General features: G+C 36.1%; 1 protein-coding gene across 1 annotated transcript; it reads left to right on the forward strand.

Annotated features, from left to right (window-relative positions):
* The first annotated feature begins 32819 nt into the window (after window positions 1–32819).
* On the forward strand, window positions 32820–34798 carry LOC145074414 (uncharacterized). Its single transcript, XM_079020794.1, has 6 exons — window positions 32820–33123; window positions 33547–33629; window positions 33730–33912; window positions 33989–34141; window positions 34276–34389; window positions 34474–34798. Exons 1-6 carry the CDS (start codon window positions 32955–32957, stop codon window positions 34624–34626), a joined length of 855 nt encoding a protein of 284 aa, XP_078876920.1. The 5' UTR covers window positions 32820–32954; the 3' UTR covers window positions 34627–34798.
* The last annotated feature ends 37291 nt before the right edge of the window (window positions 34799–72089 follow it).

Raw genomic sequence — 72089 nt, forward strand, 5'->3', positions numbered from 1 at the left:
ATGTCCTTGAAGCTCATCAAAAAGTTGATAGAGTTTCAATTTTTGTAAGGAACCATTATTTACATTTCCCCATCCTTTACCAAGACTGTTAATGAACTTGAGATTGTACTTAGAGATGCACAAACCCAGGATCCAATCCGATCCGATCCAGTCAACAATCTGATCCGGTCAACAATCCGACCCAGGCAAATCCGATTCGAATCCGGTTAAAATCCGATCTAAATCAGGTCAACAATCCAAATCCAGTTTGAAACCGGTTTGATCCGGAGTTTTTTAGTTTTTACCAGATTTTTCAACGGTTTAATAACCGATTTTAGTAGAATCCGGTTTATGATCCGGGGGTAAATCCGATTTCGAGTCCGAAAATTCAAACCGGTTTGAATCCGGTCACCGGTTTAATCCAATCAGGTTTGGTCAAAACCGGTTTTGACTGAAACCGGTTTTCGGATCGGATCGGTTTCATTTCGAGGATCCGGTTTTTGTGTGCACCTCTAATTGTACTCGAGAGAAGTTCGAAGAATCCCATGAGCAGTCATGTTGTTGACAACGATTCGATATCGGTTGGAGGCTGAGGCTATGAATTCACCTGGAGTGGTAGTGAATGTGTCAAAGTCTTTGACAACCGAGGTGAGGCATTTTTCCTTCATATTTTCGGAACCTTCAATTAGATCCTGAAGAGTATCCCAAGTTTCTTTGGCTGATTTGCATAGCTTGATGTGCTCAAAGAGTGATGGAGGAACACCAAACACCATTTCCAAGAAGGCAACTTGATCAGCATGCAGCTTTTCAACATCATCTGCAGTTAGAGGGGCTGGACGAGCTTCATCTTGACCCATAAGCTGAGAAGCAGCATCTCTTACAACGGTTCTAACATGAACATGTGGACCTTCTTTCACGGATCTCCAGATCTCTTCACCTTTATCTTTAGCCAAAAGGAATCTTTCCATTCTAACTTTCCAGTGATCATATTCTTCCACAACTAGCAATGGGGCACGTGTAGGGCCACCCACGCTATTTGCGATTTGCATTGAAATCATTTGTTAAGGATTTGAAGCAGCCATTGAAGTCAAGATATCTTCAAGCTTAAGTGGCATATAGAAGAACCTTTATCTTTAACACAAAAATGGATGAAGTACCAAGGTAAATTCAAACCAACTATAATATGATCTTATGGATTCAAAGGACAACCACTCAAGCTCTGATACCAATTGAGGGAACAAGATATTTGCGCAGGGACAAGGTTTGAAAACTCAAACCTTGAGTGAATTCTTGAGATCAATGTCTACTTGGAAATAGATATGCAAGTTGAGGCTGGAAAGACCAGTCAAGTCTTAGATAATCAGTTAAACAAATGATCAAGACATTAAGAGAGAATAAGTAGATAATGATCAAGGAAAAATCAATAATGAACAAGAAGAATGTTTTTGATGTGATAAAGATAAATGCCAAAAGTGAAAGAAAAGATCCATCGTTTACTTGTATTGAATGCTCCTATATATAGGAGAGAGAGTATTACAGCGGATTAACCAAGCAACTTACATAGGACTGGACAATAGAACTATTTTGGACATTCTGATTATCTAAGAGTACAAAAAGCTAAGTCCTATGAAACGTTACATCAATAAAAATATAATAAATGACAAAAGACAAAATAGCATTCTTCGGATCAGCAAGCATTCCGGACGTGAGAGACACTCTGGAATGTGTTCCTTTTCTCCTTTCTTCATCACTTCTATTCTTCAGCTCCGGACAGCTTCCGGAGCACCTATCTCTTCGGAACCAAACACACTTCAGAATTAGTATCAAGGATTGCTAGAGGTTTACTTTCAGTTCCAACAATTACTTTTTGATTTGCAATTTACTTTTCCAATTTCCCTAACCCTCAATTCGTTAGCATCTTGATCAGTTAACTAATGTGGTGAATGGTCTTCTTTGTTTTACGCCAGTTCTGGCTTCTAAAAATCAAAATGAAGGTGTATTTATCAACTGCAAAAAGGTGAAAATAGGTGCCAATGTATATTAGAAACAAGAAAATGAAAAGTAATGGTTGTTGTTGGTGGCTATCAATTTCAGAATGAAGGCAGGATCAAACCAGATCAATATCAAACATTCCTTAGAACAATGTGTTTTTTTTTCTGAATCCAACAAATCAAACCCACCTACATTTTCTTAGCTAAACAAATCAGGGCATTTAAAAGAGAAAATCAAACCATCTAAAACCAGAGCATAAAAAGAGCAACTTAAAGGGTATGTCATGTAGCTTTCCTCCCATTTTCCTTTAAGGACCTACACCTACCTTCGACTTTCATTCAAGTTCCTGTTCATCTTCATCCCAAATTAGAAAACTCTTTATGGAAAAAATCAATGGGTTAAAATATGAAAGTTTATAGAGAGAGAGACATAGAAATCAAAGGGACAAAATATTAAATGTGGGCTTTTGAAAGCGAGCACCGGATGAAGGAGATATAGGAACGATGTTGGGGTTTAGAGACATTATGGCGGCAATGTTGGAAGCAATGGTCTAATCTAGGTTTAGGTTATTAAATATTAGTAATTGTATAAGTAGAAGAGGTGGTTGTAGAGAGTATCAAACCTACTCACATTGATCTGGTAAGCATGTGTAAGAGAAAGATATAGCAGGATGACTTTCCCGTGCATCTCGAGGTGGTGGTAGAGGCTTCGAGATGGAAGCAACAACGTTCGATCTAGTGTTATTGGAGAGAAAGTGCATGACTGTGTAAAGCTTCAAAGTTAAGGAGATAGTGGTAAGTGAGAAATTTGAAGAAATTGACGAACCTAGATGGTGGTGGGAGACTGTGAGTGTTGAAGGTGGTGGGGATGGCGAACCCTATCAAACAGGTAACAGTGAGGAAGAGGCAAGCCAGTGGTGACGGCGGAACACTGTCACAATCGATGCGTATGCCTTCATTGAAAAGCGAGTGAAATCAAAATAATATGAGAAGTGAGTGTGGGTGCTAGGGTTTTTAAAGTGATTCTCGAAGAGATTCAACAAATAAGGGGTGAACAAACATTAGGGCGGAGATTATGGTATGACGAAGGAAACAGGTGAGATAAGGAGAAGGTAACAGATTTCAACTTATGACTTTTGACTTATTCATTTGTTTTGACTTATTCATCAGTTTCATAGATAAGATCTAATTTTTCTGCATGCATAAACAGATTGTAAATATAGTATCTTAAAATTCAGCATTTGGTGGTAAATGCTTATTAAGGTATAAAGATATATATATATATATATATATATATATATATATATATATATATATATATATATATATATATATATATATACTAGTGAAGTTAAAAGGGTCGTGCTAAGCACGGCCCACGAAAGGTGATTTCGATAAGATAATGAAAAGAACTTTACTGCTATCTTGGGTAAAATAAAAATTAAACTATGTTACTATTGTTGGTAAAAAGAAGAATACGTTAGTAAAGCTAATCTTATAAATGGAGTATGAGATTAAACTATGTCTTTTATTTTAAACCAATCCACTTACAAGAGTTGTTACTTTTTCATTGTAAATATAAAGTTTTATTAGTTGAATGTCTGTTAAGGAATGTTACTTTACTCCAACAAAAGAAAATAATTTGTACATTCATATACCAAATGCAACTTATTCATGCAAGATATTTGAAAGGTGGGTATAACATACAAGCTTAGAAGAATCAGTCATTTGGTTTATCATTTGTTTTGCTATCAATCCATGTCTGATGCACATGAATCAAATCCAATCCTTCTTCAAGTTTCACCCCTTAAAACCAACAAAAACATTACATCAAGAAACACTAAAGGGTAATAAAGTCATTAATGATAACTTTAAATTTAAAAGCCCTTACCTTTGAGTTAACTACAACAGTTGTCAAACAACCCTCCTATTCTTCACGAGTTTGTTCCCATTGCTTCAAACTCACAATCCACGTGTCTGAATCAATCCGTGATGGGAGAACTTGATCAACCCAATCTTGATATTGTTTTCCCTTGTGTCCCCACAACATGTAATCATGAAGAGATTGCTCAACATCAGATGGATGAACAAACACAGCAGAAGCAGACTGCACGAAAAGTTAGATTAAATATGTAACTATATGTAAAAAGAAAGAATTAAGGGCTTCTTTCTTTTTGATTTAATGGGATTAAAAGGTTAAGCACTTAATCTGGACAACATTACTCAAGGGTTTAACAAAAAAACGGATGTAATGTATTAAGACACATAAACATGCATAAACATATTTGAGGTTGCGCTCAAATAGACATTAGTATTTTTCAACTTCTTCTTGTCACCACCTCTCTAAAAACAAGTAAATTTTGAGTACTTCATATGCAGGGTCAAAACTTTTAGGTTTATTTTTGGCATTTCCAACATGCCACTGCAAGAATTTTTCCTGTGTATTATTATTATTCACCAGGATACCATGTACATCTTGATTCTTGAACGGTGAAAAGCTCCGCATCATTCCCTAAATCTCCACAAGCAAGGGTATTTTGTGGTAATTTACCCTTGACCTTTAACTTTTTTATGTATATAAGCTAAAGTATGTCCTATTCCAGCACCTTGTGGTAAAATATCAAAATCCAGCCCCCACTGAAAATTATTTTGACATCTAACTGACAACCAAGAAAACGAAGTTGAAGAATAATCAAATTTTGTCAGTGAACCTTTTAAAATGAAGTTCACTTCTCATCCCTTAGTTAACTGGTCTTTCAGAAAGTGTCTTTATTACACACAAGGACATGGATAAAGAGAGGCAAATTTGAATGATGTGAGAAAAGTGTAGTTTAGGGCTTATTGATGATCTTATGACATTTTATAGCATTATATTTTCAAATTTGTACTAATCAGGACATTATACTTTGAAAATTACATCTAATTAATGCAGAAAATCGCTTTGAGTTTATGGCATTGCTATATAACTGGATAAATTTCTCAAAGTACAAAATGCATTTGATTGGCAGAAAATGGAATGTAATTCAATAAAAAAAAGGTTGAATAAGCTTGAAATTTTAAATTATAATAAGTTTTTGAGTTTTTTTTTTATTTTAATATATGTAATAATGGTCTTTTAATGACTAAATCTATTTGGCAAGGCAAACCACCCATTGATAGCCTTAATAACAACCCAAGAAAACCAACCTGTCAAAAATCTGAAGCAATTGGATATCATCAAAATTTGAACAATCAAAACTCAAATTGATATCATCAAACCACCCATTTAAGTATGATCTGATATACAAGGGATAATAACAAATTAGAATGAAAATCCAGAAAAATGGTTCAAACATTTCATCGAGTAGTTGGAGTGTATCAGAACACTTTCTTTCAAATCTCAATCCAATATACGTAGAAGAACAAATAATCTGAATAAACAAGCATTTTAATAGAGAATTGTACTTAGGTTTAAAAACAATCAATAAATCACCAAACTATTGATGTAAACCAGGAACCTAACAAAAAAATAGGCGTTTACAGCTTCTTGAGTAAGAAAGGGATAGAGAACAGGCAGGCAACAAGTTGACCAACTTATCAATGAGGCAACAATCTGGGCAGAAAAACGAAGCATGTGGTGGTGGCAAAGGAAACGAGCGTACAAGAACAAAGCAAATATCACATAAACCTTTTAAAAAGTATATAAGTACCTAAAATATAGAATAAAGATGGAGTTTGCATGAAGGGAAGTCAAGAGGTTGGCTCAGCCGAATTTAAAGAGAGGTGGCGGTAAAAGAGGATCCAAGAGTGGCAAGCAACTTTGGGAGAAACGTCACCGCCAAGAAGGAAAACCCATGGCCAAGTCTTATGCCTCATTGTGAGGTCAGGCTGACCGGAAGCAAGCAGACAGGCAACATCCATTAGCAACTGAACGGCGTCATTTCTCAAAACGTTAGGTTTATGTAGGGATGAGGGGAGTTTAAGCAGGCAAGTAGGTATCTAATTAAGGAGGCAAACATCCAGCTTACCACAAATGACGTAGGCGTGAGGAATGGTCGGTGGAGATTGGAGAGAAGCTGTTATGTCGACGTAGATAGCTTAATCTTTCAGAACAAGGTCTCATATATATATATATATATATATATATATATATATATATATATATATATATATATAGGGCTAGGTTATTTTGTTTCTTACATTTATTGTGTGCCAGAATGCACCAATAGGAATATAGTAAATTAAATAATTATTTAATTAAATAAATATAGATATTAAATGATTTCTATAATTATATATATATTAAATGATATCCATAATTATAATTATCTTTTTATGGAAACAAATTAAATTCATCATTAATGTCAGCAATAACATTCTTTCAGAATGAATTCGAATCTAGGTTTTTATATATGAGTTCGTATTTTGTTTCACGACTCACTCACTTAAAATACACTAAAGTTGCATTGAATATGAACAACGAGAGTGTATTCTACTAGAATACACTTTGGTTTTGCTGGAATATACTCTCATTCTTCTACATATGATTCATTCTGAAAGAATATTATTGTTGACGTTAATGACGAATTTAATTAGTTTCTATAAAAACGAGTTATAAGTATGGAGAACATTTAATATACATATAATTAATACTAAATTCCTATTGGTGCATTGTAGCACACAATAGATGTAAGAAACATTTGAACCTATATATATATATATATATATATATATATATATATATATATATATATATATATATATATATATACACACACACACACACACACTAGCCGTTTACCCGCACCAAGCGACGGGTGCGATTTGCGAATATTTTTTTTTTCAAAATTTAATTTCTAGAGGCAATTAGTTATTTTGTGCAAATAGTTTACTACATTATACTAATAAATGGATAATTCAAATCTAAATATTAAAGATTGTATAATTCTAACTTTTATTTAAATTTAGGGGTTAAAATTATGATTTTTAGTAAAGAGCTCCATGATCATTTTTAATGGATTGAAATGAGGTCATAAGTTTTTGTCAAAATCACACTAACACGTGGGAAAAATCTCTCATCACAATCAACGATTAAACAATGAATTAGATTTACATCGCAAGCCGAAAACAATACTCAACTCATATCAGGATCTTGAACAATGAGATTAAGTTACTATATAATACACACTTTTTAACCGAAATAATAATATCTTGATAAGGTTAAGATAGAGCAATGCATGCTATTAAATTTGTTTTACTAAAATCGATACAAACTTACCACATATAGTTTTCTATATTTTCAACATAGCAATTTAAGTGGATAGCATATGAAGTAGGGCATCATCTTTTTGCCACGTTCATTATTCAATGTTGGCTCGTATCTGCTTTAGTGACTCTAACCATATTTGACGGTCATTTGAACTTTGATGCTCAAATACTTCATCTCATTCACTTCTTCCTCATGAACCAACAACAACCAAACACTTCATTTGTCAACCAAACCTCTCTTTCATCTGTTTTCTAGAGATTTAATATTTCCTGACCATACAACAAAAAATAATAAGTTGGTGCACATTCAAATACAAAATGTACAAAAGATCAAAATACCTCTATTTATGATGCTCTAATGATTTGCATCTTCAAATTGGATAGGACTTCTATCAATGGAAGAAAATTTAACCATCAAAGCTTTAACCGATGGCAACATGAATGCACTTGCTTCGGTCTAAAAAAAGTAATTTAGATCTCAAAGTTCGTTGCCTTTTTTTCCCCCTAGAATCCAAATATTACTTGGGAGAACATCTTACATGTGGTTTTCTAACAAACAGATTATGTATTTAAAATAATAAATAAAATAGAAAACTGCTTCAAATACAGTATCGGGAAGTACCGTTTGCGGAACCTCAATATCCACTGGTTTTTTAGCTAAATGACAATTGGCGCATACAATACGTCCAGTCGCTTCTTGAGGATTTTCATACCCTTCTGCGCAAAAATGGGATATGCATTTGAAATGGATGCACGAGTTATGATATATATCATGAGCGATACGGAAATAGATCGAGTAATCTGTTCCTTTATCCAAGAAAAATTATTTCTAGTTTGCATGGTCCAACCACTGATCCCGAAAATTTATACAATAAATTGGGGTAGGTCACTAATGGAGTTTCCTATCCACGATTCTATTATTTACTGGAATAATTTGATTGGATTAATATATAGGATGAATCTCCGGGATGGGTTGAAAGATAAAGAGTGAGTACGATTTTCAATGCTTTGCTTATGTACAACTACAATGGTTTTTAATTTCATTTTGGATCAGGTCATCGGTTCATTTTTAAGTATTGTATCGGTACGGTTCTTTTCGACCGATAAGGTATTTAAAAACCGAACTAAACAAAAAAATTATTCGGCTTTTGTTTTTTAATTTATTTTTTAATAAAAATAATTTTTATTAATTTTTTGTTAAAAAAGTCATTTTTTTTAATTTATCATTCATCAGATATTATATGTTTAAAGATTGAAAAAACATTTTTTCGTTTGTATTCATAAATGAACGAAAACATATATTAAATTATTTTTTTAAGAATTTTATTTGATTTGATTATGTTAACTGTGAAGGACTATATATAACAATAAAAGATGAAATGAGTAAAGCACCATCCAAAAAAAAACTAAAAATAAAAATTCAATTCAGTCATAATCATAAACGTATAAAGTACATTTACAAATATAGAAAACCAATATATCTGAAATCATTATTGAAAACAGGAAAATGTATAGATAAAAAAAATCTACTTTAGTTGTAATCACAAATGTCTGAAAAAGATAAAAAAAATCTAGTTTGTTGCAGTTCTTCTTGTTGCTATCAGCACACACAAAAACAAAGAAGGGCACCTGTGATCATTGTTATTCTTGGGTTCACACCTGCAAAATCAAATTCAAGGATAATTAAAAAAAAAATCAGATAATAACGTTGTGTATACATCTTCACATTCACAAATGAATGAATGTTTGTCTTTTGATGGCAGAGAAAGGAAAAAACTTTTTTAGTTTTTACCATAAACCTTATAATGAATAAAGATTTATTCATGTATGATGATAACTATAATCATGTATGATGATAACTATAATCATGTATTAATAACTAAAATCATGTATGATGATAACTATAATCATGTACGATGATAACTATAATCATGTATTAACACTAATGAATAAGTTGAATATAGCTTAAAATCATAAATAATTAACACTGATGAAATAAAATCTATTAGTTTTTATCTCCATTTCATAATCATTAGTGAATTTTAACATATTCATAATTAAGTAAGATTGAAAAAAAATACATAAACTCTACCTTTTTAATATCTTGATTTAGATCCTTTTCATTTGAATCTTTAACACTAACAGGATTCAGAAGCTTGTAACGATCAAGGAGCATGGAGTTGAATCTAATAAGCTATTATAACCTCTTGGTTCAATCAAATTGAGACGATGAACTTTCCCTAAAATAAAAGAGCGACATAATCAAAAATTACAAAACAAAAATCATGATCAATTTATAAACTAATCACACTTATTCAAGCATAGTCATTGAAGCATTTGGTCGAACAGGTGTTGTGCCAAAAATAATGCACATATATTCCTTTGATTCACCGACCTCTTCTTCTTCTTTTTCAATGATTCAATGATTCAATTCTCTCCCTGAAATCTACAACATGCATCAAATAAAAAGTTTCAAGATATCCTTCAAGAAGCTTTCATTAATCTGCTCAACATTCAAGGAAATCTTTACATCAGAATCCCTCCAGGCATGAATTCAACCCATTTCCCCAATTCTCTCTAAACCCAAGTTCATATCGTTTCTTATAATGATGGGAATTAATCAGGTGTGCAATCGCGACTTGCAACACTAACCCTAGATACAAACGATCTGAATAGAATTGCAGAAATCAATAACCCTACCTCGATCTCAATTGGGCCTTTCAAACCTTGATTGGTCGCTTGCAGCAGCAGCCGCACAAAGAGGCTGAAGGAATCAAGGTATGAGAAAATTTAAGATGAAGTCAGGGTACTACAAGTGAATAATACCTCATTCGATCCTCCATATCGAATTCGATCCTCCTTTCATGAACCGCTAATTTATTAAATCCCTCCTGCTCCCACTGTTCTCTTCGTCCCCTTTGTATTTCTTGTTGCTTCTCTGTTCTTCTTCAATGCGATCATCTTCAACATCTTCGCCATCATCTTCTCTTCCCTTCTGCTTCTGTTTCATCGAATTCAAGGATGCAGGTCAAGAATCTCCAATGAATATCGATGAACTAAAATCGAGTTGTAGGAGAACGATTGGAGATCGAGGTGCAGGGGGCCGATTTGGCATTGATGCCTTGGAGGGTTTTGGTGATGGCTAGGTCTGATGGTGGCGTAGGGATGAGGCGATGGTATGTAGAAGATATCTATTTAATGCTCTATGAGATTAGGTCAAGAAATAGAGAGGCAGCGAGTAATTATAGGAGTTTACAAAATTAGAGTAATGCTTATTTACCTTAATACCCTTTATAATTTTCTGTAATTTAAAAATTAAAATTTAAATGTATTAACAGTTAGAAAAATAACAATTAATTATAGCCACACATCTTAAAAATTAGGTGGTCCAGATCTGTTCTCACGTTTTCAACCTTTTAGGTGTTCTCATTTGATCGTACTCATATATATATATATATATATATATATATATATATATATATATATATATATATATATATATATATATATATTATGTAACCCCAAATGATATGAAGCCTATTAATAGCAACCAAAAATGATATAAAAACAATTCTCGCCATGACAGTTACCCTACCTATCATTTATAAGATAGAAAAAGAAATCAAACCACATAAAAGTTTGAATACTGCTTTAAAGGTGAAAGTATCGACTTATTAAAAAAGTACCTTCTGTATATTAAAAATCTTCGGGTTGATTGGAATGCTTCATCAAGCTCTATTCCATGGCTAATAGTGTAACCTAGTAAATTTCCAATAACAATCAACAAAAAAGAGCTTAGTTATGTGGGTGATTTTCCATGGCTTTAGAGTATATAGTTGACCGATGAGTAAGTCTCCACTTCTAAATAGGTCCTTCCATCACCCCTTCTTTATCCACTCTTGGAATTTCCCTAATCTTCTTCATTGGATGCGCAAAAGTCATCAAACCCCTTTGAATGTGTAACATATAGCCTACACTTGTTTCTTAAAAAGATCAATGTATTTATTTAGATTCACTAAATTTTATAAAAAACAAAGCTTGAAAATGTATCATGAACTTGTTGATCCAATACACAAAATTTTAATTAGATAACTACACCTTTACCTACCACATTTATATACCAAAAAATCAATTTCAGATGTACCTTTTACCTACAAAGATTACAATTTTCTTCTACTTCTTGTTCAAACAAATACCACAATGAAAAAAGACAAAGTGGGCAAATTAATGCCCCAATTAAACAGTTGCCAACATGATATGATCCTGGACAATTATCACAAATGACCATCCCCGTTCTTCCCCTGTTCTGAATTGAAAATAATGTACTTTAATAATTACTAAAAATCTACCAAAAAAGAGTGTTTAAGCAGAAAACTTCAATCTTGAGTAGTTGGTTATGAGTCAATCTAAAGCTTCTTTTATACAAAAAAAAAAAAAAAGAAAGAAAATCTTTTGGATTTCTCAGAACCAAAGAACAAAAGTGTGAAAAAATGGAACCTATAAAAGCTTAGGGTTGGTGGGCGATAGTGGTGAGCAAAAACCAAAATCAAGCTTTCGAACCTGTTAAACATGAAACCAACCATAATCAATGGTTGTAAAAAACATATCTGGAGATCGACAAAATTCCTTATACCATTAGGGATTTCTTGAGTTTCTTGTCGGAAAGTGAAACCCAAAGCAGAGAAAAAAGGTGACGACTGGGATGTGGATAAAATGTTATTGACACGACGCTTGAAACCTCCATCACGCACACACCATCGATTCCTATATCTTCGTCTTCTCCTCTGCAATAAGTAAAGGAAAATAGTTAATAATCAAACAATATCAAATTAAGAGCGATGATGAGCATCTGAAACAACGGCAACTTCTTCGCGAGTACCACAATTACCGAAAGAAACATAGAGACATTAATACAAACCGTTGGCATGCTTATTAAAAAAACAAAAAAAAAAAAAAAACGGAGGCTCGGATCAGTTGTAATCAATGTTTTAAAAACCGGATTTTTAGTTGAATCGGTATGGTGACTGGTTCCCGGTTCTATATTTTTCATGTTTTTTTTTCTATTTTCCTACACATACAAATACATAAAAATTATGAATTTGATGTTTACAAGTTCAAACATTAAAAATACACATAAAAATAAGTTGTAGATGAATCCAAATACATTAAAATAACACATAACCATAAATTTTAGTGTTTTACATCAATCCATATACGTCAAAAAGAAAATAAAGTATAATATCGAAACGAAATATAGTTTTTGATGAATACAAATACATCAAAAGAATCTATAACATTTACCCTATGTTTTTATTTAGAGAAAACTAAATAGATTTGAAAAAAAATCACCAAAGTTTATTATGTAAATGGTTTTTTTTATGTGTTTTTATTCGGTTTAACCGGTTTATTTTGACTAGTTCAACCAGTTTTTTCTAAAAACCGACCGGTTCAATCCGGTTCAGAAATCAATGTAAAACCGATGATAGTTGAACCGCTCCCTCTCCCGGTTCCCGGTCCAACCGGTTCGACCGGCTGGTTCAAACCGGTTTTTAAAACATTGGTTGTAATGGAGTTTGTTTTTGCCTAAATCCGCCATGGCTGCAATCACAGTTGCAATGCATGTCAATTTAGAGAGAGAAAACTCTAAAGACCGAAAAAAATGCCTTCCGGATTGCCCAACCAGGATACAGATCAGGTCTCCAAACTCCAATTTTGCTCGATCTACATTTCATCATCATCGCCTTGTCCATCTGAAGTACAAATCAACATCAACAACAACAAAATTACGCAAATGCCCTCTCAGAGAGAGAGAGAGAGAGAGAGAGAGTAGTTGGTGATGAATCGGCGTCGAAATCGTCGGCTCATACTTAATTGAAGGATCAAATGGCAAGAGGAGTTGCTATATCAAATGGCAAGAGAACCTCGTCACCCTCACTGGAATCTCATTCGCTTGAGTAAAAAATAGTGTTACACCTCAATATCCTCTCTATTTATATGCAGAGTTTGGAGAGATAAGGGGATACGAAGGAACCATGGAAGAGAACGTGGGGAGAAGGGGAAAAATTGCAGGTTAATCGTCTGTTGTAAAACGTGGGGAGAAGAAGGAAGAGGGTTGTCGAAACCGATCGGTGGAACTGCAAACAACCGCCATATTTGAGTTTATACGGCTCTGATTGAAAGTTGTAGGAGTTTTAAGGGCTAGGATTTGGACGACGGTTTTCCCACTCACCGTCGTCAACAATATTGATAATATATCATTCATGAAAAAAATTAAATCATAATATTTATCAAACCATAATTGAATCATAGTCAAGTGCTTAAATTTCATGTGATATTAACATTATCATTCTCCGGTGGGATACATAACATCATGCTCTTGATGGGAAAACATGGGATCAAGATGACTAACAAAAGCTTCTCCGTAGCAACTTTAGCTTTGTCATTGTATTCGGTTGTCCTGCACGAATGCAATAAGCTTTGTTGCCCACGAAATATATTTCTTGGGTAATTTTTCATCAGTTGATTTTATTTCAATATCAAGAATTTGTTAAATAAGCCAATGATAAGGAATATGAATATATGATCAAAATCATATCACTTTAAAGAAAAAGATTTTGAATAGCCCTAATCAATCATATCACTTTTATTGTTTGTTTTACATGCAGATTAATTACATTGCTTTTAATGATTAGTTCAATTAAAAATTAACAATAAAGCTATAATATTAGGACATTGAGCACTTGGGATCGATATAGAGGACTTTAGATATTTTAATGTGGCATTTTAGCTTAGAGATTAGCGATGTAGTTTAGGATATTTCTTTCATAACGTATGCTTTTTTGTGTAGGGATTGGTTCTTTAACCTTTTATAGAACACTGACGATGAGATAATACTGATATTTAAGACAACTCAACCTAAAATGTAGCACACAGTCTAGATTATATATCAATCTCCCATGAGACACACATGGGAAAGCTTTATTGCCCAAAATGATTTCTTTATAGTTTGGTTTTTACACAACGCATATTCATGCACAAGAATTTCCAAAAAAAATATATATATATATATTACAAGAACGTACAAAACAGCCTGTTATATGCATGAATCATGATAACGCTCCTTCCCTAAACTTGCAAAAGGAGTTCTTCACCAGATGCAACACCATCTTCTTCATCAAGTTTGTGTTTCAGTTTGACACATTCCTCATACTGAAAAGGTAACATTACAATTTACAATGAATGAAAAATCTCCAAAAACTAAATTGACAAAGCTAGGTAGCTCTACTCACCTCAGAGATCTGTTCCTTGATGATTTTTATTGCATTAGTTAGATTCAATCGTTCACCATATATGTTGATCACCAGTACACTGTCACATAATGTATCCAGCTGCAGGATATCGATATATATAATGTTATTCTTAGCAAGTAGCAACACATTACACATGCATGAAATCATTTGATCAACAACGGTTTTATCAAACCTCTATCCAAGCACCACTATGGGATTCCATTTTCAGTAGATTGCTTCCATTAAAGCCCATTAAAGGTACATCCTATACATGTAGACACAAACAACAAGACTTGAGAATTGAAGAATAATATTATATATGTTTATCTTTCTAGATATATAGCTGTTATGCCCACCTTCATTACAGGAATGGTCATCGTGTGATGACAGATGCTTGGTGGCATTAGAGCTGTGGGGACAAACTCCTTTTCATCATATGCCTGAAAACAAATTATATACGAAGCACAATATTCTCATAAGAAAAACCATAAAAGAAGGTGGTATCTACTAACACTACTCATCTTTAATTATATGAATCTTCAATTCAAACTTGTTTAAGAATCACGAGAAAGATAATTAACCCATATACACCAGTTGTTTACCTTTGTAACTGCATCAACCAGGAGCATTTCAGCAGCCTCAACTTCTTCACCACTTCCAAGAAGTTGAAGGTATGAGAGTCGATGAATCATTACAGCAGTGTCACAAAACAGCTCTATTGTAGCCCCTGAGAGTTTGTGTATCTTTATCAACTCTTCATCACTCTTGCCAAGAATCCTTGGAATCTGTATTAACTTTACAAGTTAAAGAAGAAATTCTTGACAATTATACTATAAGAAGACAGATAAAGTAGGTTTTACATACATCCTTAAATCGAACCAACAGACATTTGGATTTCACTCCTTGCGTGATTGTCTTTTCACCTGATAACAACAAACTATCAGAGTACTTTCTTGATACTTGTATTAAACACACATCTATACAACCCCTTTATAAAGGATAATCAATAATGTTAGAGTGTGCAACTAGAATGAAACTTTACACGAGAGAAAAGAGGGAACAAAAAGAAGATGGGAAACTTGAAGGGAAAAACACACTTCACTGTAAAACAAAACAAATTGGGGCTGATTTTCTCTAACTAGAATTGTACATGGATTGGATTAGTTATAAAGAGAATTGATCAAGTCTTTCTCAACATATCATCACAGGATCGGAAAACCTAATACTGATCACTTCGAAAATTGAAAATTCCACGCACAATCATAAAAACAGCAGTAATATTTAATACAATTCACTGACCTACAACTTTCAGGTACATCACACCGATCACTTCCATATTGCTCTGATGAGATTCCGGCATCACATATTCTTCGACGATCGACTTCATCCCCGTTTCGTTTTCCTTCGAATTTCTTTCAAAATCGGCGATGTCGATCAGTTCTGATACGATAGGATGATTTGATTTGACGGTTAGCGAGGATTTGGAAAGAGGCGGGATTTTTTGTTAGGGAAATTTTCATAAAAACCACTGAGTTTTCGAAATTTTATTTAATAACCCTCTGTTTATTTTATTTTTTTTCAGAAAAACCACTCATATTTTCACTTTTTTCAAAAGAAAACCATTCTTAATCTCTTTCTAGATTTAATATGCTGAGGTGGAAATATCAAAACAAAATAACAAGTGACTTGTAAAAAGATTTAAAAAAACATATGGTTTCTTTTCTCCTTTTTACCGTGAATATAAAAAAGGCGTGAAATGTCATACCATACTCACAACAATTTGATACTGTCAACTCAAGTTATCGCTATATCACTTTTCCATTTATCCACAAAACGCATGAGTGTCATACCATACCTTATCAAATTCTTTTTTTTTAAGTGAATAAAATATGATTTGATAATTTATAACTATATAAAATTAATGAAAAAATACTTCATTAATTAAAAAAAATACTCTCTCTCTCTCTCTCTCTCTATATATATATATATATATATATATATATATATATATATAACATGATCTAATCAACGCCACTAGCCAATAAACCCCGCTTTCCGCAATGTCAATGTATCCAATGAAGTGGACGACGATGATGAATACATTTTTAAACAAAAAAAGAAAGGTGTATATAGAGTTTCTTGGTGGTTTTTGTGTTGTAAAATGAGAATGGAATGGTTATATTTATAGTGTTTTACCAATAAATTTTTTTAAAAAAAAAAAAATGGAAAACCGCTGAAGGCTCAACAATTAAAAAAGTAAAGTATGAGGTGTGGTGCATTTACTTCTAGCGACATCCTCACCGCAGTCAAATGGTGGGGGTCGATGTTGTGTTCACCACACACTGCGCCGCCAAATTTAGCAACTGTAGTGTGCTGTTTGTGGTGCACCTACCAACCTTAGTGAAAATAAGAGAACTGCAGCGATCGAATCCAACGGTGAGCTACAAGTCCGTTTCAAACACAACATTTGGGAACCAAATAAGCCTTCAAGATGGATTATGGCGTTTTGATTATGGTGTTGATTCTTGGTTCGGAGATGGAAATCTTGGGTATTTGAAGAACCTAGATAAAAACTTTTATATTTGCCTGAAATTTCCATAACAAAACAAGGTCATTCAATTGTGTTTTTGTTTCAATTTCCCGAAACCATGATAATTAAATTGTTGCCATTTACCATCTTTTTTCCGTTAAAATTAGCTTTTGAGCTTCATTTGAGATTAAATTATAGTTTGATGAGGGAGAAAGCAAATTATACATATGCTATATGTATTGAGCTTCAAAGGTTGTACCATGGAAAATTCTTTCAATCTTTACCATGTCTAGATTGAAATGCATATATAACAAGATTTAGTCGAAACAAAACAGGTGGATTTGAAGAAGAATGAGATAGTTATTCAAGACATGGATAGGAGGATTATAAAGGTTGGCTTTTATCAATTTGTTGGCATGATGATGATGATCAGATCAAGATTAAGAGACTTTGAGTTACTCTTTAGGTTGCAATCTTTTTTTGGTTTACATGTAATGTTGGTTTGCAATCACCATTGTGTTGTGTTATTACATTGTGTTATGTTTCTTTTGTGACAACAGATGTGACATTTGTTGCAGAAAGCTCAAGAACTTATTATTCTCAGTTTTCTCCATAGATGGTGCTGAGAAAACTTCTTCATCTAAATCCAATCATGATGTTCTCAAATGCCATTATACTAATGTGTTTGAGGGCTGAAGTTAAAAAAAAAATAATAATAAAATTTACAATGCACACTAAAATTGACAAAACCGATAACCATTCAAGAAAAAGCAAGGAGTGCAAAACCGATACTTTGATAAGAAAAGAAGGCGGGATATTTTGTTACAACCGATAAGAAAAACAAGTCAATAGACATCCGATATTAGTATATTTTTTTATAAGTTGAATAAGAAAAAGTTAGTATATTTTTTATAGCTTTTCAAACCATATTAATATAGTTTTTATAAGTTGAATAAGAAAAAGTTAATATAACAAAACAAGTCAATAAACATCCCGATATTATTAGTTATGGGGTAAAACTAAAAAAGAAAATAAATCACTTTAAATGCAACCGCATAAAAAAATAAATAAATAAATAAATAAATAAATAAATAAAAAACGCCTAAACACTTCAAAAAGCGATAATTAACCTCGATAACAATCCATCTTTCGTATGTCATTTTTTTATTATAAAAGTTTTTTTTTTCTAAAAAGGTTATCGTCTTTTTTGCGAAGTTTGGCCTTTTTTAATTTCTATATCTTTTTTAGCTTGAACATATTGAGTTACTTACAATTTATACTTAAATATTATTATTTTTATTTAAGTAGTAAACGCTTTCATTATATATTTAATGGACAAGTAGTTGCCTTATATGTAATGTGTAGTATGTAACTAATCTCTGCCATATGCTTAGTATTTAATTTTTGTGAATTTGTTCCTTTATGTTTTATCCATTCAATAACTATATTTAGGATTAGAGTAAATATTTTTTAGATTAGGTCTTGTTGTCTTTTTTCCTATAAATTTTGTTTTTATTGTAGAAATTATTTAGTATTTGAGGAAATATTGACGCTTAAATACAAAAATTGTATATTGTTTTTGATATTTTTGTTCTTTGTTATTTAGTAAACTAGATTATCACCCGCGTTAAACGCAGGGAACACATAAATAAAATATAAATATATATAGATATTGCAGAATAATTATAAAAAAAAAAATCAAAGTTATTGATATTAATTAAATGTGTATAAAATACACTGAGGTTGGTAAATATATATAGTCGTTGAAGGACCTCTTTGCAGATAACATTTTTTGTTTTATTAGTTGAACGACCTTCATTGCCACAAAGTATCTTCTAACATTTTTTTACTTGTGACACCGAAAACAGCTACATATAGTTAACTATGCGCAAAAACGGCTCTACGCAAATATAATCCAATGTTTGACAATGTACTTTCAAAAAACATTGTTATTTTATGGTTATATTGCGAAATAAAATTGTTTATTTTAAAAAATAGCAACTTATTTATGTTTATTTGAAATGAACCACATACCCCCCCCCCCCACACACACACACACATACAATATTAAATATAAAAAAAAACTCTAACAAAGAAATATAAAAACATTTATGCTTGCTCGATTTAGATATTGCCCATTACTCATTGAAAATGTCAAAATACATAATTGACACACAACTTACTTGTTATTATGAGACCAATTAAACAATTTAAACAAATGGTGATTTTTTATTTTTATTTTATGACAATGATTCTTTCACATATAACTATTAAATGGTTATTCAAGATGAATTAAAAGTTCATTGCTATTTCTTGCCATTTTAGAAGTATGTTTCGACCACTTTTGCATCAGATAAAAAACATATAGGTTCTTTTAGTATTACTGCAATCCTACTTTTATATAAAGTTACTTTTTTCGCATCAGACCAAACTCGGTGTTTTTAAGCATTATTATCATTCTATATTATACATTCTTGATACTTTTTAAAAGTTCGTTGCAATTTCTCATTTCTTTTTGAAAGTTCGTTGTTATTTCTAGTTGCTTTTAGAAATAAGTTTTAGACTATTTTTTTGTATCAAACCAAATTTGAAGGTTATTTTTGCATTATCACCATTGTATATGTTACATTTCATTTTTATTATTTGAATATAGTTTTTGTAGTTCAAAACCAATACAAATATAAAAATAATGACTACATATTAACCGACTCTCTATAATGTATAATTAAAAATCAAGACACTATAATCATAATTTATTGATGTTAGTTAATATGTAATTTATTTGGGGATGAGGTTAGTTTTGGTTACTTATTTGGGAAATATAATATGTATTCTGCATTACAAGTGTTTATTTTTTAAATTTAGCATTTGTTACTTTAGAATTTTATTTTGGCTTGAAATAACCATGATCATCCCATATTTAATATTTTTCTCTTCTTGCACCTTTACTTCCTACTGACTTGCATTCACTAAAACAAGATTTAACATTTTATTAAAAACAAATATGAACAATAAACTATTAAACTCAATGGATATGCTAAAAGAGACATGAGACTTGCCTTTTGTGAGATCAATAATACCAAATTGGACCACTTTCTGCAAAATAATTTAAGAACCGAAGAAAACCTGATTGCCCAAATATCTAATATTATTATTTAAGTCATAACCTATTATATTCTGACAAAATTGAAAATTTCAGCCAAAACTCTGTTACATGCCATCAAAGTTGAAAAAAATCCTTTAAAGTTAAATGATGGTATTAATTTAAAAAATTATCTTTCACTTTTTGTTGGACGTGTTTTTTTATGAAAAGAACAATTATCAGTCCAAACATAATCCGTAAAAACCATCATGGCCAAATCATAGATCATTCCATCAACAAAATAGAATACCACGGTCGTAAATGATAATCCAGTTAGAACATCTTTTTCTAAAAGATCAAGAAATGGACAATTTATTAGAATCTTATCACGTTGATAAAAGTCATAACAAAGTGACATAGATTAAATCGATAGTTTACAATAAATATAAAAAATGAAACCCTACCAAAGATAGAAAAACCTGAGGATGAGACAAAAAAACATGTAACACTACAAAGTTGCAAACATAAAAAACACATGATGCTAAAAATCTAGAAAAAAAAACCAAAATTTATACATGGGTGTGAGGTGAGCGTAGAGAACTTGTGTCAGATTCTTTGAGACATTTCGTCAAACACCTAAGGTGTCTGTTCTAATAACCCATATTTTGAATATAACATGAAAAAAAAATCCAATGTTACAGGAAAGTATAGAAATGAACTAAATTAACATGTATTTAGATTATACAAATTATTTTGAACAATGTTCATTCAAAAATATACTTATTGTTGTTTCATACCTATATACAAAGTTTAATAAAAACAATGTTAATTGTAATTATGCAATTTGATTCTATAATCAAATAAAAAAATTTCTATAATAACGTAAATATGATATTCAAGGAAATAAGATCATTCCTAGTTTAGATTCTAACTTCTTAGCCTACTTTTGATATGGTTCATATGTTAATATTTAGAGAAACCGGTAGGAAATGATGATATTAAGTGTTGTATATTGTTGTTACCGATAAAAAACTAAGTTGTAGTTTAAATTAAAAGTTCTTTTTTCATGGTAAGTATGTTGCTATAAATTGTAAAAAAATCACATAGCTATTGCAGTTTGTAGAGGTTGTTGAGTATCGAGTCCAAGTTAATAGGTTAAGAATTTAATATGAAAAATTATACATTTTTGTTTTGTTTGACTTAATCTAGACTGAATGATGTTAATCGATTTCATGTAAGTTGTGACAAAGAATATCAAAATATATATATGAATACGTATATTTGATACGGGAACAAAAAATAATCGAAAAAATTATAAAAAAGCGAAAGAAGGTACTGATCTTCTAGTGCACAACAATGAAGGTTTGAAGCAGATAATGATGATGGAAGTGATAAACAATAAGAATGATGTTGTAGGAGAAGGTTTGAAGAAAAGTAATGATCGAAAATAAATGTGAGCCGCAAATTCAAGGATGAATCATATATGTATGTGATAATTTGAATTTGATTTTTTGGTATTAATGGTTTCCTAATAAAAATGGATTTTATATTAATGGTTTGCTAATATAAACGGATTTATATTAATGGTTGATATTTAATGCCTTAATTGAAATGGTTTTCAGTAATATGTTTTTAAAGTTGACTATTTTAAAATCTTTATAACCGGAAATTCAAGATTTAAAATAGGGGAAAATTTATTAAAATTAAATACATTCTATTTCAATGGATTTAAGTTAATTCTCTTTGACAATTGGAAAGCATTTATTAGAATTAAATACATTCTATTTAGGGAAGATAATGTCACCAATTTGATCTAAGGGTGGAAACATAAGATTGAAATGCAGTCAATGACCCAGATTATTTCAGATGATATCATAAGACTTTTGTTTTAATATATATTAAAGATAACATAATTATTGATATGCTTATTTAATGAGTTTTTTTAAAAAGAAAAAACTAATCAGGTTTAAATTTTGAAGCCAAAAACTATAAATAATTGAATTAAATTATGAACAATATTAATTAGGGTTAATGATGACATAGATCATCAAAAGATCTCTTAAAGGAGATGCTTGCTTCAGTTTGTAGAGATTTGTGTGAAGCCAAAGCAGAGGTGTGATAATTGGAGATGCAAGGAAGAGGCAATATGCAAATTCTAAGAATACATGAGAAAAATGAACCACCTTATGGTGCTACATTCTGTTATGAACACACAAAACATCAATTGAAGCACAACCATTGACATAAGGAAGAAGAGGATTAGGGAATTCTGGTTTAAGAGAAAAAATAGAGGAGAAAGATGGAGACGGTTATTCATTTTTTTGGCCAGATTTATGGAGAAACGGATGTCTCATATATAAATAGAATGATATGCTTTAATTGATAACATAATTGCCGATTTTAAAGATTTTATAATTAAATGTAATTATGCCCGAATTGTGAAATATATTTTCGAAAGTATGAATAGATTCTATAATTAAAGATTCTATAATTTAATGTAATTGTGTTTGAAATGTAATTGGTAAATTTAAAGATTCTATAATTAAATGTTTGAATTCTATTTTAAGAAGATGATGTCATCAATTTAATCTAATGGTTAAAATCATATGATTGAAATACAATCAAGGGTCTTGATTGCTTCATTGGTGAATTAAGGGTTCTCTTTTAATAATATTTAGAGATTCTGATTTTATGTTTGGATAACATCAGTACTATTAAATCATCATTTAACTTAATATCAATTCCTTATATGAAATCATTTTGTTTATAGATAATTTGTATATTAGACGTGTAACATATTTTGTTTGGTAATTCTACTTTTGTACAATTAAATTGTTTTCTTTCTTTACAATCATTGTTTCAATCCAAAGTCTTATTGATTATAGATACTTTTTTATTTGCAATAATACTCTAGTGTTTTCGATTGTTGGATGAATTTTGACTCATTTGGCTTGTATCATTTTAATTAATTTTTTTTGTACGAGTCTAACATAACATATTAACATGTACATATGCATATATTAACATGTACATATGCATAAGGTTCAAAAAAATCAAGTAAAAACTTGAGTCAAGTTCTTATAAACTTAAACTTGATTCATACACGTTTTTGCATGCTTAAAAAAAACAAATGAGCTCTAATTAAATTGAAATAACTTCGTAAAAGTTTGACAGGTTTCTGACCCTAATATGTTATATGATGGAGCATAGAGATATTTTTTTGTAATTTTAAAAACATAGAGGACCAAGTTGTAAATATAGGCCAAATCTTGTTAAATGCGAGTTTGGTTAGAACGAAATTTCCCGCCCATTTATAATTCAATCATAATTCATCGTCATCTAAACCATCAAATTGTCTCAACGAAGTTGCAGAATTCTTTTTCTCCATAATTCACAGCTCTCTCAAAGCAAGAAAATGGATGACAATTTCATAAGGGACGCACGAAAGGGGAAGGCAAGGCTTGAAGAAGAAGATCCAGATCTAAAGCCAAATCCATACACTATGCTATCTGAACCTATAACGAAAAGCTATAGCAATTTGGGTGAAGATGTCATTTACTTGAAACCTTTTGGTAAGTAGTTTGCAATTGATAGTGAATGTATATTGTAGCTCATGTTCTTGTTTTGTATTATACTTCTGAGTGAAAAAGGCAACTGATAGCTGTTTGTTTGGTGTTTGAATTGAGTTCGATCTGATGCAGTTCTGATAAAATTAGGTTTTCTAGTGATAATTTCTTCCGAAATTCATCCTTTCTTTTTATTTCTATCTGATTCGTTGTTGGTAAAATTAGGGTTTGCGGTGGAGATCTGGATACCAGCTTGGATCGTGATATCACTTTCCGAACTGATATTTCTACCCTATGCCTGGGTTACAAGAAATTCAGCCTAGGATAATCCAAGTGGACACCTACGTTTCTAGGCACAGAAAACGTAAGCTATTATGCTAAAAGGCTCTGCGAATGTGTGATGAAAAACGAGAGCTAAAACTGTGCCTCTTCTGGAAAGGAAGAGTTGTTTAAAAACTAAACACGATTAGGGTTGGGCCATCATTACTTGCTTAGGAAGCAAGTAATATTAATCCGGATTAGGGTTACCAAAAACTAACGAGTTTCGTTAGTTTTACCATAATCACCCTCAAGAAATTGAATTTTCCATTATGTTCCCACATGCAAAAGCGGGACCCCAGCCAGGGGCTCTGTCCCTTGGACCCCGCTAGGGGCGCTGCCCCTTTGGAAACCTCGGACCCGGGGGCACTGCCCCCGGACCCCCGTCGTCGAACCGGCTTCTGACTCGATCTTATACATGCATGCACTCCGCACAAACCCGTACATGTATTAGAGTACAAATCATGAAACCCCTTAGCTCACATGTTAGTTCCAGTTACTTAAAATGACATGGTGACACTAAAATCACCAACATTCATGTGATCAATCTTGTTGTTTTGACATCAAAATCGATGATACATCTGAAATCCTATTTCCGTTCTTGTTAATTTAGTGTTATTTAACTTTACCAAGTATATCCAATTGCTTTATCGTACATCGTTCAACGTTAATGCATCAATGAAATTTACCGACTAAATCACTGTCTCTGTTATCAGGTCCACCAAGAAACTATGCAGAAATTGCAGTCGATACTCCAGAAGCAGTGAAGAAGATACAATTTAGATTTCGTGAGAAAGAAGTAAGTAATCATCCTTCATTTTCCTTTTCTTCATAAACCAATCTTATACGACTCATTCTAATTCTCCTTTCTTTTAATTCTTAGTTTAACAGGATTCTTGGGAAAGGTGATGCAAGGATAATCAACATTCAAAGTGTCTCAGGAGCCACAATTGGGATTCTATCTGATACTGCATCAAAGATTCGTCGCCAGTTATATCTAGAACTTCTGGGTACTGCTAATCAAATCAAGACTGCTGAACTCCTCATTACATATGTAATTACAGAGGTAAACAAAAATTCAAGACTTTCAAGTTTCAACATCTGAAATCTGTATAAATATTTACTAAAACCAACATTTTTAGGGTTATGAAAATCCATTTTTCACAAGAGCTTTAATGCCAGCAAATATCTATCATTATCGAAGACCCATTTTTGTAACCCAAGTTGTAGCTTTCTTGGGCTTCAATAACAGCAATGTTTTGAAAATGGAATCAGAATCCAATACTTGGATAGAGGTTTGTTTGTTGTTGTTCATTAATCAAAATTGGTCAAACCATGTTCAACTCATATTACGAATATATATATTTAGGTCAACGGCTAGATGTTGCTAATGTGATCATGATGATTAATGATTGGGTTGATGAGGTGAGTCTATATTTTTATTTATATTTTTTTGTGATTGGATTATTGAAGAATGATTTTTGATTGATTGATTTTTTTTGGTTTTTATTAGTATGAATCTGGGAAGATGAAAAACAGAAAGATGTTGACGAAGATGATTCTGGAATTAAAGAAGGTGGTGATGAAGTAGGAAATGAAGCAGAAGGTTAATGAGAATATAAGAAGAAGATGAAATTTTTTTGTTTTAGTGGTAAAAAGGAATTGGGGATTGTTGTTGTAAATGTAAAAGATGGAAAATTTTACACGAAAAAAATGGGTTTGTGTGTAGGAGTAAGGGCATCCACAATGTATTGAACTCCATAGAGTTTAGTGGATTGTCACATCATCATTCTAAAATTCATACAACTCTATTATTGTTTTCTCTACAATGCATTGAACTCTACAAAGTTCAATAGAATGTTATAAAATGTAATTTATAGTAAATATTTAAGGATTAAAACTTTCCTTTTTCCCATTGAAGAGTTTAATGGCCATTGAACTCCAAATCCATTGAATTCCAGGGTGGCATCTCACAATGGTTGAGTTTCATCCAATGAATGACACATGGACTTGGAAAATTTCAGACTAATTCTAGAGAAAATTTCAGACTAAAACAGGGAGAAAATCGAGAGAGAGAGAGAGAGAGAGAGAGAGAGAGAGAGAGAAAGAGAGAGAGAGTGAGTGTGCGTGTGTGTGTGAGAGAGAAAGAATTGGAAATGTGTGTGGATCAAATGAAGGGTTGAAGGCCTTTTTATATCAAAAAATTTGATATGTGTGTCGTGCCCTGGCATGGTCGTCCCTCTCGCTTGCTGACATGTGTCATGCAATGGTTGGTGCGATGTGGCAATTTCTAGCAACCTACGTGTCATTCCTTTTTGTGCTTTGCGCATTCCAGAAAACTTTAAAAATTCATATCTTCTTCATAAGAACTCCATTTTGACGTTCTTTATAGCCACACATAGCTATTGACGACATCTACAACTTTCATTTAGACTCCACGACTAATTTTCACTTTATTTTTAAAGTTATATTTTTAACAGGATTATTGTATATTAATTTCCTAGCTCGAATCTGCAGGCGTTACAATTATCTCCCCCTTAGGATGATTATGTCCGGGAATCATTAGCAAAACGTGGCTTTGTATAATGATTATGCATGTTACCTTTCCATCCTAGGTGATAACTGTAACTCCTATGTATTTCCAAACGAGTATCAAACCCTTGGACTTCTTGACTGCTGATGGTGCTCAACCTTGAATATACTCTTCATTTTATGTAGGAATTTCAGTCCTAGCCTTTGAGTTATAAACTTGATCCTTATCGGAGACTCATGCTCCTTCTAAAACACAATTAATCCAAGATAAGGCCTTTACTTAGACTATTGTACAGACCGAATAATCATGTAATGACTTTACATCACATGATGCAACGGCAAGACTCAGGGCTCTTTGAGTCAAACTCTATCATGGAAGTCACCTTCAACCATGTTCTAATGTGATATAATCATATCATAACAGATATCATTCCTAGCTACAAGATGCTTAGTCTTAACGATAACTGTGATACTTCTATCAATTGCTCCGATTGTCTTTTCCTTCGATCTTTTAACTAAATTCGGACGCTACATCGAAGATGGTTGTCTGAACCAAGTAACTTACTTCACAGACTTATCTTATTCAGACTCATTTCGTGATGACCACTAGGGTCGGAATAACATTGATTTCTTAGTCATTACCAAAACAAAGGTACAATGGAAATAAACACAACTACTAGTGCCTTAGTAACCTTGTGACTCTTCGTGATCCAAGTGTGAGTCTTATGCTTCTGGTAGTATAGGCATCTACTATTTTTCATAGCTACTCATACCCATCCCAAGAATTGCCTCATAGTTCTCCAAGTCACCATACATAATGACTTCAAAACAATTTAACACATAGGATAGTGTAACATAATTTAGGATTATATTACTTCTTGAAAACAATTAAATTGTGACTCTTCGTGATCCAAGTGCGAGTCCTATACTTCTAGTATTATAGGCATCTACTACTTTTCATACCTACTCATACTCATCCCAAGAATTGTCTCATAGTTCTCCAAGTCACCATACATAACGACTTCAAAACAATTTAACACATATGATAGTGTAACATAATTTGGGGTTATATTACTTCATGAAAACAATTACATTGTTATTCAAGGTTACCATACTTCATGTCTCTTACATCAGGCTACATCACATAATACTATCTATATGGGATGACTATTTTATATCTTAGACATCCTAGATTGGAAGCTTCCTTCTATTGGCTTCCTGAAGCTACTTCTGCTTCCTCCTTTATCTCCCTAAGAGTCATTTGAGATGCTGGTGCAACTTTTTTCTTCTTTGGGTAGTCCTACACCACATGCCCTTCTTCTTTAGATTAAAAACATACCCTTTCAATGTGTCTACATTCATCAACATAATGACCAATTATTCCACACTTGTAGCTGCTTACATATTCTTTGCATTATCCAAAGTGCTTCTTTTTGCATCCTTTACACCATTTTTCCTCATTGTTTTCCTTAGGATTCTTGTTGTTAGGGCTAGGCTTTGTTAATTTACTCTTTTTGTGGGATTGTGAGGATCCTTCATTAATCCTCTTCTCTCTGACTTTAGCTTCTGTGGTGGTACTTCCTTTGATCATATCTTCAAGAGATTTGGCAACTCAGACGGCTACTTCCAGTGTAGTTGCTAATTTCACCATTGGACCGAAAGCCGTTGGCAGTCTATTAACAAATCTTTCTACCTTGGATTCAGTAGGAACCAATTGAGAAACTAACTTCATTTTCTCAGTAAAGACTACAACGTAGTCACTGACGCTCATGTCTCCTTTCTTAAGATTCTGGAATTCATTGCTAATTTTCGAAAGGTCTCTTTCTGATCAGTATTCCCTTTTTAATTGTATAAGGAAATCTTCCCATGACATCTTCCTTGCTTCTCCCTTCAGCATAGTGACGACCAATCATTTCCGCCAACTAATCATATCAAACTATAGTTGCCTGGCTGCAAAGACTGCCTTTTGTCTGTCACTACAGTCACGACTCTCAAATGTCATCTCCATTTCATAAATCCATTCCATAAATTCCATTGGCATTTGCTTTTCAGAAAGGCTTGGTGGTTGGGATGCTGTGAAGTCTTCATACTTGCATCCATCCCAATCAACCTCTTCTTCGGTGTTGTTCCTCCTACTCCTTTATGTTTCAGTCTGTCTAACTACTCTACTACAGTTTCCTTCTTCTGATTGTTCCTTATTCAACTTAAGTTGCACAACTGGTGCAGTAAGTTTATTGTAACAGTACAAATTTCAAACATTTGTTTTTTCATTTTTAAATTCTCAAAACATAGTTCATAGCATCAACCCATGCCAAAATGTAATTATCAAATACAAGTTATCATGAAACAAAGTCAAATATCCAAGAATCCACATAAACTCTGAACATCAACCTGGTGTGTACAATCATGTCGGTGCCTTCCCGCGATCCTGTGAAGTACCTAAAACACATTTATCAACACTGTAAGCACAAAGCTTTATGAGTTCCCCAAAATACCATGTACACAAGTAATTAGCCTATCGTGACTAAATCTCAATAAGGACCCTCTGGTCATGTGTCTCAGTGAAGACCCTCCGGTCTCCTGTCTCAGTATGGACCCTCCGGTCATAGCTCAATAAATACATAGAATGACATAACAACATAAGTCACAAAGACAAAATACATAGTCGCACATAAACAGATAAGACCCTCCGGTTAGTAATACAAATAAGACCCTTCGGTCACACAAAAGTTACCACACAAGTAAGTATAGTGAGAAGACTCACCTCTTGCTGGAAAGCAATCAATCTCGCACCCGAAGTACCGGTCTACACTCCGCCTAGATATATCACATTCACCTCTAATTAATAAATAATACTAACAACCCCAAAATGCTAGGCCGAGTCTTTCTACAAAATCTCAAGAGGGTGAAAATACCATTTCCCCCCCCCCCCCCCCTGGCCAAAAGTCCACAACATGGCCAAAAGCTCAAAAGTCGACGATGGTCAACACCCAGCGAGTACGCTGGGCATACAACCCTCTACGTTGGGCGTACAACCAACCATGCATGCATCGGGGGATCTCAAACGCTACGCTGCACATAGCTAGGAGTACGCACGATGTACGTCTCAGGTTTCCACTCCTCACTTCACTTGGTCTTAATCCGTTAAGAAAATGCTACAACTACAAATCTAAGCTAAATAAGGCATATTACTCCATAAAGTCGTGGATTTTAAGCCTTAGCAAGGCTGAACAAGTACCAAACTCACAAACTATAACATTCTCAACACAAGAGTCCACATAACTCATGCATGGAGAGGTTTAGACGGTCAAGTTCCCATTTTTATGAATCTAGACAACCAAATACACTTAAAAGACAATAGATATGCTCTAGAGTTCACCAAACTCACAAAGCTCCAAATTTGGGACATAAAACCCTAAAAATGGACCCAAAACATGAACTAACACAACAATGAGAAAGTTTTGAATTTAATACCTCTGGAAGATGCACCACCAAGAGTAGAACTCAGATCCAAGAGCTAGAAGCACAAGCTAAACTTCCTTCGAGGCTCCTTCTTCACCAAAAGCTTCACAAGAACACTTCAGGGAGCCACAACACTCACATAAGCTAGGAATATGAAATTAGGGTTTGCAGGTAGTTGGAGGCTGGAAATGAGGCCATCATGTTCCTTAAATAGGGGCACAAGAGGGAAGTAGGGTTTTACTTTGAGCCTAGTACGCTCAGTATACCCTTAGGTACTCCCAACGTACTAGGTGGCCTCCGCGATCATGCAAAGTGCATGGGTATGCTGCGCATCCACATACATACGCCCCACATACTCAATTGCCACCTTTTCTCAATAAGGACAAGTCTTGACAAATACATAAAAGATTAAGGTCAACAAATTATACCTCTTTTTAGGATGTTACATTTATCTATATTCTTCCAAAGTAGTTGCCTTGTCTCCTCTATTTATTGGTCTAGCATGGCTTGCATCATTGCCCGAACTCCTGTCATTGTGATAGGTTCGGGTGCGGGTGCAACCACCGGTGCATGACCAATCACATGCTTAGGCTTAGTTTTTGACTTCCGTTGACATTTCCTAATCTGCTACGAGTCCCTACCGTGACGTTCTGTACACCAGAACAGTCGTTCAGGGTACTGAAATCGCAAGTATATTATGATAGAGAAAGATTTTAGTTATATTTAGACGCATAATCCTCATTATCACTCTGAAAAGTGATATATTAGTTCTAATACCGTAATTAAAGCTTCCATATGCCCAACAGTTGGTTGGAAGTATCCTCGTCTAATGCAATATCAGGAAGGAAGACTGCAAAAGATAGACAAATGTTAGGTTAGAAAGCGATACAGACGGATGGATCCCGCTATTGCTCTTTGATGCCTAAGTTAGATGTCGATTAGGAGTAACGTAAAATTTCTTGTGGTGAGAATTTTTTTTTCCTTACCGATGTGCGTCGAGGTTCTTATATACAGGTGGGTTGGTCCAAGTCTTGCTTCTTTAACCTGGTGGCTCATTTTTCAATAGGTTGCAAATTTGCAATGGTAGTACCTTTCAATATAATAGTATTACGTTTTCCATGTTTCCTAGGATGTTGCATAAGGATATGTATGATTGATTTTGTTGCCATAATATATTGCTTCCTGGTTTGCTTTTGATAAGGCTTGCCAGCCTAGTAAGCCATGGGCTTAGCATGTTTGAGTCCGACTATTTTTAATGATGTCGTATTGTCTTTGTGTATGTGCTAACTCACATACACCATTAGTGCGTGTGACTATTTTTTTTCTCTTTATCTCTCTTTATTTCTTTCTAGCCTTAATATTATTTTAAAATTAAAATGTTAATAGTGTTTTGTGCAATGGAGTGGAGGGTATTTTCTAATGTAAGTGGTGCTGATGTGGTGTTGATGTGACTGAAGTTTTTGTGTTATGGATACACCCCATAGCCTTTGGATAACGTATGGTGCTCAATCTGCTATAGGCTACTGTGTGTATCTTTAAAACCATAACACACACACACACAAAAAAAAATCTCACCTCATGCAACATCAGCACCACATACCATAGAAAATACTCACCACTACCCCACCCCAAAACACTTTTAATTTTATAGTACAAAATAATATGAGAGAGAGAGAGAGAGAGCGAGACAGAGATAAAGAAATAGATATGTTAAGCAATGTTATCAGCATAACGAGCCTCTACATGTGTTAAACAATGTTATGATCTACCCCACATCAGCATGATACAGGGGGTGGTCATATGTTATAGCATGTGCCACATAGGCATAACACGCCTTAGAGTATGCTCATACCCCATGGCCTTAGATACATCAAACATTCATCAATAGTTTCTTTTGTCTCATGATACATGAGTAAATGAATGTTGAACCATAATACCAAGAGGTGTTCACTTCTTTAAACTAAATTCTGGAATAATGTTGCTCTAGGGATAGTAAGGTTTACCATCAGCACTTTAATGTAGCTAGTGGGGAACATCTAGTGAGGATCGATACTAGTTTTGTTATGCATTGGTCTTTATATAGTTTATATACTTTCAGTTTGATCATACATCCATGTTAGCGGATGAGAGTAAGTTTAAGTGACATGGTATGAAGCAACATTAGTGAAATAAAATTAATTTATACTTTCGGGTACATTATATTTGCATATAACTAGGAACCATGTTATAGTACCATGCATTGTTATGCTCTTTCCAACTTTTGTTCAACCTAATTTTTTAAAGTGTGTTGATTGGTTAGATAATTTTTATTGTTTTAGGTGTGATAAACCTCATTAACTTTTTGTGAATTTGTTTCTCTATCTTTTGATCAATTCAATAGCTATATTGAGGACTAGAGTAATTTTTTTAGAGTAGGATTTATTGTCTTTTTTCCTATAAATTTTGTTTTCAATGTAGGAACTATTTAGTATTTGAGGATTTATTGATGTTTAAATACAAATTTGTATATTGTCTTTGATATTTATGTTTTTTGTTATTCATTGATTATAGTGTTGGTTATTAGATTACATCAGTAAAATTAAAATTATCATTTAACTGAATTTCAATTCTTTCTGTGAGATCATTTTATTTGTAGATAATTAGTATATTAGCCATGTAACATATTTTGTTTGGTAATTTTACTTTTGTACTATTATGTTATGTGATGAAGCATAGAGATAATTTTTTTATAATTGAGAAAAGTTAAAGAACCAATTTGTAAATATTGGCGGAAGTTTGTTAAATGCGATTTTGGTTGTAACAAAATTTCCCGCCCGTTTATACTTCAATCAGCATCATCATCATATAAACTATCAAATCGTCACAACGAAGTTGCAGAATCTTTTTTCTTTCTCTCCATAACTTCTCTGTTTCCATTTTGTATCGCCTACCATTCTCAGCTCTCTCAAAGCAAGAAAAATGGATGAAGATTTTGTAAGGGACTCACGAAAGGGGAAGGCAAAGCTTGAAGAAGAAGAAGAAGATCCAGATCCAAATCCAAATCAAAATCCAGACTCTCTACTGACTTTACCTATACCGAAAAGCTTTAGCAATTTTGGGGAAGATGTCGTTTATCTGAAAATTGTTGGTAAGAAGTTTACAATTGATAGTGAAAGTATATTATAGCTCATGTTCTTGTTTTGTATTTTACTTCTGAGTGAAAGAACTGACTGTCACCTGTTCGTTTTGTGTTTGAATTAAGTTCGATTGATAAAATTAGGTTTTCTAGTGACGATTTCTTGAGAATTTCATCCATTTTTTTTTCTTCTAATCTGATTCATGTGGTCGATCTTGTTATTTTGACATCAAAATCGATAATACATTTGAAATCCTACTTTCGTGCTTCTTTAATCGATATACAGTATAGTTCTTCTTAATTTAGTGTTATTTGTATGGAATTTTCCCAATTATATACAATTGCTGTATGCGTGGAGTTTTGGAATCGTTTAACATCGTTCAAGGTTAATACATCAATGAAATTTGCCGATTAAATCACGTTCTCTGTTATCAGGTCCACAAAGAAACTATGAAGAAGTTACAATCGATACTCCAGAAGAAGTGAAGAAGATACAGTTTAGGTTTCGTAACAAAGAAGTAAACAATCAATCATCCTTCGTTTTCCTTTTCTACATAAACCAATCTTTCTCTCTTCATTACACGAATCATTCCAGTTCTCTTTTATTTCGATTCTTAGTTTAACAGGATTCTTGGGATAGATGATGAGAGGATAATCAACATTCAAAGTGTCTCAGGAGCCACAATTGGGATTCTATCTGATACTGCAGCCAAGATTCATCGCCACTTATATCTAGAACTACTGGGTACTGCTGACGAAATCAAAATTGCTGAACTCCTCATTACAGATGTAATCACAGAGGTAAACAACAATTCAAGACTTTCAAGTTTCATCATCTGAAATCTTTATAGATTTTTACTAAAACCAACATTTTTAGGGTTATGAAAAGCCATTTGTCCCAAGAGCTTTAATGCCAACACATATCTGTCATCATGCAACACCTATTCTTTTTATCCAAGTTATACCTTTCTTGGGCTTCAGTGACAGCAATCTTTTGAAAATGGAATCAAAATCCAATACTTGGATAGAGGTAATGTTCATACATAATCTTGGTCAAACCATGGTCAACTGTTTTCATGGGTTACTAATTATTAACATAAATATATATATATATATATATATATATATATATATATATATATATATATATATATATATATCAAGGTGGATACATATCCTCCTGATGAAGAGAGAATCATGGAGAGAATGGTCAACATATATGGTCAAGGGCTGGATGTTACTAAAGCGATCATGATGATTGACAGTTGGGTTTCTGAGGTGAGTTTATGTTTTATTTATTTGGTGATTCGATAATTGAAGAAAGATTTTTTTATTGATTGTTTTTCTTTTGGTTTTTATTAGTTTGAAGCAAAATTTAGAGTGAAAAGTGAAGTTGTTATTGAAGAAGTTGAATCTGATGAAGAATCTGAGAAGATGGAGGAAGATGAAAAACATAAAGATTGTGAAGAAGATGATTATGGAATGAAAGAAGGTGATGATGAAGTGGGAAATTAAGCAAAAGGTTAATGAGAATAGAAAAAGAAGATGAAAGAATTTTGTTTTAGTGGTTAAAAAGAATTGGAAATTGTTGTTGTAAATGTAAAACATGCATGGAAAGTTTTACAGGAAGAATAATGGGTTTTTGTGTAGGAGTAAAAATTGAATTTGTTTCATTAGAAAGAAGAAAAAAAAAGTGTTACATGTATAGTCTTGTTGTGTAAAAAAAAAAGAATTAGAAAATGAAATCAAAAACTGAAATCTGTTGATGGAAAAATAGGCAAAAGAAATCAAAATAGAAATTCAAAACTAATTTAGTGGATTTTATTGTAGTTCTTTTTGGTAATATATTATTCGAAAATGAGTAAAATAGGCTAGTATATATTTTACTGGCATTTGCCCTAAATTAATATTGTTATGGTAAATTTGTTTGAAGCATTCATTGTAATTTATAAGAATGGATGATTATTTATGCAAGATTGAAGATTTTCATTTTTGGGACCTTGTACATAAGATTAATTGTTACAACATATTAATAAGAACAGTTGAAGGTGTTATTTAGGCTTATTGCATATGTCGGGGGCATGGTGGTGATATGGTAGCCTCACCTACATGCTACACCAAGACAAGACACAAACAAAAATATTCATGTGTGGTGAATGTACCTTGGTTTGGTTTTATAATTTTAATATATGTTTAACACTTTGAATTTTTTTGGATAAACGAATATGCATATACACATATTATACATAATATGTGCATTCGATCAAATGAAAATGACTACGAGTATGTTTGAATCTACTAACATTTGTATCTGTTGACTACACATACAAATTTCAAGTTTTGAGAAATATGATTAGAGCATCCACAGTATAATGTAAGATGCATGGAATTGTTAAGTGAGGTGGAATACATAGTTCAGGTAAAAAAGATTTTAGTTTTAATGCCCATTGAACTCTTAAATAAGAAAATGATTAAAAGAAATAAATATGTATTTTTAAAAATATGAATGAATTTTGAAGGTAATGAACCTTATGTATGGAACTGTATCTAGGAGATGAGTTTCAAGATAATGATAGTTATTTAGGAATCACATAAATCCCAATAGCAATAATGGTAACACATTAGATTTGCAAATCCCATGATCTTTGGGTGGAATCATGTTCCCATTCTTGGTATTTTGCTCTTGGTAGCTCTCGCCATATCTCCTCCACCATGTAACTATAAAGGAAATAATATTTTCCATTATATTTAGTAGATAATTGTTTCCTTGTATTTATCTTTTCTTATTCTTAGCCTAGCAAACTCCAACTGTAATTGGGATCTATTTATATCCCCTTCCTTCGATGAATGAAAGTAACACGACATAAGTTGTTTTCTTATTGTTCTTTTTTTTTTTCTTGATGGTACTAGGATATGGTATCCTGTTAAACAATGACGGGCAACCTCCCACCAGGTGGCTTTATTGCCAACACCAACCCATCATCGGATCCTAATTCGCCCTTTTACATCCATCCCACTGATTACCCACGACAGGTACATGTGAACAAAAACCTTGGTGACAACAATTATGTCGACCGGTTGTAACATCCATAAAATTCATGAAAAAATTTAACTTTTTAAAACCAATCCACAATCATCATTGTTTACAATTTAGCTATCAAAACATGTTTAATATCAGAGTTTTCCCAAAATCACAAATCAAAACACGAGGAGGTGCACAATCACGCCTTCGCCTTCTCACGATCATCTGAGGCACTGAAACATAACTCAAAACCATAAGCCTAAAACTTAGTGAGTTTCCCCCAAAATAGCAACACACAAGCAATTCACACATTTACAACAACAACATATTATGGGTCCAACCAACCATTGGGTTGGAACACCCCAGGCCCTCAACCATCAGGTTGGAATGCCAACATACTATGAGTCCAATCAACCATCGGGTTGGAATACCCTTGGGCCCTCAAACATCGGGTTGGAATGCCAACATACTATAGGTCCAATACTCCTTGGGATGGAATACCCTCGAGCCCATTCAACAATCGGGTTGGTACACCCCGACCTATTGGCTTATACACAAAGCAGTGAAGCCTCAGTCACCGACCAAAAATATGTACATATAACAGATAAACATATAAATGTCTACAGCTAGTCAAACAAATCTACAGATCACTGGGCGTAGCATCATCATATATATCAGGATATTGATCTAATAGATCACTGCAGTGCAATAGCATGCATAATAGGATGTCAATCTAATGGGTCGGCATTGGTACCTTCGACCCGCAAGTACGGTGAGGAAAAATCACCTCACAAACTGAACATAACTGATGAGGCCCGACTCTAAATCTCAGCTCTCTAAACGATACTTATCTCCACCAAATGACTAATTCCATTAAGATCCCATAATACCCAAAAGGCCTTCATGGTCAAACTTGGTCAAAGTCAATTGGTCAAACTCTAAAAGTCAACCGAGTCAACTAAACTGAGTCAACTCAACAAGGCTGACCCATGCGAGTATGCGGGGTATTCTCCGAAACTACGCTTAGCGTATGCAAAGCCTCACAGAAGACCAGCATCAGGGTGGTTGACTGAGTACGCAGGGCGTACTCCCACTTACGCGGGGCGTAACCTCGCAAACCCCAAAACTTCATTAAGTGCTTAATGAGTTAATCACTCAAGCCCATACTTCAGATCTACGGTCCTAATGCTCCCTAGAGTCAAAACGTATCCAACATTGTGACTTTACAAGTCCACAAAGTGCTTACAACAAGGTCTTAATTCATTAAGACCATCTACAAGATGCATGGAACATTTCAAGCAATTGGGGCCTCATTTTTATGGCTTATGACCCCTTCTAGGGTGTGGAAGGACAGCCCAAAACGACAATAAGCAACCATGCACAAAATCTCACACCCCCGAACCATCAGAACGGATGGCGGAAACGTCCGGGGGCGGGTGACGTCATGCGTAGTATCACAACAATCGTATCATAGCAATTGAAGTAAACACAACCATTACATTGTAATCTGAATATTTACACCTGTTTGAAAACATAGTTTGTACATATCAGTATATAACAAAAGTAAACGACACCACTCTATGGTGCTCCATCTTCTCCAAAAGCTGGCAAGGGTACCTACCTATTGTTGTCCTGAGGCTACAAGCAGTTTTGAAAACATATCAACATAAAGCTGGTGAGTTCATAAGCATGTTTTTGTATTGAAAACTAGTCATTGAATTTGTAAAAATGATTTCTTTTCATTATAAGTAAAATATCGTTTCTATCGAAATCTTGGTCAATCACTAGTAAGTATGTTCCGTTTGAAAACCATGGCTATCACCAGTAGGTAAGGTACGTTTCGTTTGAAAACCCTGACTACTGCCAGTAAGTAAGGTAGTTTTATTACTTAAAATAAAACTAAAGGTTGTGTCCCTGGAATACCCTCAAATAAAAAGATAGGTAGTTTGATTAGTTAAAATAAAACTATTGAAGAAAGAAAACACGTAACAAAGGTTAGTTTATACTTATTGCGAGTCGTATAACCATGCTAATATGACTGGTGACCTCCTTGACGTTTCTTCAGGCGTCGTACAAATACAAAATTTGTCACCCCAGGCGTGCCCGCCTAACTGTAGCTAACAGTTCTGGTGTGGGATTGTCGGTCCCGAATAGATCTATTCACAAATTTCATGCTCTCCCTCTAGGGGACTCTGGTTATACTAACGGGGAGAATTTATTGGTACCCCGAAGGGCATAACGAAGATAGGTCTCACAATCCTGTATTAACTAGTTTACGTGTAGTTCGGTTGTTCTCGAGTTCGAAATCGTTAGTAAACAGTGTAGAGTATAAATAATTATACACAAAATAATTATTTAGTAAGATACTCTTGTTATTCGTATGGATAAACTAAATCTGTCATAGTTTATATGTCTGACTTGGTACGTAGATTGAATCTGTAAAATCGATAATGAATTCCCCAAACTATACCTATTATAGTTTGACTGGTAAGTTATTTTCATGTATTGTTCCGCAAAAACTATGCAATTATGTTTAGAAAACGTCCCTTATGCTCCGCAAATTACAAAAGGGATAAAGTATCTAGATGTTTGGTAAAACCGTTGTAATTACATCAGTTCTTAAGTTGTGAAAAACTTTATGTTTAGCTTGTATTCCCCCTAGAAACGTTTTAAAAACTATAAAAGCGTAGGGGTATGAACTCACCGTTGGTTGGATGCAAAGGATTGAACTGGACAATCCTTGAATTGGTGTACGTTGCACTTAACCGAATCCTAATATCAAATAAATACATATGTGTATCTAAATTAGCGACTTCGTTAGATAAAGTGTTAGATAAACACTTGTTTTTGGTTAAAGAATGTTACCGGGACTTGGTTGAATTGAGAAAACAGGCTTTTCCACATGAAAGAGCTGTTTATGGTCGTGAATGGAGTTTACGGTCGACAAACCGTGAATAAGGTTTATCGTCGACAGGCAGTTTATGGTCTATGAAGATTTGGTGAGTTTACGGTCGCAACGAGTTTACGGTCTATGAAGATTGGTGTGTTTATGTTCGCAACGGGTTTATGGTCTATGAAGAGTGACCGTAAACTAAAGAACAAGGGTGCTTATTTTCGACGAAAAAGTGTTCCAGAGGCTCCCAAACAGCCCCAAGTGACGATTTTCGGAGTTCTTGAGGGTGAAAGGAGGGCTTTATGGTGATTACGGTCAAGAGGTTTAGAGAGAGAAAGCGGGTGTTTTCGGTCAAGAAGGTTCAAATGAGGGTGGGGGTCCAGTATTTATAGACTGGGGGTTTGGTCGGTGGTGTGGTCCACCTGGCACTAACCGTAAACGGGTTTACGGTCTACACGAGTTTATGGTCGTAAACTCGTCCAGACCATGAACTCGGTGATTTTCGAGGAAGTTTCAAGTTTTTCGCGTGATTCCCGGTTTATTTTGAATCGTATAAAATACATATTATTTATTTAAAACGTAAAGTCCTTCCCAAACTAAGAAATTTGACGGAATTTAATAAAAATCCAAAATTTATTAACGAAAACTGGGTAAGGATAATAGAAAAAGTTTCGGGTTGTCACATCATCCCCCCGTTAGAGGGAATTTCGTCCCGAAATTTGAACATAGAATACAAATCATGGATTAGAAAAGAGATGCAGATACTTCTGTTTCATCTGATCTTTGCGTTCCCAAGTGAATTCAGGTCCCCGCTTGGCATTCCAGCGAACCTTCACTATCGGGATGTGACTTTGTTTCATTCGTTTGATCTCTTTATCCATGATTTCGACCGGTTCTTCCAAAAACGTTAGGTTCTCATTGATTTCAATCTCCTCGAGAGGGATCACAAGGGTCTTGTCGGATAAACACTTTTTATGGTTCGAGATGTGGAAGACGGAATGAATGTTGCTAAGTTCTTGAGGTAAACGAAGTTTGTAGGCTACAGGACCAATCCTAGCAAGGATCTCGAAAGGTCCTATGTATCTTGGATTTAGCTTTCCATGCTTTCCAAAGCATATCATGCCTTTCCAGGGTGAGACCTTCAATAGGACACGATATCCAATATGGAATTTCAAGGGTTTTCATCATTTATCGGCGTGGCTCTTTTGTCGGTCTCGTGAGACTTTCAGTCGTTCCCGGATTTGTATGATCTTTTTAGTGGTTTCGCGGATGATTTCAAGGCCTGTGAGAGTATTGTCAGGGACTTGTCCCTTGGCCAGCTACGCGTCGCCCACCTCAGCCCAGCATAGAGGGGATCTGCACTTGCGGCCATAGAGGGCTTCGAAAGGCGCAACCTTAATGCTGGTATGGTAACTGTTGCTGTATGAAAATTCGACCATGGGCAAATGGGAGTCCCACGACTTACTGAAGTCAACGTCACATGCTCTCAACATGTCTTCCAAGGTTTGGATGGTTCTCTCACTCTGCCCGTCTGTCTGAGGATGGTAAGGTGTACTCATGTCCAACTTAGTTCCTAGAGCTTTCTCAAGTGACTTCCAGAACCTTGAAGTGAACATGCTATCTTGATCGGAGATAATGGACACAGGCACACCGTGCAGTCGAACTATCTCTTGAATGTAAATTCATGTGAGTCTTTCCATCTTGAAAGTTTCTTTGATTAGCAGGAAGTGAGCGGATTTTGTCAATCAATCGACTATTACCCAAATGGTGTCGTACCCACTCGTAGATTTGGGTAATTTGGTGATAAAATCCATAGTAATCCTTTCCCACTTCCACTCAGGTATCTCCGGCTGCTGAAGAAAACCTGAGGGCTTCTGATATTCGACCTTCAATTTGGCGCAAGTCAGACACTTGCTCAGAAAGGTAGCGATTTCCGCTTTCATGTTCGGCCACCAATATAGTTTCTTGAGATCAAGATACCTGTTGTCCGATCCTAGGTGAATGGAGTATCTTGTCTTGTGGGCTTCACTCATGACAACCTCCCTGTAACCATCGAACTTTGGGGTCCAAATCCGGTCCATGAAATAGTAGACTCCGTCTCCCTTGATCTCTAAGTTCTTTTCCATTCCTCTCAAGGCTTCACCTGGCATGTTCTCTGGTTTTAAGGCTTCCAGTTAAGCCTCCTTGATTTGCGCGGATAAATGGGAATGGATAGTCATGGTCAGTGCCTTCACTCTACGACCTGAGCACTCCTTCCGGCTAAGGGCATCTGCCACCACATTGGCCTTACCGGGATGGTAGCATATTTCGCACTCGTAATCGCTGAGTAGCTCAATCCATCGTCGTGGTCTCATGTTCAACTCCTTCTGGTCAATAATATGCTGCAGGCTTTTATGGTCAATGAAGATAGTACACTTGGTTCCGTAGAGATAATGTCTCCATATCTTCAATGTGAAGACCACTACTCCCAATTCCAGGTCTTGCGTTGTGTAGTTGACTTCCTGTGCATTCAGCTGTCTTAAGGCATAAGCAATGACTTTTCCTCGCTGCATGAGCACACAACCTAGGCCCTGATTGGATGCATCACAGTAGACAACGAAGTCCTCCGTCCCTTCAGACAGAGACAAAATAGGTGCGCTGCACAGGGCCTACTTCAACATTTGGAATGCAGTGTCTTGCTTTTCACTCCAACAAAAGGGAACGCCTTTCTGAGTCAGAGTGGTTAAGGGTTTGACAATTCTGGAAAAATTATGCATAAATCTACGATAATATGTAGTGAGACCAAGAATTGATGGATTTCTGTGGGCATCTTCGGTGTTGACCAGTTCTCTATCACTTTGATTTTGGAGGGGTCCATGTGTATGCCTTCCTCGCTAACCACGTGACCTAGGAATGTTACTTTTCGAATCCAGAATTCGCACTTGGAGAATTTCGCGTATAACTTCTCCATCCTTAGTCTTTCCAGCACCAATCTCAAGTGCTGTTTGTGATCTTCCTCGCTTCTGGAATAGACAAATATATCGTTAATGAATACGATAACGAACTTATACAGGAAAGGACGAAACACCTGATTCATCAGGTCCATGAATACTGCCGGTGCGTTGGTTAGACCGAAAGGTATTACTACGAACTTATAGTGAACATACTGAGTCCGAAATTCTGTCTTAGGAACATCACGCTCGTGGACTCGCAGCTGATGGTACCTTGATCTTAGGTCTATTTTCGAGAAGTAGCTGGCTCCTTGAAGTTGATTGAAGAGGTCATCGATTCAAGGAAGAGGGTAACGGTTTTTGACAGTGAGTTTGTTCAGTTCGCGGTAGTCAATACACATTCGGAAGGATCCATCCTTCTTTTTCACAAATAAGACCAGGGCTCCCCAGGGTGAGGAACTTGGTCTGATGAATCTTTTGCTGAGCAGCTCATTGAGCTGACTAGATAACTCCTGCATTTCTACTGGCGCTAAGTGGTATGAGGATTTAGCCACCCCAGTAGCTCCGGGGATTAAGTTGATGCGAAACTCGACTTGGCGTTCTTGAGGAATTCTCGGAAGCTCTTCGGGAAAGACATCGGGAAAGTTTCAGACTTTAGAGATGCTCTCGAGGTCTTTAACCTCCTACTTCTCATTAACGACATGAGCTAGGAATGCCTGACACTCCTTTCGAAGAAGTTTTTGGGCTTTGATGCACGAAACGATACCGAGGTTTGAACTGGTTTTATCATCGTGGATCATGAGGGTTTCGCCAGAGGGAAGATTGAGACGAATGGCTTTTTCGTAACAAAGGATATCAGCACGATTGAGGCTCAACCAATCCATGCCGATGATGACATCGAAACTTTTTATGGAAATTTGCATAAGGTCGATGGAAAAAGAATGATCATTTAAGGTAAGGGTGCAACCGCGGATTATATCATTAGTGCTCTCTTTCTCACCGTTAGCCATCTCGACGGTAAATGTTTCGGTTAAGGTTTGTGGTTTATGTCTGAGTAAGTGTTTGAATGCATGACTAATAAGACTTCTCTCAGCACCAGAATTGAATAGAATGCATGCATAAGATTTGTCAAGGAGGAATGTACGCATAACAACGGTAGGGTCAACAACTGCCTCCTCTTGCCCCATAGATAGTACTCTCCCTGCTTTGTCGGTCGTTGCTGCCTTGGGGCAGTTTCTCCTGAAATGCCTGAATTCCCAATAGCCATAACAGGCTTGACCGACACCTACTCCAGAGGCCTGATTGGTTGTTTGGGCTAGTGTTCTGCAGCCTCGAGCCGTGTGACCCTTCTTGCCACAGTTGCTGCAGAGCATCTCATGACATGGGCCGGGGATGCGGTGATGATAATTGCACTTGCTGCACCAAAGGAGGGTACCGGTATATCCACCAGTAGATGCTTGAGTTGTAGGAGCAGCGACAGGAGTAGTAGCAGCGTGAACTGCTACCGTATGTTGTTTCTTGGAGGGCTCCTGCGAAGACTGAGCCTTTCGCTGCTTCTAGAAGTTTCTTTTCTCATTGCTTCCCTTTGCTGGTTCGAGAGTAGTTGTTACTTTATAAAGATTAACTCCGTGATCTATGGGAGTCTGTTCAAGGCACTTGGCGCTGTCAAAAGTGATTGGCCTGGCAGCCAAGACATTTCCTTGAGTTGGGGGCGTCAATCCCCAAATGTATCTCTCTATCTTCTTGCTTTCCGGGGTGACCATTCCCGGGAAAAGAAGTGCTAGGTCTTCAAACCTAGAAGAGTAGGCAGCAATGTCGGAACCTTTCATCTTCAAGTTCCATAACTCGTGCTCCAGTTTCTGCATCTCGCCCCTTGGGCAATATTCAGCAAACATGAGCTCCTTCAAGCTCTCCCAACCCGTAGCGTTCACTACTGGCAGGGTTAGGGATTTGACCCGACTATTCCACCAGGTCAATGCTCTATTAGTGAAGGTGTAAGCGGCGAATTTCACCTTGTTGGATTTGGAACAAGAGCAAATTTCGAAGATAGACTCGATCTTTTGGAACCATCGAGTCAGGGCAATAACACCTCCATTGCCGTCGAAGGATGCAAGTTTTGCATTCATGAAGTCTTTATAGGAGCACTCCTTCTAGTGTCCCTGACTACCTTCATCATTTTGGGGATGAGTACCACCTCCCGGCCCGCTAGATCCACCAAGATTAATATGTGACATCGCGGCAGCCACAACGGCAGTAACAGCTACCTGGAACATAGAAGGATCGAACTGAGGAGATGATGGTGTCGGATCTGTTGGGGGATTGTTGTTCTTTTTGCTGGGTCTTTTCTTTGGAGGCATCTTGCTCTAAAATAACCAGGAAGGAGAGTATGGTAAGTCCTCTGGAATCGAATCAAGAGTTATGAAGCAAGGTATATCTCAGTATGATAGCTAGAGTGTTCTACTAAGCGATAAACAAGGAAAGGCTACTAATGCAAATAAGTTATCACTAAAAGGAATGAGTAGCAACACTTGGAAGTGAATTTCTGCAATGCATTTGACCCTAGTAAAATACTCCTATAGTATTTTAAGTTGTAAGTTTTGTTGTATCGATATTTTGTTGTATGGATACTTGGTAAGTTTTAGGCCTGCTGCAACACCATAGTCACTCCCAAGCACATGTTGATCATGTCTCAAATGAATATAGTTGATCAAGCTATATTGACCCTAGACATGATTACATAACTGCCCAGGTTTAACCGAAGTGTCCAACATCCAAATACTTTTGTTTTGTTCTACTCATGATACTGTTTCTGGTATGTAGGTATACTTGTATACTTTTTGTAAAAACATTTATACTTTAAAAGTATACTTTTAGTTCAGAGCACTTCAGCCCCTATTAGTGTTTATAGTTGTATACCATGTAAGGTTCGGTATACTTAGTTCACTATAAACAATAGCTCTGATACCAATCTCTCACACCCCCGAACCGTCAGAACGGACGACGGCAACGTCCGGTGGCGGGTGACGTCGTGCGTAGTGTCACAACCATCATATCATAGATATCGAAGTAAACACAACCATTACATTGTAATATGAATATTTACATCTGTTTGAAAACATGGTTTGTACATATCAGTATATAACAAAAGTAAAAAACGCCACTCTATCGTGCTCTGTCTTCTCCAAAAGATGGCAAGGGTACCTGTCTATTGTTGTCCTAAGAATACAAGCGGTTTTGAAAACATATCAGCATAAAGCTGGTGAGTTCATAAGCATGTTTTTTTATTGAGAACTAGTCACTAAATTTGTACAAAATGATTTCTTTTAATTATAAGTAAAATATCGTTTGTATCGAAATCCTGGTCAATCACCAGTAAGTATGTTCCGTTTGAAAACCATGGCTATCACCAGTAGGTAAGTTGCGTTTCATTTGAAAACCATGACTACTGCCAGTAGGTAAGGTAGTTTTATTACTTAAAATAAAACTAAAGGTTGTGTCCCTGGAATACCCTCCAGTAAATATATATGTGGTTGAATTAGTTAAAATTAAACTATTGAAGAAAGAAATCACGTAACAAAGGTTAGTTTATACTTATTGTGAGTTGTATAACCATGCTAATATGACCGGTGACCTCTTTGACGTATCTTCAGGCGTTGTACGAATACAAAATTTGTCACGCCAGGCGTGCCCGCCTAACTATAGCTAACAGTTCAGGTGTGGGATTGTCGGTCCCGAATAGATCTATTCACAAATTTCACGCCCTCCCTCCAGGAGACTCTGATTATACTAACGGGGAGGATTTTTTGGTACCCCGGTGGGCATAACGAAGGTAGGTCTCACAATCCTATATTAACTAGTTTACGTGTAGTTCGGTTGTTCTCAAGTTCGAAATCGTTAGTAAAAAGTGTAGAGTATAAATAATTATACACAAAATAATTATTTAGTAAGATACTCTTGTTATTCGTATGGATAAACTAAATCTGTCATAGTTTATGTGTCTGACTTGGTACGTAGATTGAATCTGTAGAATCAATAAGGAATTCCCCAAACTATACCTATTATAGTTTGACTGGTAAGTTATGTTCATTTACTGTTCCGCAGAAACTATATAATTATGTTTAGAAGACGTCCCTTATGCTCTGCAAATTACAAAAGGGATAAAGTATCTAGATGTTTGGTAAATCCATTGTAATTGCATCAGTTTTTATGTTCTGAAAACCTTTATGTTTAGCTTGTATTCCCCCATGAAAACATTTTAAAAACTATAAAAGCGTAGGGGTATGAACTCACCGTTGGTTGGATGCAAAGGATTGAACTGGACGATCCTTGAGTTGGTGTAAGGTGCACTTAACAGAATCCTAATATCAAATAAATACATATATGTATCTAATTTAGCGATTTCGTTAGATAAAGTGTTAGATAAACACTTGTTTTTGGTTAAAGAATGTTACCGGGACTTGGTTGAATTGAGAAAACATGCTTTTCCTCACGAAAGAGTTGTTTGTGGTCATGAATGGAGTTTACAGTCGACAGACCGTGAATAGGGTTTACGGTCGACAGGCAGTTTACAGTCTATGAAGATCTGGTGAGTTTACGGTCGCAACGAGTTTACGGTCTATGAAGATTGGTGTGTTTACGGTTGCAACGGGTTTACTGTCTATGAATATTGACCGTAAACTCAAGAACAAGGGTGGTTGTTTTCAACGAAAAAGTGTTCCAGAGGTTCCCAAACGGCCCCAAATGTCGATTTTTGGCGTTCTTCGGGTGAAAGGAGGGCTTTATGGTGTTTACGGTCAAGGGGTTTAGAGAGAGAAAGTGGGTGATTCCGGTCAAGAAGGTTCAAATGAGGGTGGGGGTCCAATATTTATAGACTGGGGGTTTGGTCGGTGGTGGGGTCCACCTGGCACCGACCGTAAATGGTTTTACGGTCTACCCGAGTTTACGGTCGTAAATTCGTCTTGACCGTGAACTCGGTGATTTTTGAGGAAGTTTCAAGTTTTTTGCATGATTCCCGGTTTATTCCGAATCGTATAAAGTACATATTATTTATTTAAAACGTAAAGTCCTTACCACACTAAGAAATTTGACGAAATTTAATAAAAACCCAAATTTTATTAACGGAAACTGGGTAAGGATAACGGAAAAAGTTTCGGGTTGTCACACAAAATGGGACCTTTAGGACAAGAAAAGCAACATAAAACACCCAAAAATGGGATCTAACAAACAAGACATCAAGGTATAGACTTTATACCTTCTGGAGCTTCTCAAGAAGGCATAGATCTCAGTTCCACAAGCTTGGTTCCACTTCAAGGCTCCTTGGTGCAACTTCCTCTTCCTTTACACACCAAAAACACACTCTTAAGTTCGATACACACACTAAGGGGGCTAGTGTTTGCAAAAATGTCTCAAAGGACGTGGAGGCTGAAAAGGTAGGGAGAAATGAGCCATAATGATGCTTAAATACAACCCAAACCCTGAAAACTAGGGTTTCCTCCTGAAATTCATATGCCACGCATACATGAGTGTACGCCCAGCGTACTAAGGCGCGCCCTAGTACGCTCGACGTACACGCTGATGGGTTTTAGCTATAAGAACATCCTATGTGCTCATACAAACCCTAATGCTTGGATCTAGGTTTCTCTATTGTACATGCAAGTCAACCAAGACTATAAACCCTAGATCTAGCATATGATAATCAATATAACATATAAGTTAGGTTTTAGATCATACCTTGATTGTTATGTAGCAATAACAATCTCAAATCCTCCTTGTAATGAATTTAGAAAGCTTAGAGTCACAAATGTCACTCCTCTAATGGTTCACAAACACCAAGAGCAAGAGGATGAATAGGAGAAGAGAAGAAACACCCAAAAACGTGTAGAAACCCTAAGGATTCAGTTGCCCACGTTTTTGGTGCCCAAGGGGTCCTTAAATAGTGAGGCTATTAGGGTTATCTAACAAGGAAACCCTAATTTGGATGCTTAAGCTTTAAGCAAACCATGGACTCCTTCCTTAACAAGCCTTGGACGATTTCTAATGGGTTTCCCCTTAGAATTCGTCCAACCTTATATTATAAGGTAATCCATGGCCCATGCAATTATCTTATAATTACAATTCCAGTCCCTTAAGTTTAATTAATCTCTTTTAGCCACAAACTTAATTCTTATTAATTCTTGACTAATATTAATTAAACAATATGATTTCTCCTTTAATATATTATTCTCATAATATATTAATAAATCATATTTAATCCTTTCTCTCCATAATTCATCCTATCAAGTTGCTTTGGCGAAGGCAACCCAAAAGGACCATGCACCATCGGGTCAAGTACATACTAAAATAGTTATGGACTTAGAAACTAATCCAACAGTCTCCCGCTTGGATAAGTCTAATAACTATTCTGCGTATAACTTTAGATCCTGATCTACAATCATAGCTTTCTAAAGCCGCTGTCAACTCTGATCTTATCAGATACGCGTGTCCTTTAGATAAGGGATCATATATTCCTCCATTCTAGATATCATATAGACTGAGACATGGATCTAAATCATTCTCTCTGTCTATGTGCTATTTCCCGATTTCAGATTTATGACGACTGACAACAGACTACAATTGAACACATTAATTTAGTCCCGGATTGGCCAAGCACTTAGGTGCCATCACTAAATCATCGAGGGGCCCACAGATATCGCTTTTATCCTACTTTAGATAAAAGGAACAGATAAACTTTGATTCAATGCTTGCTTGCACTTACTCACCAAATTACACACAACAATATGTTCTATAACACCAAGTTACTAGTGCGTTTACATATTATCAATGTGCAACCGACTCGCAAGATACAACTCACACATCTCGGTTTCAAGAATATAAGATATTATCGTCTCACCAATCACTCGTGATAAAATCCATGAAGTGATCCAAGTGAGCGTGGTTTTAATCCAATGCTCAAATCATATTCATAAGCAATCATGATCGTTGCAACAAACATTCGCTTATGTCTAATACTCTTTAGACAATCCACACACCAATTCACGACAGTCTTCATTCATATCTACTTCCAACATATGAGTGACTGTGGCCCGTTGGAATAATTTGACTGTTCTAAACCAATTAAATTATTCAGGAAGTGAAATCATGCAAAGTGAAACACAAGAATAATACTAATCCCATATGGCCTGAAACCTTTGAGTATAAATAAAACACATTTTATTTATCACCATATCGATTACTCATTATTTGTTGTTTCGGGTTATCAACTTCTTACTTGAATTATTACAACACTTGTCCCATGCTCTCAGCATGCACACAATGTTTACCTACGATTCTTACTTTCTGAAATAGATCAAATGAACACATTTCCAATCATACTCATTTCACAACTCCTAATCCTTTTCACAAGTGAAAGAATATCAAATTCTTGCCACTTATGGAATATGTTAGATTCTAACATTTTATGCAATGATCCTTTCATAATGTCACTGCACTAAAGCCACAATGACTATTGCCAATGAAATTACAAAGTCCTCTATCAGAGATTGTTACAAGACAATTCCATAGATGTGATGTCTCTCACTCAAAGTACATTCCTTTGAACATCCTTTTGCATAAAAGTTTATAATCTAGACATTAATTCTCAATACCCAACTCCCAATATGGAAACCTTTCCATACTTACCATATGACAACTCATTCTCAATAGAATCTTATCTATTCATAATAATGTCGATATGGTCCATCCAATATCATACTTCCAACTACTCACAAGCGACCAATCCTTGGCGAACTTTGGATCGTCCTTTGATAGTTGTTTAATTATCTTAGTCAAAAACCGATTCTTGTCCTTTTCCCTCTAAATGCGCTAGACAGTTGGAAAATTTTAGAATGGTCAAATATTATAACATTTGCAATCGATCCTATTTTATGTGCTACGTTCTCACAATTCGAACTATGAAGAGGAATGCCGTAATCATAATCGAAATTTAAGAATGCACTATGTATCATTGACTATTTTTTTTAACATTCCACAACCTAAGCCTTTAGATTTGAAATGAAGCATAATATTATCTCCCTTAATTATAGCAAAAACAACTATTCAACCCTTACAACTTTGCAAAGTATGACTCTTGTTTTTCTATAATTAATATTTCTAACTTGCAATACTTGCCTTAATAATCATACAATCATAACATTTATGCTCCCACTATCATGATGGTTATTATAAACATAACACTTATGCTCCCACTAGCTTTGACATGTATTCAGAAACCAGCTTAACTTGTAGAAAAAACAGTACTTATTGAATTTCTTAAGTTCATGTTTCTAATACCTAATGCTTTGATAATCTTTTATCAAGGCTTATTAAACTTATACACCTTTGACATAGATAGCTCATATGTTTGTCTTAAACAATTCAGACTAATTGCCAAATCTCACAATTCGAATCATGGAAAGGGATACCGTAACCATAATCGAATTCGAGAATACAATTTCACAATCACTATCTTATTAAATCTCTCTTAGTGAAAGCATTTCCTCATAGTCATTTCCATGAAGGAGGGAATCTTATGACACTTAGATTTTAATGGTGTATGTGTTCCTATCCATGTGAATTTGTTAAAACCAAAGTTTATGACAAATTCAAACTCATATGGACCGAACTCTTAATCTTGATTTCTTGCCTTACGGTAACACGACTGCCCACCATGTCTTCCAAGTAGTTAAGAAGCTCATCCTTTCCTATCAATGTACATTTCATTGGTGAAGGTGCTTGCCTTTTATGCGTTCAAATGAGAATCATAGAACTAATATGCATAATTAACTCGATTAGAACGACACCGAAACAAGATAGTGTCTACACGATAGGTTGTAAACCTTAACTCGTGTGCTAGTGATGATCGATAAGGTTTATTCTTGATTAGTTATTAAACTTTTCAAGACCATTATGACTCCCACTGACTCCTTGACATATAAGATTCTCTTGTCAATAAACATTTCTCGACAACCAAATATTCAAGAGTTAGTGTAGTTTTTATCAAAACAAAACACTTCATAAAATTGGTCCTAGTTGGTCTTTGTCTTATCCAAGACATCACAACTTACCAATTTCAAATGTGCAAGAATAAGAAAACCCTTTTTCAAATTCTACATTTGATGAATGTTATAAACCTTCTTAAGACTTGTCACTCAACGTCACAATCTTAACTTTAAGAATTGTTTTGGAACGAAGTATGATTGACTTCTTGATTTAACCATTTCTTCAATTCATGATTACTCTTCTTAGACATACAATTGTACTAAGACTCACTTAGAGGATCAATTGAGATATGGTTCTTAATCATTAAGACATATCATAAAGCATAAACGTACTCTCCCTTCTTCCTAGAATATAGAAACTTTTATCTTTCTGCCTACTTAATTCTTCTTATTCGTTCTGCTATTGAATTAAACCTTTTCAATCAATTTAGAATTACACTTAATCTTGTAAGTATAATCACATTTACTAAACTTTTAGTAAATCATGACGAATATCTTTGTTGCTCTTGTGGTGGACTTAATCAACACACAACTTTGTGTACTCGATCTCTTAGTCCTTCACTTAACACTTAGTCAATGAATTTGTCTAATTTACAAATATGAAATTTCTCATTCATCGTGCAACCAAGTTGCATGATTCCAAGTTTCTGTCCAATTGAACCTTGGGTGATGAGAAACTCTCCCTATTTGGTAAATTGTTGACATTTCCACAAACAACATAATTAAGAATCACATCCACTTGTTGTAGAAATATACGAACATCGATTTTTCATAACGATTTCATTACAAGGAAATAAATAAATAAATAAATGAGTCAAACCAAAAATTTATTTTATTCATAAAAGCAGCGGAAAACATTTGTCTTTACAATGCAAAATCAACTGAAAAACTATGTAGTCAAATATTCCTAACAATTCTATCATAACTTTCTAAGCTCAAAATCTAATCATCAAGTCCATGCGATGGAGATTCATTTCTTTGTGATTAGACTCATCTTGCTTTTTCATCAAACTTCCTCTCTTTTCACTGATCCTGCATAACATTCAAATGCAATCTTATCACATCATGTATTGAGAATCAACGAATAGGAACTTAATGGAGTTAGATAGTGGATTTTACCTAAAGCACATCCATACTCTTTGACTCTCCCATCTTCTGGAATCTTCAGGCTCTTAGGGCAGACTTGTATCCAACGTCCTTTCTCTTGGCAGCAAACACAGGTCGGTTCTCTTAGAACGTCCTCAGAAGCATGGTTGGTTGACTTTCCCAACAAATATGCTCCATTGCTTTGCCAAATCATTTCTGATTCAGCAGCAATGAGCATGTAAGTTAGGTCAATGAGGTTATCGTCAAGATCCATCATATAATACTTTCTTTTGAACTGATTATATGATTTAGGGAGTGACTGAAGAACCCAGTTCACAGCCAATTTATCAGGGAATGACGCACCCAACATTATCAACCTATCGATGTGTGATTTCATTCCTAGAACGTGGGCACACACGGGTTTACCATCTTCACGTTTCATTTCCAATAGGGCTTTAGTGACATTGAACCTTTCAATTCTTCGATCTTGTGGGTAAGGGAGAATAATTGGAGGAAGTGGAGGAAGTGAAACATGATTTCTTGTTCCTCGATCGAATTGTGGAATATCGTCTTCATGTGGAATGCTTGTTCCACGGGATTTGGGAATACCGTAGTTGTCGTACTTTGACATCTACACAACCGGAGAAAACAAATTCAAGTTAGTTGATTGATTGAGTCCTTACTAAATCACCCAAATGAGATATTAAGGCTAGGACCCAACACAATATTCCACAACCCGGGAGAGGGATGCCGTAACCCAAATTGCGGAACATTTGAAGGTAAGTGAATGACGATTCACTAATTTCCACCATGAAAAATGAAAAAGAAATTTAAGTTTTAAACGTATTGAAAACTCCTAGATCCTTTGAGATTCATTGAACTTTTCAATGGCATGTTTAAATCTCTATATGCCCCTCTAGTTTGTGACTGGGATGCCGAGGATCACAAAGCGGGTGTGAATAACCATGCAAATCTACATGGTGCCCTCACATGTTACAGTCACCTATTCGATGTGCCGGTAAACCACACACGCTCCACCGAACTATGACAAACATTGAGTCACCCTTTGCTACCTTTTCTTAGAACCATTTAGTGTGCCTGTAAACCACACACGCTCCACTAACGTCTTTGCAAGGGTACAAAGTGTAATTTCATGGAATTGCATCAATTCACTTTTGCCTAAAGTAAATAAGATTGGGAATTTTGTAAAACATTTAGTTACTTATGTACTTCATTATACTTATAATGGGAGGTTCTGTCTTATCGTACCTGTTCGGCTAACGACCCTCTACTGGTCAAGAGGGTGGTGGGTAAGAGTGGATACCCATTTAATCGTCATTTTATAGGCAATTTCCTTAAACACCCCTTATAGACCAGCTTCGTGAATGAGGCCTACTAACGGTAAGACTGACTTTTACTCATACATATATATAATGTTAGACTTTTAATGTTATATATAGTATAGGGTGTATTTTACACTTTTAAAATACTAGGTGGTCAAGTTTAACAATTATACTTTTAATTCAATTAAATTGTGAACCAAAACTTTATGGATTTATTAAACCTCTTTTAATTATACACCTTAGTTAATTAATAAAACCATAAGGTTGTGATTTGAACTTTTCAAAACAATATTAGGGTTTTGGAATTTAACATTCCTAAATTAAACCTTTAATCAACTTTAAATTCCAAAACTTGAGGGCAAGTTTTGAAACATTTCAAAACATTAGGGTTTAGAATTTAAATGTACATCAAAATTAAACTTTTAATCAAAATTTAAATTCCTAAACTTGAGGGCAAGTTTTGAAACCCTTTTTCAAAACATTAGGGTTTCAACTATTTAAATTTCAAAACAAAACTTTTGAGTTCAAATTTAAACTATAAAACCTAAAGGGGAAAATTGAAACTTTTCATAACACAAGGATCAAATAACAAATAATATAAATGAAACAATTAATTTCATCATTATCTATATTTGACCTAATTTCAATTTCTTGCAAAATAAGTTACCTAATTACTACAAATAATCAAACTTTATCATATAAGGAAGTTATTATCTAATCAATTGGTAATTATCTTTTGTTTAATCAAGGATATACTCATAAATATGTTTAAAATCGGATTGTAATGACCTAGAACAGATAAGGCAAGTATCCAAGAGTAAAACAACAAAAAATCCCGAAAATAGCTCCATCTGACGCTCGAACTCGCCGAGTACCACATTGGACTCGCCGAGTTGAGGCCTACTTGCCGAGTACACTGTGGTACTTGCCGAGTTCATCAGGCAGAAGGGCCAAAAGCGTTTTTGCAACTTGAACAAACATACAAGGCATCACTACAATAGAAACTAATCAAGGCTCTGATACCACTGATGGGTTTTAGCTATAAGAACATCCTATGTGCTCATACAAACCCTAATGCTTGGATCTAGGTTTCTCTATTGTACATGCAAGTCATCCAAGACTATAAACCCTAGATCTAGCATATGATAATCAATATAACATATAAATTAGGGTTTAGATCATACCTTGATTGTTATGTAGCAATAACAATCTCAAATCCTCAATAACACAAGAAGGATGGGGAAAAGCCCTAGAACTCCCCCAAAATAAGATCTTACAATAAAAATGATCAAGATAGAATCTTTTTACCTCAAACTGAAGTTATCCACTGAGAAGCTCTAGATCCAAATGTCCCTCCTTGCTCCAAGCCTTAATGCTTTCCTTTTCTTCTCTGAAGGTTCACCAAAATGCTCAAGATAGCCTCTCCTTATCACATGACAAGCTAAAACTCGATTAGGGTTCGTCACAGTGCTCAAGGGTGATGAGGGAGGCAGAAATGAGGCTTAAGGCCCTTTAAATAGGACACAAACCCGAAGATTTAGGGTTTCCTCACACAACGCCAACTCAGCAAGTCGGCTATCTGACTCATCGAGTTGGTCATTAAACCCACCTGGCCAAAACCGTCTCCACTCGCCGAGTTGGGCACCCAACTCATCGAGTTGCTCTGCCAAAAATAATATAAATTGCTTAAATATGATACCTGAAATTTCGGGATGTTGCAATTCTCCCCCACTTGAATTAGATTTCTCCCTCGAAATCGCTCTACAACAACACATAGATTGACCCCAATAACCCGAAAAGCACTATCGAAAGAATCTCATATCATATATAAATTTCACTCCAAAGAAACCCAAAAACTCTAGTGTTCTGTCTCCCTGCCAGACCGCCCATGCAAGATAACATCATGTTACTCGCTCATCGAATAATAGACCCCGATAACACACTGCCAGCTCTGATTTTCTTGTTGCGACTGATAGTAACAGGTCGTTGACTAATAAGTGGCTATCGATTACTCATGTCAGATATACCAATCGATCCAGATCATAGCTCAAAAGGAATGGAAGGATCACATCTCACCATGCACCCACCACCTGCACTGTTATCAGAGCCCATCTAAAAAAAATGAACCTCTACACTATGCCCTCAGTCACAATAAAATGATCAGGCTCGATCGGAACTATCCTCTGAGATATATACTCATAAGCCCCAATTTCCTCTTAAATACCCCTCCAACACTGCACACAAGGTCAACTCCTGACCAAACAGTAGGACCTCCAAAGGCTACCCATTGCACACCCAATAAATGATCTTTACAGACTTCCTTCTCACAATAGCTATCTCTACCCATCATATGACACACCAGTGATGAAGCTCGCTTTACCTCGTGCGAATACTACAACCACATCTGAAGTGGCTTTACCTCCGAACTCTATCGCCTACCACTCACTAGTTACCTGCGTCTTGTGGTCCTTCCCAAACCAACGAACTAAATCGCTCAGGTCTAAGACATTAGATGGAACCCATTCCTTTAAAAATGAAACCCATTAGAAGATACGGAATCTCATCCTGCCTACTCATTACACAATAGAACCAAACTCAAGCTCGGGAATATAATTCATCAGAAGAATTAGAACCACTCATCTCCAATCTGATACTCAACTTATGCCTCGTGATCTACAAATCTACGCGTACACCACTTCTCCAATCGGGATGTAACGATTTCCGACCAACACGGAGATGCCAATCTCGCCCCTGATCTGGCCTCTAGTTTCCCAAAGACTCAATTCGTAAGGCTACCCAAGCCTAAAAACTCCTATGCGTCATGCTCTGACTAGCGAATACTATGGCTCCCCGTAGTTACGACATTCTTTCTTATCGACTAATGAGTGCTACGGCTCCCCGTAGTCCTAAGACACTACCTCACTAACTCGTGAATGCTACAACCCCCCACAGACTCACGACACTCTCCCACTGACTCGTGAAAGATACAGCTCCCCGCAATTTGACAATACACTCGCACTGAATCGCGAATGCTATGGCTCCCCGCAGCCTTACGACACTCTCTTACTGATTCGTGAAATCTACGACTCCCCGCAGTTTCACAATACTCTCTCACCGAATCGTGAAAGCTACAACTCCCCGCAGTTTCACAACACTCTCTTACTGACTCGTGAAAGCTACGACTCCCCATAGTTTCTCAATACACTATCGTTGACTCGTGAAAGCTACAACTCCCTGCAGTTTCACAACACTCTCTCATTCGCCGTGGGCTCACCCCATGGTTTTTCCATGGCAGTCCCGAGTGATTACTCCCACTCAGATCCAATCGATCTCTTATCACCCCACAATCTCATCCTCAAGTCGTCACCCCACTGAGTTCACTAACTCATGCTCCGCGGTCCAATCATAGATAGGTACGCACACCTACCTAGGTTAAACATCGCTACTCCTGACAACAGTCGTCACAACAAAACACCTTCTCTGTCTACAATTCACATTTATTGATAATCTCGTTCGATGACAATTAACTTAAGGGATCCGACTGGAACAATAGAAACTCAATAATCCACTAAACTTAAGTCTCGAATAATCCAAATATTTAGGGCATCATACTCGGATACCTCGGTACACTATCACAGAACCCCACGATGTTTTGTCTCAACCACTGATCTTCTACTCGTAGTATCATACACGGATATCTCGGACTACTCCAACTCACAATTTGAAACACAGAGGAATTTTCATTGGCTAAGAACACGTTGACAACCATCCGAAACCCCATCCTCTACTGCTCAAAACTCATGTGCGAATACTCATACCGACTCCGAAGTTGGTTGCCAAATTAATCGTTGCCCTTCCCAAAGCGCATATAACAACCCATACATCTAACTAGAAATCCTCAACAGTCGAAACTGGACCTCAATGGGCCAACTACCTCGAACTTACCCACTACAAAATCAAAGAATTCCTAACCACAATAAGGTCCTTGTCCAACGGCTACTCGCTATGGATACACTCATCCTTTCCTAAACACATCCAACATGCATCATCTCGCTCTGCATCTTGCCTCATCCACCAATAACCCGAGTCTCACATGTCCGTACCATGGACCTCCATAACTAGTTCTCTAACCGCACTTGAACAAATCGTTGTTCCTCTCAATAAAATACCTAGTTCTCCCCCACTCAGGGTTCGAACCATCACCAATTGGCATACCAACAATCTACTCCACATACTGTTTCACTGGGTACATCACACTTGACTCTTGGAACGTAAAACGTAACACTTGATGATCTTCCCAATAGATACCAAGCAACTCAAAATATCCTGAATCTCATATGAAATTTACGGAATCCTCCCTACGTGACTGCCTCTAGTCATCTCGAAATCTCATACCGACACACCGTCGGATATCCCAACTGTCCCGAATTAGTCACGACTCTCGATCTGGAAATAATGCACTATCACACACCACATCTCTGATCTCTCAACCAACATTCCATCGTGTGGATCATCATAGAAGCAAGAGACCTCACTCTCACAGACGATATAGAACGTTGGAAGCGAGGGCCGTTGCCCCGATATACTCCTCTTGATCACCTGTAATTGCTGCTGAAAAGTATGCCTTACTGACCAAGGAATCTCCGTGTCCTCATCCATCTCAGTCCCCACTAATGACTCTTTCACGGTATAAGAAATACCTCGCAGCAACATATCACAATTACTCTGGTGAAAACATTGCAACTAAATGATACCCCACAGAATTACTTCCGAACTCTGGAACCAGAAACTCGTTCTCAGGTTCACTCCACACGAGAAGCGGAAATAGTGTAATCTTGGTCACAGGATGTGACATCTCAACCATCGGTCGATCACTCAACCTAGATCGAAATTCTCCCCAGCGTATCACCTCCACTTTTTCCTCAAGTCCTGCGACTCCAACTAGCAGTCCACCAGTCAACTCCTCGGGATCTAAACATAATTCCCTCACAAGGTACACTGCATTTAAGCTCAATCGATATGGCCCCATAGTTTACCGTATCCTCTCTCTCAATCCGAACACCCATCGTCAGATAACTGGTAAAGATGAAAAATACCCTTTACTACGAATCATGGTACCTAAACCATGTTATCTCCCCTCAACCTGCTATTTAGAAACTACGGGATTCTCCCTGCTTCAAGTATGGGTCCTCTGATTTCAGTAGTATGGACCCATACTACCTACCACATCTACCCATACTTTCCACACGGATAGTCTCAGATTTCCTAATTAGCTCCTCAACCTTCTCGATCACTTATCCCGTTACACATGGTCGCTCTCCAGCGAATATTCTCCCTATCATCATACTGAACTGACTAAAGTCACTACCCAGGCTCTTCCAAGGTTCTCACACTTTTTTGCCATCAGCTGCTGAAGAACTCTTCATGATGTCGGCCATCTACCTCCGGAATATCGTCATATTCACTCGGTACCTGACTCCCATCATCAAGAGTTCCACAAAGTACAAAGTAAGCAACATTCAGGCATCGAATAGCCTCCACCAGCATGTAAAACCACTCTGGCATATAACTCCTCTTGCTCTATCCACAAATCAAAAGGCATCGCTGACTCAAGCAACCCTACCCCTCGTGGCATCTAACTACCCTCTCAATAGATTCCTCCAAAAGCACATCTAGGTATCTCTCCTAGATTACTCCACTACTCAAAACTCTCTCTAAAAGATTCCTACTAGATACTCATACTCAGCACATACTCAAGGCACATAATAGATAGCAACAACTCCTAGGCTAAGGCATCATAAATCAGGAAACTCTGGCCATAAAATATGAAATACCTAGCCTATCCTCTAGCATGCATCACTAATATCTCATAAAACAAATAAGTAAGGGTATTTTGGGAAATCACACCTGAATATACATCTGAATCCCTCAAACCAAGGATATGATACCAACTTGTAACACTGTAAATTTTCAAACAAATTTTTCATTTTAAAATCACATAAATCTCATTAACACATTTCACATGAATCTCCAATTGTCAAATTATCGAAAAAAAGTTTTCATAATTGTTGAATAAAATCTGAGATCCTCCAAAAACATAACCCCATCTCGTGTGTAAAATCAAGTCGGCGCCTTCTTGAGATCCTGAGAAATACCTAAAACACATATAACATAACAAGGTAAGCATGAAGCTTAATGAGTTCCCCAAAATACCACATAGACAAATAATAAGCCTCTCATGGCTATAACTCGGAATGGACCATTCGGTCACATGTGTCTTAGTGTGGACCATATGGTCATGTGTCTCAATGAGAACCCTCCAGTCTCACAACTCGGTTTGGACCCTCTAGTCCAGTATCTCAGTGAAGATCCTCCAATCCCACAACTTGGTTTGGATCCTCCGGTCCTATCTTAGTTAGCACGAAATACAACATATTTATCACACAGACAAACTGCATAATATCATATAACTCAAGTAAGCACATAGGACCCTCCAGTCGCACAAAGATACCACTCATGGTAAGTATAATGAGAAGACTCACCTCGGAAGCAAGCAAAGAAACTGAATACCCCTCGAACAGTCTAATTCCCGCCTACATGAATAAGTATCTCTAATTAACACTTAAACATCACAACACTAAATAAACTCATGATAACCCCTATTTAACTCTTGGGATGGGTAAAGACCATTTTACCCCTCCATGACCTTTATCCCTCAAATTTGACCAAACCCTAAAGTCAACAGAAGTCAACACTCAAGTCGACAGTCCATGTTGACCCAACTCGTCGATTGCATCTATGCGACTCGTCGAGTCCATTCGGTTCCTCAGAACCCTCATGAAAGTCTAACTCAACTCGTCGAGTTGACCCGTCAACTCGCCGAGTTGCCGTATGTTCAGTCTAATTGGGAAAACCCTAGCTGACTCGTCGAGTCAACTCATTGACTCGGCGAGTCCATTCAGTCTGTATTCTCATTCAGATGTTATAATGCAGATCTACCACTCCAAACTCTAGATCTAGTCTCCCAAGGCTTGAATGTCACGTAAAGCTTCGATCTTTACATTCATGCATGCCATATTTGCTCCATAATGCCAATACAAGCTTCAATCTTTACGTTCATGCATGGCATATTTGTCGACCGGGGAGTTCCTCAAGGCATCATAACCCCCACGCCCGAATAGGCTAAAGGAGGTGACAACAAGAGGAAGTTATGGAACAAAAAGAAGGGCCAACCCACTCAAGACGCAGCCAAGAAGCAACAATTTGTGGCCGTCGATGCCATCACTGCCCCTGCACCAGCCAAGCAATATGTTGGGACTCTTCCGAAATGTGACAAGTGTAGTTACCACCACCATGGACCCTGCCGAGAAATGCAATGTAACAACTTCAACAAGAAGGGGCATATGGCCCATTTCTAGAAAGCACCGACACAACAAACCATTCAAGCCGCTAATGCTGGGGTGAGTACCGCATGCTGTGGTTGCGGTGAGACCATGAATTTCAAGAAGGACTGCCCGAAGGCACAGAATGGAAATAGCGGAGACATGGGAAGGGTTCTAACGATGGGGCATGATGAGGCCATGATGGATCCCACCGTTGTTACTGGTTCGTTTCTCATGGATAACTCATACGCATGCATACTTTTCAATAGTGGTGCGGAGAAAAGTTTCGTGATCCACCAGTTTAAACACTTACTCAAACAGAAACCCCAGTCACTAAATGAATAATTCACCATAGAAATGGCCAATGGAAAGACATAAAGCACTAAAGATATATTCATAGGATGCACACTATGCCGACATTCCCTCCAAATCGACCTAATGACAATCCCAATAAGTAGCTTTAACGTTATCATTGGCATGGATTAGTTAAGTCCTCACCATGCTGACATTCTGTGTTATTAAAAGGTTGTTCGCCTTAACCTACCAAATAGCGAAACCCTCTTTGTTTTTGGCGATAAACCCGACATAAATCTACAAATCATATATTGCATCAAGGCTCAGAAGTATCTACGCATGGAATACCACAACTTCTTAGCGCACGTAGTGGATGTGAAACAAAAGGTGAAAGACATCACAGATATTCCCGAGGTCTGTAACTTTCCCAATGTATTTCCAGAAGACCTTCCGGGAATACCTCAGGAACGCCAAGTCGAGTTCAGAATCGACTTGATCCCTAGAGCCACCCCTGTATCCAAATCCCCATACCGGTTAGCACCAGCTGAAATGTAGGAACTGTCCAACCAATTGAACGAGCTGATGAGCAAAGGATATATCAGACCAAGCTTCTCACCTTGGGGACCACAAGTCTTGTTCATGAAAAAGATGGACAAATCTTTCCGCATGTGCATAGACTATCGAGAACTAGACAAGCTCTCTATCAAGAATCGTTATCCCCTACCTCGAATCGACGACTTATTTGATCAACTGCAAGGATCAAGCTACTTCTAAAAGATTGATCGAAGGTTGGGGTTGATGGGTTTTAGCCATATGAACATTCCTATGTGCACATGCAAACCCTAATGCTTGGATCTAGGTTTCTCTAATTGAACATACATTGAATCCAAGACTTCTAATGGCTAATAGAGTATAATAACAACAAAAAATCAGAATTAGAAGTTTACCTTGAATCACTTGTTTGATCTTCTTGTCCTTGGAGCTTGAGAGTCACAATTGTCACTCCTCTAATGGCTTACAAACACCAACTAGCAAGAGGATGATTTGAGAGAGAGGAGAGAGGATCAAGAATCGGCCAGGGTTTCTTCTTAGAGCATAGGTGTCGATTTCCCTTGACCCCTAGGGTCTATTTATACTAGTGAGGCTCCTAGGGTTTCACCCTTAAACCCTAATTGGTTAACTTAGGCCCTAAGCAATCCAATACCCTAATTGATAAGCCTTTGGACGATTTCAAGGCCTATCCATAATCCTTAAATCCATCCCCTTTATCCATAAGGGATTTATAGCCCAAAGTACAACTATTATTCTTTTGACAGTTTATGCCCCTTTATTCAATTAATCTCTTTAAGTCACCAAATTAATTCCTAATTAATTTATGACTTATATTAATCAAATAATAATAATATTATTATTCCTTATATTATTCTCATAATATATTAATAATATTTCTTCTCTCACAATAAATCATCCGGTCAAGTTGCTATGGTGAAGGCAACCCAAAAGGACCATGCACAACCGGGTCAAATACTTTCCTAATATAGTTGCAGCCTTAGACACTATTCCAATAGGGGTACCATCAACTGCAAATCAAGAGGAAGATGTCCCTAAGACGGCATTCAGAACTCGCTACGACCACTACAAGTTTGTAGTGATGCCTGTTGGTTTGACTAATGTGCCAACGGTGTTCATGGGCTTAATGAATTGTGTGTGTCGACCTTACCTGGTTAAATTTATGATATTATTCATCAATGATATACTAAAATATTCACGAAGTAAGGAGGAACATAGTCATTACCTACGACAGGTCTTGGAAATGTTAAGGGCAGAAAATCCATACGCAAAGCTCTCGAAATGCAAATTATAGATTCAGAGTGTAGATTTCTCGGGGCATGTAGTCAGCGAGGAAGGGATACACGTGGACCCTTCCAAAGTCAAGGCGGTTGAAAACTGGGCAACACCAAGAATACCGATGGAGATACGCCTATTTTTGGGTGTTGTTGGATACTACCAAAAATTCATACAAAACTTCTCCAAGATTGCAAAGCCACTCACTACCTTGACTCAGAAGGGAGTGACATTCAACTTTGGGAATAAAATAGAAGCCGCCTTCCAAACACTTAAACAAGCCATGTGGAGTGCTCCAATCTTGTCACTCCCGAAAGGGACTGAAGACTTTGTGGTCTACTGTGATGCATCCAAGCAAGGCGTAGGATGTATGCTTATGCAACGAGGAAAGGTCATCGCATATTCCTCAAAAAACCTCGAGACTCATGAGGTAAATTACACCATGCACGACCTCGAACTAGGGGCCGTGGTATTCGCCCTGAAGATCTTGAGACACTACTTGTACGGTACCAAATGCACCATCTTCACAGATGATAAGAGTCTACAGCATATCCTTAATCAAAAGGAGCTCAACATGAGACAACGACGATGGGTTGAACTGCTAAATGACTACGAATGTGAAATTCGTTATCATTCGGGCAAGGCCAACGTAGTAGTAGGTGCCCTAATTCGGTAAGAATACTCGGGCCACCGAGTAAAACCGTTAACCTTGACCATCCAATCACACCTGTCCACACAAATCAAAGAGGCGGAATTAGAAGCCTTGAAACCCGAGAACATCGCATGAGTGGCCTTACGGGGAACGGATAAAAACCTTGATTTTAAGGATGATGGAACGTATTATCTCATGAATCGAATTTGGACACCAAAATTTGGTGGGTACAGAGACGTTATCATGAAAAAAGCTCACAAAACAAAATACTCTGTTCATCCCGGTTCAGACAAGATGTATCTGGACCTCAAGAAACTTTATTGGTGGCCAAACATGAAGGATGAGATTGCTACCTATGTGGCCAACTGCCTGAGTTGTGCCAAGGTCAACATAGAATATCAAAAGCCCCTGGGTTTGCTTTAGCAACCAGACATACCCGAGTGGAAGTGGAAGTGGATAACCATGGACTTCATAACCAAGTTTCCCAAGACGACGGGTATAAGTGACACCATCTTGGCGATCATTGACAAGTTAACCAAATCCGCACACTTCCTACCTATAAAAGAGATCGACAATATGGAAAATCTTACAAGGACGTAGATTAGCGAAATCGTGCGACTACATGGGATGCCAATATCCATCATCTCCGAAAGAGATAGTAGATTCACCTCGTGGTTTTGGCAGTCCCTACAGAAGTCATTAGGGACCAAACTCGACATGAGTACAACTTATGACCCTCAGACTGACGGCCAAACTGAAAGGACCATTCAGATGCTGGAAGACATGTTGCGAGCATGTGTGGCAGACTTTGGTAAGGACTAGGATACCCACTTACCATTTCTCGAATTCTCCTATAATTACAGCTAACGCACAAGCATCAAAGTCGCGCCATTCGAAGCCCTCTATAGACGCAAGTGTAGATCCCCTCTGTGATGGGATGAGGTAGGTGACATGCAACTCGAAAAAAGAAGAATCCATGATAGCACACTCACAGGCCCAGAGATAATACGAGAAACTACGGAAAAGATCGTTCAGATCCATGAACAATTAAAGGCATCCCGGGATTGGCAAAAGAGCTATACAGATAAGCAAAAAAAAAACCCTTGGAATTCCAGGTTGGTGACCGCATTCTGTTGATGGTCTCACCCTGGAAGAGAATGATATGTTTTGGCAAAAGTGGAAAGCTAAATCCAAGGTATATCGGGCCATTCGAGATCCTTGCTAGAATCGGCTTGGTGGATTACAAACTTTGACTACCATAGGAACTCAATAACATACACCCTACCTTCCACATCCAACCTAAAGAAGTGTCTGTCTGACGAAACTCTTGTAGTCCCACTCAATGAAATCGAGGTAAACAAGAGTCTACACTACATAGATGAACTGGTGGAAATCATGGACAGGGAGATCAAGAGACCAAAACAAATCTGAATACAAATAGTGAAGGTCCGCTAGAATGCCAAGAGAGGACCCGAATTCACTTGGGAGCGGGAAGATCAAATGGAACAAAAATACCCACAACTTTTCTGCTAGTTTGCAAGAACCCGTCCAAGATGCAAATTTCAGGATGAAATTCCCTATAACTGGGGGATGATGTGACAACTGGAAAATTTTGTGTCAAGAATGGTTTAAAATATATCTGTGTATAAGTACAACCATATTGTAACCTTGTTGCAATAAAACTTTGAAAGCCAAAAGGGCATTGTTCATATAAGTATATATATATATATATATATATATATATATATATATATATATATATATATATATATATATATATACTTTGAAAATCATATTCGTAATAAACACTTGAAAGTCGACAAGATAGACCAAGAATTATGAAAATTCCAATTGCATTTTAGTGTTTTCGGACTAGGAGCCCAAAACATGGGATTTCGGTTTATGCAAGGACCAAAATCGCATGTGATTTTGGTTAACATTAATATCGAAATCACCATGTGATTTCGGTTAAAGCATGGGCGGAAATCACAAGTGAGTGGGGTGTTTTCCAGTGAGTTTTCTATGATATTTTTAGGGTATATTTGGGGTTTTCTAGGGGTTTTCAGTTAATAGAAGAAAAGGATAGGAGTTTGACTTTGTGATAGGATGTTTCATCTTTTCCCATACGAATTTGCACCCAGCATGTATCCATGCTATTACCCAACAGATAACAATGAAAATGTCACCTCATTTTCCCTCCTTATCTTTGGACGAGATCACCCATAAACTCCCCACCATTCCTCTTACTACTTTCTGTTATTTCATTTCTCCCAAAGAACCAAGTCTAAATCCTTCAAGTTCAAATTCTCCAAGTGATTCCAAGTATTTTGGTAAGTAGTTCTTGATTAACTAATGTTTTTATACACTTCCATGATATTTTCGTCCTATTTACACACATTATTATGTGTTAAAACACTTAAAATAATATCATTTCCAAGGAAGTTCATCAACCCCATTCAAGTGTTTAGGCTTGGAAATCTTCACACCATCTCTTCAAACAACCCACAAATCCAGTCAACGTGAGTTGATACCCCCACATTTTCGAGTTTTTTATGTTTTTTTTTTTGGGGGGGGGGGGGGGGGTGGGGAGGATACAGGTAAAGTTAACTTTTAACACCAACATTTGCGTGATCGATTACTATGTGAAAATAAAACGTTATTTGCATGAGATATGGTCATCACTAGCTTCTACACAAATAGTTGTGATATATTAGTTTTGAAATGCAAATAGTTGAGATATATTAGTTTTGAAATGCAAAACTAACCAAAAATAAAACATAATCTATGTTATAAAATCATAAGAAAAATTATTATTTGCAAAACTACATGATTTTTGAAGCTTTTTACCAAAATATAGCTTTTCTACCAAAAGGAGTACATTCTAGTTATTTCACTATTTTGTGGGTTACAACTCAAAAAGATGATGTTTGACCTTACATTTTGAAACTAAACAAGATGATTACTATGTATTTATATAAATGCTCTTGACAAACAAACATGATAAACCATAATTGGTATAGTTTGGGAGTCACAAAACTACACTATCATTTCATAAGAAACATATAATTTTTTAAAGGTGTAATTATTTCATTTACAAGAAAAAGGAGTTTTCAGTTCACGTAAATCGATTGATACTGGTTGTGAGACATTTAGCTTCACCGTACCTACCAGAGTACACATTAACTCCTCATTATAACCGGAGTCTCTTCTAGGGAGAGCATGACACTTATGTATTGATCTATATGGGATTGACTACCCCGCACCTAAACTGTTAGCTATAGTTAGACCGGCAGGTTTGGGCTGACAAATGTCGTAACAGTTTCGACGCCTGAAGAACGCCGTTCAGGCCAACTAGTCGCATTAGTATGGTTATAATAACTCAGATAGGGTATTAACAAAACATTTGGTTTACGGGGTAATATACATTCCAATAGTTTTATATAAAGATAAAACTTCATAATACCATTTTTCAGTAGGACATTACTTACATTTTTAGTCTTTGGATTAAGACTTACAGTTCATTTTAAAGAAAATATTGGATTTTCTGGAACTATACACTATCATTTTACACGAAACAGTTACAAAATCCTTCTCATATAAAATGTTTATGAACTCACCAACTTAATTTTTGACACTTTTAAAAATCATTTGTATTCTCAGGAAACCAGTAAATAGGTAACCAAAAGAGTTTTTGGTGGATGGAACGTCGTCGCATCATGTTATTTACTTTTGTCATATGCATTTGATATCATGTAAACAATGTTTTGATCACAATGTAAACTTATTAAATATACATGACAATGGTTGTAAAGCTTTGATCGCTACTATTCAATTATAATGATATTGTACATGAAAGTCATCCGCCCCCAGATATTTCCTCCGTTCTAGTTTGGGGGTGTGACAGAGCGGGATGTTAAAAATGGTATCAAATTTGGGGAACGGGTTGATGTGTTCTACGAGGACGTTGAACCCTATAATGAGGGTTGAAAGTGGGATGCACCTTATCCCACATCGGGTTGGAAGGAGAATGAAACATTTCCTTATAAGGGGTGTGGATACCTTCCTTATGACAACGCGTTTTGAAGCCATAAGGGCAGAAAATCCCATAAGAACTCTGCAGTTAAGCATGCCCGAGCGAGAGCAAATCAGGGATGGGTGACCACCTGGAAGTTTTTATGTTTGGAGCCCAAAGCGGACAATATTGTGATACATGCCAGAGGGGGATGTTACATTTGCAACCTCAACAATACATCCTTTGTCTAATTTTATGGATCATAAAATTTTTACTAATGATTATAAAATTGTTTTGGCTGCTATAACCGCACAAGAAAAAGCCTAGACTTTTCTCAGGCTGCAAAATATCCCCAATGGAGAGATGCAATGCAGAAGGAGATATCAGCTCTTGAAAATAATAATACTTGAACGTTGACCAAACTATCCCCAGGAAAGAAAGTAGTTGACTTGAAGTGGGTGTACAAAATAAATACCAACCTTCAGGAGAAGTTAAGCGCTATAAAGCCAGATTGGTCGCCAAAGGTTTCATGTAAGATGAAGGCATCGATTTCCATGAGAACTTTGCACAGGTTGCCAAATTGGTGACAATCAGAACAATTCTTGCTGTTATACCATAGAAGAATAGGTCTATCAAAAAGTTAGACATGAATAACGCATTCTTTCATGGAGATATTACAGAAAAGGTATACATGAAGGTTCCACGGGGATTTGTAAAGGAAGGGGACTCACGTGTATGCCGTCTAAATAACTCTTTGTATGGCTTAAGAAAAGAATAACGCAATTGGTACAACAAATTTACTAATGCACTTTAACGCATTGGTTTTCGATATTCTTGATCTGATCATTCTCTTTTCATCATCAAATCCAAGACCGTTTATGTTGCAGCTCTTATTTATGTCAATGACATTAGACTTCTTACAAATGATACTAAACAAATTGCCAAGGTCAAGTCCTATCTTAATAATAAATTTAGTATCAAGGATCTCGGACCTTTAAAATACTTTCTTCGTATTTAACTGACTCGTACATCTTATGGAATGGTTCTTTGTCATAGAAAATACACTTTAGAGTTTTAGCTGATAGCGGGTTTCAAGGATGTCAACCATGATCCTTTCCAATGGAGCAAAATGATAAATTAAATGATGCTACGGATTCACCAATTGTCGATGCAGGGCAATACCGACGCCTAATTGGTCATTTTTTATATCTCCAGGTGACTCGACTAGAAATAACGTTTGTTGTAAATACACTCAGTTAGTTTGTTTCCTCTCCCAGGCAGCCGTATTTGGATGTTGCACAATGTGTTTTGCGCTATCTAAAATCTACTCTAGGTCAAGGCGTTTTCCTTTCGTCTAAAGTAGATTTAACCTTGACTGCTTTTTGTGATTTCGACTGGCTTGTTTCTCCACTCACTCGGCAATCCAAGACAGGTTATTTCATATCATTGGAAGGGAATCCTATCTCTTGAAAGAAAAAGAAGCAATCTATGGTATCTCGTTCCTCTTCAAAAGCTAAATATCGGGCTTTGGCCACCATAGTTAGTTAAATTTTATGGTTATGTTGGTTGTTACTAGACCTTGAAGCTCCTCAAACTGGTCCAATGTCTCTTTATTATGATAATCAAGCTACTCGACACATAGCTAACAATCTAGTTTTTCATGAATGAACCAAACATGTAGAAATGGATTGTTATTTCGTCTGTAAAAGAGTAGAGTATGGTGACATCAAGCCACTTCTTATAACCACTGCTAATAAAGTTCTAGATCTTTTTACCAATCCACTTGGCATAGATCATTTTTGGTTATTACTTAGCAAGATGGACGTTCGTAACCTTCACGCTCCAACTTGAGGGGGGAGTAATGGAGATAATACTTTCCATTATATTTAGTAGATAATTGTTTCCTTGTATTTATCTTTTCTTATTCTTAGCCTAAAAAAATCCAAAAATAATTGGAATCTATTTGTATCCCCTTCCTTCGATGAATGAAAGTAACGTGACAGAAGTTGTTTTCTTCTTGTTCTTTGTTTACTTGAAACTATGAGGATTTGCTCAATATTAATAGGCATAACCCACCTGCAGTTTTTAACAACTCATATTCAAAATGCTAACACAATTTTAAAGCAACCTAATAAAATAGGAAGAAATCTTGTGAGTTCCATATTTAGGAAATCGAATCTTTAACCAAAATTTGTAACTTTCTTGATTCAAATTAACAACCTTATTGAACTTTTGTATTTAAACCTATGATTTTGAGTTTCATAATAAGCAAAACATACCCTTTTTTCTAATTATCAAGTCTTTTAACAAATCTATAGTAGTTATTATGTAATCTTAAGGTAAAAGGGCCCACAAATGATGAAAGTGCACTGTAGACAAGTCCTAAGAGAAATAATTAACACCTTGTAGTTGTACCTTATAAGTTAACAGTGCACACTGAATGAGTAACTTGAATTATTGAGTATGCTTTCTTTATTAACTAAAGCGGAATCAAAAGCTTACATAGCTTGCTTCTTTGTACTTTTTCCCAATATATCAATTGTTGGTGCATGTAAATGCTCCACAAATAATGAGTGGTAGTTAGATTGTAATTTTCCCTTTATTGTATTTTAGGTGTATTTACTCTCCCTCATATTTAAAGGGAGAGTTGGTCATTTCTTACTATAGCTAGCTCGATTTTCCTTAGTTAGTGACAACTTCTTACTTTTCCAAAATGTAATCTCTAGAGAGAGAAAAGTAGTGGGTCCACCCACCCAGGGAGAGTTTCTCTCCCACCATGTTCTTCATGCAATATTAGTATTATCTCTCTTTGTTCTTAGCCTTCATCCAAAAACTCATAATATGTTCTTCGTGTTTATACTTACCAAAACACGATTAATCTCGAGATATCTTACTTCCGCATTCACCGTTCGTTATAAAAATGGGTTCCTACAATTGGTATCAGAGTCGTACCTTGAAGATCTCACGATTAGTTCAAGGTAATGAATCCCTTTCGGTGATTATTTTGTGATTTTCCGTGTTTCTGCAAGAAAAATTTTCGGGTTTCAAACTGGAATTTTTTTATGAGTTTGTTCTTAGTTGTATCTTCTGGGTGATTCTATCTTAGTAAAAATGAAATGTTGTTGCTCGTTCTATTTATTGCTGGAAAATGATGTTCTTAAAAGATTATTATTTCTGCTTTTGAAGAAATGTAGAAAAAAATTGGAGAAGAATTAATTTTGTGGTCTCTTAAAAAGTTGAAGATGTATTCCAGGGAGTTTCTTTTTCCTTGGATGAGAAAACACAAGATTATGGGCTTATTTTTCTTGAAGAAAGTGGAGAAAAGCATTTCTTTTTGAACATTTTTCTTTCCCAACAACTTTCGTCATCATGAAGTATGAAGATTTTGATTCTCATGTATTAGTTGATGTAGATCTCAAAATTGAATTGTTTTGGACGTAATATTTGTTTGCAAAAAGCATATTGTCCTTGTTACTCTTTTGGGTAAAGAGTACTCCATTATTTACTCCCTCAAAAAGACAAAAACCATGCGACATTGTCCAATCCCATCACCTTTTGTCCCTAAAAAACCACCTGCACACTCTTCTTTTTGCCTTCCCAAGACCTACTTTTGACTTAGAATGCTTTATAAAAAGATTCCCTCATTAAAATATGAATAAATGGCCTTTGCAGTACCCTTTTTCATGAAAAAATAGCATTTTTCGTCATCTGTTCAGCCCCTCTCAGCCCCCCGGACCGCAACCAAAAACTGCCATCCGGAGTCCCCTTAGAAGCCTACCTGCAGCCCCTTCTTAGCCTTGATCCGAGGTCCTCTCAGGTCCCATCCGTAGCCTCGGTCAGTAGCCCGAATCCAAAGCCTGCTCTTATTGCCTTCAGACTGAAGTTCTTTTGCCTTCGGATCGCTCGGACTGCAGCTTCTCTTCCAGCCTCGGACCGTAGCACGCCTACTGCAGTCTCGCATCCGCAGCCGCCTCGCCTTCCTTCCGAACCGCAGCTACTTCACCCCACCTTCCCACAGACTTCGATACCCAGCCCTTCCATCCACAACTCAGACCCATCAGCAACCTTCCTCCACAACCCACCTCATCAGCGACCACCTCACCGCACCCACCTCCTCTAATCGGAATCTTCCTACCACAACCACCCGACACTCCGGTCCTCCCTCCCCTCTAGCCTCCATCATACCTCCTCCCTCCCCTTCTTCTTCCTTCAACCTCTTCTTCCTCCTCTTCCTCCCCTCCTTCCCTCCTTTTTTTTTCTTTTCCTTCCTTCTCATCACCCCCCCTTTTGTTTTAAACGCTCTTATTTTTTTTTAACTTCTTTTTTATTATTCAGTTTTTTTTTCTGCATTATTTTTTTTAATTAATTTTTTTATCCAATAATTTTTTATTTAGCCAATTATTTTTTTTACACCAATTTTTTTTATTTATCCATTTTTTTTATTATAACCATTTTTTTATTTAAACCAATTATTTTTTTAACAC

This window comes from Lactuca serriola, chromosome 9, assembly GCF_051521515.1.
Source record: "Lactuca serriola cultivar US96UC23 chromosome 9, Lser_US96UC23_V15, whole genome shotgun sequence".
In the NCBI taxonomy this organism is placed as follows: domain Eukaryota; kingdom Viridiplantae; phylum Streptophyta; class Magnoliopsida; order Asterales; family Asteraceae; genus Lactuca; species Lactuca serriola.

Bases quoted from the DNA above. Each gene is read 5' to 3' on its own strand.
- LOC145074414 (XM_079020794.1), top strand. From the start codon at position 32,955: ATGGATGAAGATTTTGTAAGGGACTCACGAAAGGGGAAGGCAAAGCTT. The intron at 33,630-33,729 runs GTAAACAATCAA...TTCGATTCTTAG, and splicing joins TTAGGTTTCGTAACAAAGAA to TTTAACAGGATTCTTGGGAT. The intron at 33,913-33,988 runs GTAAACAACAAT...CAACATTTTTAG, and splicing joins TTACAGATGTAATCACAGAG to GGTTATGAAAAGCCATTTGT.